At 45.7% G+C, this 72,089-nt stretch overlaps 1 protein-coding gene and 1 pseudogene across 1 annotated transcript; one reads left to right on the top strand and one right to left on the bottom strand.

Annotated features, from left to right (window-relative positions):
• Positions 1–32,085: 32,085 nt before the first annotated feature.
• LOC125507561 (uncharacterized) lies at positions 32,086–41,867 on the top strand (annotated as a pseudogene).
• A 17,032-nt stretch (positions 41,868–58,899) lies between these two features.
• On the bottom strand, positions 58,900–60,452 carry LOC125511343 (expansin-like A1). The gene is made up of 3 exons (XM_048676689.1): positions 60,225–60,452; positions 59,811–60,105; positions 58,900–59,612 (listed from the first exon to the last, which is right to left on the bottom strand). Exons 1-3 carry the CDS (start codon positions 60,364–60,366, stop codon positions 59,228–59,230), a joined length of 822 nt encoding a protein of 273 aa, XP_048532646.1. The 5' UTR covers positions 60,367–60,452; the 3' UTR covers positions 58,900–59,227.
• Positions 60,453–72,089: the final 11,637 nt, after the last annotated feature.

Here is a 72,089-nt window from a genome sequence, read left to right as displayed (position 1 = left end):
CCGTCTAGTGTGCGGCTGCCAAGGCGGCCGCACGGTCTTCCGCGCGCAAGGAGCGCTCAATATTTTCATTTACTGTAATGATGCCACGTGGACCGGGCATCCTAAGCATGAGAGAAGCGTAATGCGGTATTGAGTTAAAGCGAGCGAAAGCTTCGCGTCCGAGTAGTGCTTGATAGCCACTTTGGAACGGAGCGATGTGGAAGGTTAAATTTTTGCTCTGGAATTTATCGGGAAAGCCGGATATAACCTCTAGTAGTAGGGAGCCCGTGCAGTGGGCTTCTGGGCCTGGCGTTACTCCTTTAAAGGTAGTATTGCTATGGCTAATTTTTGTTGGGTCTATCCCCATTTTGCGGACTGTGTCCTGATATATCAGGTTTAAACTACTGACGCCGTCCATCAGGACTCATGTGAAGTGGTATCCATCAATTATCGGGTCTAACACCAAGGCAGCCCATCCTGCATGCCGGATACTTGCCGAGTAATCCCGATGGTCAAAGGTGATCGGTTGGGATGACCAGTGGCAGAACTCCGCGGTGATAGGCCCTGGGGCATGTGTCTCTAGGAGTGCCGCTTTATTTCTCCCCTTCATCACGTGTAATACGTTTACTGTTTTGACTTCTGGTGGGAATTTCTTCTGTTCCCCAATGCTTTGCTTGCGAGGCTCATTCTCGTCTTCGCTTGGTGTATCCTGCCCCTTGTGTTTGGCGTTGAGCTTGCCGGACTGCTTGAAGACCCAACATTCTCTATGGGTATGATTTGCAGGTTTATCGGGGGTGCTGTGGATCTGACATATTTTGGCCAGCATCTTGTTTAGGCTGGACAGTTCGTCTCTGTTGCCTTTGGAGGGCAACGTTTACCGCCGTGCTCTTCGGGCTGTCTTCTTTATTCCGGCGCTTGTTTTTGTTGCGTCGTGGCTTCCCGTTTTCGTCCCTGACTTTGGATGTACTTGGGTCGCTGGTGCTACATCAGGCTAACCAGCTGTCCTCGCCCGCGCAAAAGCGGGTCATGAGGCTTGTTAATGCTGCCATTGTTCTCGGCTTTTCTTGGCCGAGGCGTCTGGCAAGCCATTCGTCTCGAACGCTGTGCTTGAAAGCTGCTAAGGCTTCGGCGTTCGGACAGTCGACTATTTGGTCCTTTTTAGTGAGAAATCTGTTCCAAAGATTTCGGGCTGACTCTCCGAGCTGTTGAGTTATATGACTTAAATCATCTGCATCCGGTGGTCGGACATAGGTCCCTTGAAAATTTTCCCGAAAAGCGTCTTCGAGCTCTTCCCAGCTTCCAATGGAGTTTTCGGGGAGGCTTTTAAGCCAGTGCCGAGTTGGCCCTTTGAGCTTGAGGGTTAAGTACTTGATGGCGTGGAGATCATCTCCTCGAGCCATGTGGATATGGAGGATGTAGTCCTCAATCCAGAACCCAGGGTCTGTCGTTCCGTCGTGCACCTCTATGTTTACGGGTTTGAATCCCTCTGGAAATTCATGGTCCAGCACCTCATCGGTGAAACATAGGGGGTGTGCGGCACACCTATATTTGGGTGTACCGTGGTGTTCGGATTTTTGTTGTGTTGCATTGCGTGCTGGAGCGCGCTTGCTTGGCCCGTAGATGGATCTGGTTGTGCCGTCCTTTTGATGCGAGCCCTCACGTGGATCGCGTACTGGCTTGTGTGCGGCGTTGTTTGCCGCTCTATGTTGGCCACGAGGTCGTCTATCTGACCGGATGGCCGTTTTGTTTTTTGATTGCGGGGGATCTAAGGCCTCCTCGTCGAATTCAGGTAGCAGCTTTCGCTTCGGGTAGCTTTTCATGTGGCGACTACCGCCGTAATTTGCTGCAGTATTGAGTACTTTACTCCATCTAATTCTGAGTGTGTCTTGTGCAGCCCTGAGCCTTTGCTTCTGCTTTTTTAGACTCCTCGCAGTGGCGACAAGCCTTTGATGGGTATTTTGTTGCTCCGGGTGCCTGTCCGGTGTGATGTCATCCGGACTGTTATCTTCACCGGAGACGAGTTGTTTGGTTTGATTCTCCGTGTTGCCATGGTCGGATGGTATTTCAATGCCGTGTTTGTCGTCCGCTGGCACACCCTGCTCTATCGTTGGGTCTATATGATTGGTGTTTCTGCCGAGGCTGGATTTGGAGCGGCGCTTATGCCACCGCTTTGACTGCTTCTCGAGGGAACGATCCTTCGCTGCGTCCTTCCGTTCCTCCTCGTCGTCTTCTTTGGGTTTGTCCACCATGTATACATCATATGATGAAGTGGGCGTCCAGTGCCCTGTGGGCAGTGGCTCCTGTTCGTCTCCTGCATCGTCGTCCATACCGTCGATGTCTTCGGAGTCGAAGTCGAGCATGTCGGTCAAATCATCGACAGTGGCTACTAAGTGGTGGGTGGGTGGGCGGCGAATCCGCATCCCAATTTTGCCGGACATAGTTCGGCCAGGACTCTCATGACAAGGAGAGTGACCTTAATGAGTTCAGTATGTCGCTGAAGGGCGAGCGCTAAAAGATATCCGCGGAGGTGAACTCCATGATCGGCGCCCAGTTGGATTCGATAGGCACGGGCGCAGGCGGTTCGGAGTCCGTGACCGGGGAAGAATCTGACAGTTCAACGTCACGGCTCCCGTGAAGGGTAAGGTCGGTATTAGGCTTGATCACCGCTGAATATACGGCCTCCGTGGCGGGGTCTATCCACCCGTCCTTGGATGGCGCAACTGGCTCCGAATTGAGGGTCGGAGCGGCCGCCGGTGCGATCTCCCGAACACTGTCCGATGGTAGAGCTAAATCATGCTCATCGTGACCGTGCGGCGCACTCGTCAAGGGCTCGAATCCATCGAAGATCAAGTCTTCGTGGATATCGGTCGTGTGGTTTATGCTTCCAAACCTGACCTGGTGGCCAGGGGTGTAACTCTCGATCTGCTCCAGATGGCCAAGCGAGTTGGCCCGCAGTGCGGAGCCGCCGAATACAAAGATCTATCCGGGGAGAAAAGTCTCACCCTGCACTGCATCGCTATCGATGATTGAAGGAGCCATCCAGCCTAACGATGACGACACAGAGGAACTCTCAATGAAAGCAGCAATGTCAGTGTCAAAACCGGCGGATCTCGGGTAGGGGGTCCCGAACTGTGCGTCTAGGCGGATGGTAACAGGAGGCAGGGGACACGATGTTTACCCAGGTTCGGGCCCTCTTGATGGAGGTAATACCCTACGTCATGCTTGATTATTCTTGATGATATGAGTAGTACAAGAGTTGATCTACCACGAGATCGAAGAGGCTAAACCCTAGAAGCTAGCCTACGGTATGATTGTTGTTGTTGGTCCTACGGACTAAACCCTCCGGTTTATATAGACACTGGAGGGGGCTAGGGTTACACAGAGTCGGTTATAAGGAAGGAGATCTACATATCCGTACTGCCAAGCTTGCCTTCCACGCCAAGGAGAGTCCCATCCGGACACGGAACGAAGTCTTCAATCTTGTATTTTCATAGTCCGACAGTCCGGCCAAATGATATAATCCGGCTGTCCGGATACCCCCCAATCCAGGACTCCCTTAGTGAGAGAAGAAGAAACAGAAGCAGAGGAGAGCAGAGAGGAGTGGAGTGAGCTCGGGGGAGAGTGAGAGAGATGGTGAGGACGAGCGCCCCGGTCGGCCAGGTTATGACCTGGTCCGACTAGGTGCGAGCTCTAACGGCCCCACGCGCGCCGTTAGCCGTTAGGCGGGCCGCCAGCATGGCACGTGGGCCACTCACGTCAGAATCGCGGTTAAAACAGTCAAAACCACCATTCAGTCAACCTTGTAGTTTTCGGCCGGACGCGAACCCCTAAACTGGTAGTTTTTTGTCAAACACTCGGATAAAAAGGTCAATACAAAGTGCATTTCAAAGATCCAACTATGCACAAATTAATCCGGCTTGATGTGGTATTTGGTTGGGAGAAGAGAGAGGAGAAGGGGACCGTGCATGTGAAGAAGAGAAAAAAAGGTGGATCATGTAGGGGCTTTTTGTTGGTCAATTGTATATCCGGACTCCGGTATAGCTTTCCCAAATTTGTCTCAGATTTGCCGGAAAACGGACGTCCGAACTATTCGCAGACCGATGGGAGTCCTCATTGGATGATAAAAGTTCATGCAAATAGTTCGAACACCATAATTCAAACATATACCGGAGATTTGAGGGTCTCGTTTGGAGATGCCCTAAGGAAGTCAATTTGTGTTGACGGATCAGCTGCAATCACATTTTTAGGTTGGCAATGTAGCCGAGGCTACACTCCTTAGCGAGTATGCCACTTCCCATGGTCTGACAAGTATAAGACGACCTGCTTGCATGGCCGTTTTGTATATGCACATTGGAACAGTTTTTCTAGCACGCTAGCACTACTTTAGATCCAAATTTCACTAACCCCTCATCATTGAGCAGCCCGTTACCATGCGTCAGTGATGAGCCTTAGCAGTCTCGCGACTCCAGAGGTGTAAGCACCGGCGGAGTTAGGAAGAAAGTCTAAGGGGAGCAAATGATAAAACTGGCAGATCTGAAGGGGCCAAATACTAAATTTATACTCATCTAAACCCTGTAAAAAAATTCCTCCACACTTTTTGCTTAGGCTGGGGGAGCCACAGCACCCCCAGGAGCACACATAGCTCCGCCACTGGGTGTAAGTGATATGGTTTCTTGGGCTCGGCTAAATGTTTATCGCAGATCGGTCTAAAACAGACACGTTAGTGATTGTGTGGTCTGATGATCAAAATGGACTGAAGGTTAATTGTCACTAACCGGCTAATATATTTAACCCTTTTCTTTAACATAGCAGTGGGAGTCTCTCTTGCTGTTTTCATTGCTAAAAAAACATATTTGACCCATCCGTGTTGTTCATCTAAATGTGACCAAGGGTTTTTTCGCCGGTTAGTGTTGTTTTGGACATGACCCGTTATTATAAGGGTGTGTCTAGGGCACATCTAGATGTGCTCTAGTTATTGCACATCTAAATGAGTGAATCAAGTATAAAGAGGAAAGAGAAAAAAATAAAAAAATCCTCACGAATCTCAACGTAAGATCTTTCATGCATTGATCAAATTGTTTCATTTAAGTGGTTTGCCTAGGTTCTCGCGCTTGGCATTGGTTCTTTCTAGGGTCATCAAAATGCTCTCCCCCCTCTTTAAATGTTGTGCCATGTCATTATTTCGCTTATGTGGCATGCTTAGCACCTGTCCACGGTGGAGCATTGGGAAGGGCCTTAGATGTGCAATACTTATGGCACATCTAGATGTGCTTTAGCAAAACTGTTATTATAAACTTATAATCCATCGTCCATTGCCCATCGCTATTCCAACCCTCGCTGCTGCCACCGAGCCCCTCTACACACTCGCGGAGCTATAGCAAGGCCAAATGGGCCATGGCCTGCCCAGCTCATGGCCCAAACTGTGAAGAGTAGAGAAAACCGGGCCTTTTGAGAGAACAAAAAGTGTTTCCTTCAGTTCGGCCCACTTTGGCCCGCCCAACTACTTTCCTGTAGCTCTAGTACTGGCTCTATATTTAATCTATACTAATATAGAAAGACCCAAAGAGGCAGATCAAATTAATCCCAATCATTAAATCATGTCAATCTAACGACCTAAACTGCTTCAATGTCGAGCGTTCAACACGTTTAGCGTGCAGTTAATTTCATACCAAATATAATGCTAATCACATAATAACACACAGATAATATCCTACTTAATATCTGCATGCACTTAATATACTTCCAAATTAACGTGCATTGCACGTACACATTGACTAGTTTATTGTAGGTTTCTTACATTCGTCTCTGCTCATTTTCTATGTGTTGGGAGTGTATGGCTAGAAGCGGGGGCGGAGACGGGACCTGGGCCCGGGCGATGAGGCCAAATTCCTTTGGTGACGTAGTGTTTACTGTAGTTCTCGATCACATAATGTACGTGTTAGCCGGTTAGTGACAATTAATCTTCAGTCCATTTTTAAGATGGGCATATATACAAAATTAACCTTCAGCCCAGGGCCTAGGTACATGATCAAAGTGCTATAGTTCTCAAAGGCGGCCCGGGGCCTGCTGCCGGCCTGGCTCCGCCCCTGGCTAGAAGCAAAATTTTCTTTTCACATATGTTCAGGTGATCAGTTCAACGTGGGTGTAGGAATGCGCATGTGCCTAGGAGTTTGGAGGTTTAGATAATATCTAGATCGAGCTTTAGCAACTCGAAATAGTCAAATGGAATCCAATCCTATCTTTCTCTCTTTCCCCCTTGGATCAGATGCCTACACGCGAAGAAGAGGAAATAAGCAGCTTCTAAATTGGACACCGGCCGGTATCATCCTCAACCATGATTCCCAAGTGGCCAGTCTAGTTCAAGAAAGTAGTATTAGTATATGTTCAAGCATATATAATTGTTTTGTTAAGTAGGCACACTGATACTAGTTTAATACTCCCTCCGTCAAAAAATGCAAGACGTTTTTTCACACTCTAGTAGTATGGAAAAACGTTTTATATTTTGGACGGAGGGAGTAGGTAGCTAGAGCTATCAACTGCAACGGCTATTCCGTTTAATATTGTTTTGTCTCAAACGCCACCGGCCGCCTGCTTTGGTCGGCAAACTCAAGCATATGGATCCGGAATCATGAATGTAGAAAATGTAGTTGCGTGCATGTTCGGCTCCTTGGAAATCCAGCAGTGAATGTAGGCATGTGCCGTATAGACCAAGAGGTAACTCTAGACCTAGTCTATAAAAAAGAACATCCGAAATTTTAATCCCCAAAATCATGGGTACTGGCAGGGTGATTTCTATTCGATCCCACATGCTTATAATCACCCAAAACATTACTAGGCTTTATAGACCTTTGAGCACTGGTTAACAAAAAAAAAGAGAGGATCAGTTACAATTGCTTTAAGCTTGTCCATTGCAGATATGCTTGTTTTGTGTGTGTGTGCACGCGCGCGCGGGTGGTGTGTGTGTGTGTAGAAACTATGGGGTCAAAAAGGAAAAATAATAAGTGATTCTAGCCATTATAGAAAGAATATGAGTAAATAGCATAAAACTACTACTTTACGGGTTAGGGCTCCAAAAAACTATCGAACTTATTTTTTTTTGCTGATAACTACCAAGTCAGGGGTTGGCTGTTTCAAAAAACCCCAAATTCTCTTTGTTAAAAAAATTAGACATGTTTATGACAGGTCGGGCCCGCCACTAAACACACCGTTTGGTTGACCGTTAACTGACTTGTGGGGGCCATATGTCAGCGCCTCATCAATAGAATTTTATAGATTAGCCCCTACAAATATTTTTTAAAAGCAATTGGGTCCATGGAATCATTTTAAAAAAGCAATCAGGTCCTTGGAGTGTCGCCGCCGCGCCTCCAAAGGGCTCTACCCGTGGTCGCCGTTGCACCATGGGGCTTCGCCCGTGGTCGCCGCGCCCGTAACCTGGGTGGCCGGGGTGGTCGCCGGGCGCGCCACCGTGGGGCTCCGGCTCAGGTTGCCGTGCCACTGCGCGCCATCGAGATCCGCCTGGAGTGCCGCCAGCCATGGGGCTTCGGCTCAGGTCGCCGCGCCACCGCGCGCCATCGGGAGCCGCCTGGGGCGCCGCCGGCCATGGGGCTCCGCTCAGGTCTCCACGCCACCCCCACGTCGTGCCTTGCCCGCGGCCGCCGCCATCCCCTAGCCCGAGCTCCTCAAGCTCGACGCAGATGGCCTGCGCCTCTGCTGGAGTGTCGCGGACGAGGCCGGCCTCGTTGCAAACGTCGTCACCAGGAGCTCCGGCTTGGGGGGAGGTTCGTAGGCTTGGGAGGGGGAGGGGGTCGCCGGCTCGGGAGAAGAGAGATCTGGCACAGGAGGCAGAGAAAGAAGAAAGAGAAGAGGAAGAAGAAACTTACATGTGGTCCCCACATGTAAGTTAACAGTCAAAGTAAGGTCAAACTAACGGTTTGTTTAGCTATGGGCCCAACCTGTCATAATCGTGATCAACTGATAAAGACTTGATAATTTAGGTTTTTTGAAACAGCCGACCGCCCATTTGGTAGTTATCTGAGAAAAATTAAAAATCAGTAGTTTTTTGAAATCCTAGCCTGTAAATATTAGTTTTATGCTATTTACTCAAAGAATATAGATTCTTAAACCTTTTTCACGCTTATTTTACATCAAGGTACTGCAAAACAATATATTTTTTAGAAGCACGGTACAAAAGGAAATGCTCACATACATGCACGTATGCTCACCTTCATGAACACATGTCCTATCCAAAGTTGCACCATTCACTCGACGACAGATGCGTGATGATGGACGTGTGTACGGAGGTGGCGTTGTCTGGTGCCATGGTGGCGTTGAGGGCAAGCTTGACAAGGTCGATGCGTCGATACCTGTTTGAAGATGGATCGGTGAAAGAAGGTGGTGGCGGCCTCTCCAGCGTGCGCATGCGCTACTCACTGAGAGTGTGCTAGACCAGTGTGTGCCTCAAACCCGGCGACTGCGGCTTGGTTGAGGCCTTCGGTTTTAGATGTTGGGCTTTGGTGCGAGGTCTGGGCAGGCGGCTTGGACAATATGCACCCCTTCATCAAATTGATAGGAGTAGCGATATATGTTGTCAAGATGGTGGCTTCAGACATATTGATGTATTTTTTGTAAGGTTTTGATGAATAATTATTAAAATAGTTGTATGCATTGCGCTCATGCAGAGGCTGGGTCATCCATGTTTTCAAAAAAAACAAGTTGCATTGTTCAGATATAATCACGCTAGTCCCTCAGCATGTTCAGCAGATTTTTTTGAGGGATGCATCTGTAACAAATGCAGCGGTTGCCTGGCCCATTAGTTTCATTCTTCGCTTCTTTGTTTGTTTTTTCTTTATGCTTATCGTTCGTTAATTTCTTTAACTTTGCTTTATGAAATATTTTAAATACATATATTTTAAAACTGAATTTACTTAAATTATTTCCAAACCATTCATAATGAACTTGAAAAATGATACTGCGGTGTAAAAGATTTGTTCCCACAATTGTTTTAAAATGTTTGTACTATTAAAAAATGATCGTGATATTTAAAAAAGTTCATGCATTAAAAAACAATGTGTGTGATATTTTCACATAAATTAGATAAATTTTAAAAGAAATATTTTATGTGATTTCAAAATATTTTTTGTACCATTCAAAAATGTTCATGACATTTATAAAAATAATGACATGTTTGAAACAAATATTCATGAGAGTAATAATAATAATTTATAATATTTTAAAAATAGTATAATTTAAAAAAGGATGTTTCGTGGCATTTAAAAAATCACAGATATGAAAACAAATATTCATTTTTTTAGAAAAGTTTATATAACGTACAAAAAATTCCAAAACAATTTTTTAAATATTTTGATAAGTAATCAACATGTATTTAGAAAATCTTTAACAGCTATTAAAAACAACTCATAGATATATTTCAAAAGATTTCATAATCTAATTTTAAAATACTCAATGTGCATCAAAAGATGGTCTGCATAAATATGTAAATATAAAATGTGAATAAAAAACAAGACATGTGTTTAAAAAAACTAAAAATAATGTAAAAAAGATAAGGAAAATGAAAAAAGTAAAAATCCAAAGAAACCGATAAAGATATAAATCCCCAAAAAATAGATGAAAATCTCAAAGTAAAACACAGAAAAAAGGTAAAAAAGAAAACAAAACCCGTGCGGAACCATCCCTAAACCGGGCGAAACTGGTGGAAGGTTCCACGTCATCAGCCCGGTCAATACTACCCCCGTCCACATAAACCCCGGACGGTTTGGGCCCAACCAGGGGCCGAATCCCCCCTATTGGACTGTCATTGCTTCAACCATTACACTAAATGCATAGGGCAGTGAACTGGCCCGACCCATTTTGTGCTAGACAGACTGATTTTTGGTTCCGATTATGGAAAACTTAGGAACACGACTGTTCTCATCCCGAGAGCGTGTGAGCTCGGGTGAAAAGTAAAATAGAATAAAAATCAAAACTGAACAATTTCAACTTTTTTTGTGTGGAACACAGACAAATATTTTGATAGCTCACAAAATTTCAGCACCAGATGACATTCGTGGAATATATGGTCAAAAAGCAAAATTTGTGCTCCAAAATTTTAATTTCGACTTATTTTGAAGCATCGGTTTTTTCCAGGTCTTCCACGAATGTTGTTTCATGATGAAATTTTAAATTAATCAAAACATTTGTCAACGTTCCACACAAAAAAGTTAAGTTTTTTATTATTAGAACAGCACTTTTGGAACATTAGAAGGTTCTTGCCCGATTTTGTTGCCGTTTATGGGCGCCCCTATGTCTCGCTTATAGCGAGACGTTGGGAAGTCTCACATCAAGGTGAGCCCAAGCGTTCGGGAAGCCACTACCTCATTTGTTTTCATGTTATTTATTTTCATATTTTTCTTTCTTTTTAATCCATTTACACTTCCAAATATTCTACACACGCGCGCGCGCGCACACACACACACATATATATATATATATATATATATATATATATTACTATTCATCACCCAGGTTGTAGAATAAGTTATTCTTCACCCGAAGTAATATTATGATCATTTCATAATTAAATTACGTTTGAATTCTAATAGTTACATTCTTATTATTAGAACAACACTTTTGGAACATTAGAAGGTTCTTGCCCGATTTTGTTGCTGTTTATGGGCGCCCCTATGTCTCGCTTATAGCGAGACGTTGGGAAGTCTCACATCAAGGTGAGCCCAAGCGTTCGGGAAGCCACTACCTCATTTGTTTTCATGTTATTTATTTTCATATTTTTCTTTCTTTTTAATTCATTTACACTTCCAAATACTATATATATATATATATATATATATATATATATATATATATATATATGATATTCGTCACCCAGGGTGTAGAATAAGTTATTGCTGGGTGAGGAATAGTTATTCTTCAGCCCCCTCTATTTTACCATCAATGCACCGTAAATTTGCATTCCGTAAGTTTTGTCTTATTTCCGACACAAAAAGCGACCGTAAGAAAAAAATATAATCGCCGTAAAAAATATTTTATGTTATGTAAAATTACAAACATAAAAACATAGTCTAAAATACACATAAACTGTAAATTTTCTTGTCTTATGACCTATATTTTTAATTTTTTTATGGCATTGAATCAATAGGAATATAACTATTTGAATTTGAAATGTAATTTAATTATGAAATGATCGTAAGATTACCTCGGGTAAAAAATAACTTATTCTGCACCCTGGATGATGAATAGTAACTATATATATATATATATATATATATATATATATATATATATATATATATATCCTACCACCTGGGGGTAATTACCCCACATGTCTCATATACTACCATGTGGTACTATATACTATTTTATTATTTTAAATATGTTCATATACTATATCTAAGATATTTAAAGCAAGTTACATGAAAAAATTGCATATGAGCACACAGTTTTTGTTATATTTGCGAAATACGTACATATTTGTACGTAAAAAAGAGCATACTCAAAACAAGGTATATACTACCTAAAAATTAGTATATATATACTACCTAATCATTGTTATATACTATATACTACACGTACACGTACATACTCTCGGTTTCGTCAGATACTACATACAACATACAAAACGCAAGTGGTGGTAACTACCACTGCTTGTAGAAAACATTTGTCCTATATATATATATATATATATATATATATATATATATATATATATATATATATATATATAGGAAAAAGCAAACCTATGCAACAATCTTGTGGGGGTGGCAATCATAACCACATGTTCTGCTTGGGATCCGGTCCAGATCTTTCCCCTCTTATCATTTCTAACATTTTAGGTGGATCAAATTTATTTCCTCTTTTAGACGAAGTTGGACCACGTCTGCATTTGCATAGCCACTAGGCCCAGCCCGTAGGCTGGCATGCCTGCACCGTGTCAGACCTTGGCTCATGATCGAAGGGTTCCCAACTGATGGGAGGTTCACCAGACGTCTGATGGTGCCTAGCACAGGAAAGGTTCGTGCATTTGGGGAGGCTGATTGCAACCCAGCAAAAAGATCACGATGTGTTTACTGCTAACGAATTGACTCTGTACAAATGGGGAGGCTGAGTCTGCAAGATTCAGTAGTTGACGTATCTGTAGAACCTATATGCTTACCAGTGCTAAAAGAAGCAAAATGATACCCCCTAGTGATTGTCTCATGCCAATAGAAGCCCATCGATTGGGAGACTCAAGCTTCATGAGGCACTAATTGGCTTGGTGCTGGGAGCTATATAGACCCTAGATTAAGTTGTAAATATTATTACTAACTACTGAATCCTAGTCAGTACCACTCCAGTCAATAAGCGTACTATGATCGTCCAGAGCGAGAGTAAATACATCAAACTGTCATCAATAGAAGCTAGCTTTTGCACACCAGGATAGCTACGTTTCAAGATACACGTAGTGTGGTAACGCAAGTCAACACTCCACGGCGAATAGTGGCGAGGCAAAATCAGAACATGGGGTAGCGAGCTGTGAGAATAGCAGACCCAAAAATGGCAAGAAACAAGGACAAAAAACAATGGGGTAGCAGACACCCCACTTCGTCTAGTGTTAGGGCTACCACGGGTTCTCCTAGGGCAGCTGCCGCTCCATGCCATTCTTCCGCTTCGCTTCTGCCTATTGGTTTGGCGTTTTCCTACGATGACAACGCTTTGATCCATACGGATCAGTCATCATCAGAATCTCTCTGAGTTAATCCCTGAAAAATCGCTTTGATCCATACGGGTCAGTCGTCGTCAGAATCGCTCTGAGTTAATCCCGGAAAACTCTTCGTCACGAGCCATGGCCACGCCGTCCCGAACTCCACCTTCACTGCTCATGTGAGGGCACCTCGAAGGCAACGCGAGCGGCGACCTTGGCAAACACGGATCCACCTTCTCTCCCTCTCACAAATTGGTTGGTTCCTCGGTTAATCTTGCTTGCCATTTTTTTTGCACTTCTGGATTACGTGATTTTTTGAACTTTCCTTGTATTCAGTTTGATCTTGCGGTTATCATGGACACTGAGAGGCCCTCTGCGATTTTCTGTTTGCGAGTTTGGGGAGCCGCTTGCCTCGACCTGCACCGTGGTTCGGTAATGGTTTTTGGTTGCATATTGATCTATTTGTCTGAACTTCTTGTATATCTCTGAACTTTTTTTATCTGTTCGTGACCTTAGAGCCAAAAACTTTTGTTCAATCTTTTCAATGCATTCCTCCTGGGCGCACATGTATCAAATGGTTGTGCTCATGTGCCTAATTTTTTGGATGCTGATTAGTCTATAAACACACGCGTCTCTGGCCGAATTTGTTTTTTTGGTTGCAGGTTGAGGGACATACCATGCGGTTGTCGCGCTTGGAGACTTCATTTATCTGTCCTCTGTCCGTGAGCATTCTTAGTTTGTATTCCCTTCATTCCTAAATATAAGTCTTTGTGAGCTTTCACTATAACTACATATAGAGAAAGTGAGTGAATCAACACCTAAAGTGTATCTATATACATTCGTATTTGGTTCATAATGAAATCTCTACAAAAACTTGTATTTAGGAACGGAGGGAGTACATGATCTTGCAAGTCACATTTGATTACATACTAGATTTAAATAGCTTTCGGTTGGAGCTTCTGCTGATGAGTTCTTTGGCTATATGCACACTACTACTTGTACCAAAGCGACTTCTTGGAGTTGAGTTTCACCCTTGGTTACACTTGGCTATTATGTATTCCCTCTGTCCCATAATTTGTCCCATAATGTAACACGTTTTTTGACACTACACAAAAAACGTCTTACATTATGGGGCAGAGGGAGTAGTTACGTTGTTTGAAACTTTTTTTATACTATAAGAGCATGCGGCCGGGTATAGCAAGTCTTGCTCCCTATACGTCAACGTGACCGGTCACCCCTCAAATGCACGCATCCACAGTTGGATACTTCAAATTCGATACCCCAAATCCACGCTATCCATGCAACATGGTGAACGAAACTACATAGATAACAAAACAAAGCAAAAAACGAAACATAGATCAACGAAATTATATAGGGGAATATATACATCGCAGTTCATCGGACCAAAATACACACAGTTTATCGCGGACAATCTAGGATCTAAACTAAAATAACTAAACAGGGACGAAGATGATTGGGGGGAATTACCATTTCCTCACCGGCACCTTCCCCTTGCAGTCATCGGTGCGTCTGTACCCCTTTGTGTTGGCGTCGGCGGTGAAAGGAACATCATCGTTGGAGCTGGAGCCGTCAGAGAGGTCGGACTCCTCATCGGAGGAGATGACACCGGTCATGCTCCGGGCCGCGCGCAACTACGCCTTGGCATACGGGCTGCCTATGATTTCGCCGCCTCCTCCGCGCTAGCCTTGCGCTTTTACTGCTCAATGGCGAGCCAGAGGGCTTTGGCGTTTTTGTGGCGGAGTCGCCATGTGTCGGTCTTCATCGACGTGAGGGAGCGGCAGAGCACTGTCGCGAGGAGCTAGTCCTCTAGATCCACTGGCGCGCACGCACGGTCCCGGCGTGCGGCCAATGCATCCCCACCGCTGCCACCTCCTTTGCCTGCTGCCGTTCGGTGGCATGCAAAAAATTCCTCTGATTCGTGTGTCCATGTCCTGGCCAGCACCGACACGGGCACGAGTACCTAGTGGTGGTGCGTCCTGCTCGCTACGTGTGTGGTCTAGCCTCTAGTTATATCTAATCTGGCCGGTGCGTCCTGCTCGCTGCGTGGCAGTGGAGATCAGTGGCAGTACCGTGCACACTGTTAGAAGGGATAGAGGGATTGGCGGAATATGATGAATGTATTATTGAGCCTCGAGGGCGAGTATATATTGAGTGCAAGACTTGGAGGGCAAGAAGCCTCTCTGGGAGATAAGGTAGGAGACAAATTACAAATCCTAGACTACCAAATACATGTATCCCAAATATATCTCTAACATCCCCCGCAGTCGTAGTGGTACCGTTGCGAACAACGGGAGCGTCGCAGATGATCAGACTAGAAACGTGTGGGTGTTGCCAGCACCAGGCATGCGTAGATGGACAAAGACGAAGTTGATGAAGCGCCGCACCAGGCTTCCCAGGCCAGGGACACGCCGTGGACGAAGGCACGCATCGGTGTCGCCAGCACGAAGGAGGTGGAGGGGCGGATGTGGTGACTACGAGGGTGGCGGCGGCGGCAACTGAAGAAGAGCGGTGATGTGGCCGACTCGAGCCTGACGCAGCCGGCTCGAGGCAGCCAACGATCCTGATGCAGCCGGCTCAATGCAGCTGGGGACGAGGCCGGCGAGGCAGACCGCGGGGCCGCCGTGCAGATGCGACGGAGGCAGGTGGCGATGGAGAGTTCCTAGTCGGATCGGGGCGGCGACGGCCGGCGCAGGGTGACGGCCGCTGCAGGGCGAGGCCGGGTAGATGCGCGGACGACGGTCGTGAGGGGCCGCCTGTCGCGTGTGGCCGCCGGGTCAGTGCAGGAGCTGGCCGATTGCACCGGTGTTGGAGTACAGACGCATGGAGCTTAGATCGGAAAACCAAAAAGAAAAACGTCAATCAAGGTGACCGGTGGGAGAGAGAAAAACCCAGAGCAAGGGCTCGGGAAAAAGACTCTCTAGGGCAGCCGGTCAACATGAGCGGCGGACAAACCCTAGGTACGGGCGATGCGCAGGGCGGAAGCGGCGGGCGACGGCTAGAGTTGGATCGGTTAGGCTGATACCATGTTAAAAGGGATAGAGGGATTGGCGGAATATGATGGATGTGTTATTGAGCCTCAAGGGCGAGTATATATTGAGTACAAGACTTAGAGGGCAAGAAGCCTCTTCAAGAGATAGGGTAAGAGACAGATTACAAATCCTAAACTACCAAATAAATGTATCCCAAATATATCTCTAACACACGCAATGCTAGATGGAGGTTTGTCCAGCAGATCCGGGTGAAAAACTTTGCACTTGGCTAGTTTCCAAGGCCGGCGATGGCAACGCTCTTCCGTTTCATCCCCTTCTTGAAGGAATTGCCGTGGAGAAGCTCCAGACCACTACCTTCGGGGGAAACCCTAAATCAGTCGATCGGACGACGGCGGCACTAATGTGTCGCTCCCCGCTTGGGGGCGTCATTCTTGGAGGTGTGTGTGTTCTTTGAGGGGGTGTCACTCTTGTGTGGTATCATCATAATGACATAGGAACCTTCAATTCCCATTGCCCAGACCTTACATAATCGTATGTGCACACTCTTTTAATTCGACCGGGCACCTTTTTATACCATGAGTGTTGTACCAATTGGAGCACGACTTGAAATATAAGTTGATAGAGTTGGCATAAGAGGAAACAACAATTATGAACTTACAATTGTAAGTGAGGCATGAAAGTTATATAATGACCCGAGAACCTTGATTTTCCTTTGCCCAAACCTTGCACAACCCTATGCGTGCACTATTTTTATTGGAGTGAGCACCTTTTACCTTGAACTGCCATCTCTCTTTCTCTCATCCCTTTGTGTGTGTGTGTGTGTTGGTTAGTTGGACTGATTAGGATTTAATCTAGACGCCAACACTTGATGTGATTAAGGCCGCTTGAAATATACCCCTCGCAGTGATCTAGTATCCTCATACCTCTATAATGACACATAACCTTTATTTGTCATTGCCTAAACCTTTACACAACATGTATGTGCACTCTTTTTATCGAAGTGGGCACCTTTTATACCATGAACTCCTGACCTTTCTCTCTTTCCACGTCAGTATCCCATCTCTCTCTCTTTCTCCACCTGTGTGTGTGTGTGTGTGATGGTTCGACTCGGATTTAATCTAGGCGGCAACACTTGATGTGGTTAAGGCCACTTGAAATATAAGTTGATAGAGTTGGCATAAGAGGAACAACAATTATGAACTAATAATTGTAAGTGAAGCATGAAAGTTATATAATGACACGAGAACCTTGATTTTCCATTGCCTAAACCTTGCACAACCCTATGTGTACACTCTTTTTATTGGAGCGGGCACCTTTTATACCTTGAACTCCCATCTCTCTTTCTCTCATCCCTTTGTGTGTGTGTGTGTGTCTCTGTGTGTGTGTTGGTCTATAGACTGATTAGGATTTAATATAGGCGCCAACACTTCATGTGGTTAAGGCCGCTCAAAATATGCCCCTCGCGGTGATCTAGTATCCTCGAATCTTTATAATGACACGATAACCTTCATTTGCCATTGCCTAAACGAGACACAACATGTATCTACACTCTTTTTTATTAAAGTGGGCACCTTTTATACCATGAACTCCCGACTTCTCTCTTTCCACGCCAGTATCCCATCTCTCTCTCCACCTGTGTGTGTGTGTGTGTGTGTCATGGTCCGACTAGGATTTAATCTAGGCACCATCACTTGATGTGGTTAAGGCCACTTGAAATATAAGTTTATAGAGTTGGTATAAGAGGAAACAACAATTATGAACTAACAAGTGTAAGTGAAACATGAAACCTATATAATGATATGAGAACCTGTAAGTGCATCTAGTGTCACCCCTAGTTGGTTTTGGAGTATTGACGACAAACCTAGTTGAGGGACTAATGTGTTTGTGAGAATTGCAGGATAACACAGGTAGAAGTCCCTCATTGATTCGGTTTTCCTACCAGAGATGACCCCTAAAATTGTATGAAGACATTGAAGTCAAAGGTGGTATATGAAGATATTCACATTGAAGACTATGACAAGAGAAGACACCACATGAAGCCCATGGAGCTCGAAGACTTAGATCTTTCGTAGTTCTCTTTCTTCTGTGTTGAGTCATAGGAACCACCGTACTGTTAAGTGGGGTCCAAGAGAACCAGTCGGAATGACTGAAGTGATGCTTAAACAAAACCTATGTCTTCGAGTGAAGACTTTGAGAGCGAATCTTGTCCAGAGTCGGGCAAGTCAGCTTTGCTTGAATCCCAAGTAAAGTTGCCGTGTGAGTTTGAAATCTGACCGTTGGAACACGTGTCAGTTCCTTAGTGACCCAGGGTCATTTCGGACAAATCAGGTCGGGTTGCCAAGTGGCTATAAATAGCCCACCCCCTACAACCATAAACGGTTGGCTGCTCAGATTCAGAGTACGGCTTTTGTCGTTTGAGAGCAACCCACCTCGAAGCCTTTGAGAGAGAATTCCTTGCGAGGATAAAGCCCTAACCACCCAGAGCCAAAGAGAATTAGGCATCACTTAAGTCTGCTTGTCTGTGTGATCTGAAGACTTATTACACTTGAGGATTGTGCATCCTCCAGCCGGTTAGGCGTCGCGTTCTGAGCATCCAAGAGACATTGTGGATTGCCGGTGAACGAAGTCTGTGAAGGTTTGGGAGTCTACCTTGAAGACTTACCAGAGTGATTGGGCGAGGTCTGTGTGACCTTAGCTCAAGGGGAATACGGTGAGGACTGGGTGTCCTGAGCTGCGTGTTCAGGAGGTGTCCGGGACTGTGTGTCCTAAGGTTTAAATACCTAGCCGCCCTAACCAGACGTACAGTTGTCACAGCAACTGGAACTGGTCCAACAAATCATTGTCTTCAGCGAGTCACTGGTTTCATCTTCCCTTTCCTTTACTTACTGTTACTCCTTGTGAAGTCATTGTATGTTCGCACTATCTTTTGTCTTCACTGAGTGACTGCGTGTTCTGTGTGGCTTCACAATATCTTCCTACCTGATCCTTACTACATTGCTGCTATTAGTCATTGTGCTTTCACTCTATTGAATACTTGACTATGGCTTGCCTAGTGTAGTCTATCTTCCGCTGCAGGGTAATAGGTTTATTTCTATCGTCTGTCTTCATAACTTCCACGTTTTGAAGACTTTCATAAAAATCGCCTATTCACCCCCCCTCTAGTCGATATAACGCACTTTCAGAACCTTCATTTTCCATTGCCCAAACCTTACACAATCCTATGTGTGCACTCTTTTTTTATTGGAGCAGGCACTTTTTTTCCCTTGAACTCCCATATCTCTTCCTCTCACCCCTTCGCTGATCCGCAACATGGATCCGCGCCGCCACGCCCACGGGTCGTCCTCCGTGGCCGCTTCGTCGAGCCGCCGCCACTCAGCCGATCCGCCCGCCGCCGCGCCCCCACGCGTTTTGCGGACTTCCCAGACCTCCCTCAGCCGCGCCATGACGAGGACCTACACGGGCGTCCGACAGCGGTCATGGGGGACGTGGGTGGCCGAAATCACCATCCGCAAGACCGACACGTGAAAGTGGGTCGATTCCTTCCACACCGCCGAGCTCGCGGCCATGGAATACGACCGGTGGCAGGTCTAGTTCCACGGCCGCGACGCGATGCTCAATTTTCCCATCGGCACGCGGCTGGTCAACCTTGTCCTGTCGGAGCCGGGGGTGGTGTCCGCTCGGATGGCACGGGAAGACCGGGCGGCGAGGGAGTGCCTCGAGGCCGAGGCCGCCGCCGAGGCCTACATGGATGACCTCTGCTGGCAGTAGCTGGAGCTAGTGGAGGCGAGCGAGCGATCTTCGTCGTCAATGATGGCAAAGTTATCGTCATCTCCGACGACGAGGGTAGCAAGGCGGGTGGCGAGGAGGGCGGCAATGCGGGCGGCAAGGAGGGCGGCGATGACAAGATCGACGTCGAGGAGTGGCGGAGTGTCTTCCCCGGCGATGACGACGACGACACTGGCCCGGACCCAACTCTCACCGAGGGTGACCTCGCCGGGAAGGATTGGCTCAACATCCACTTCGGCCGAAAGTAGTTTAAGTTTAGTTTTAGTTTAAATTATGTTTAATGTTCGGTTGCGAGAACTTTATGTGTTGAACTTATGTTTAAATGCATCATCTTTCGGTTCAAATTTGATTGAATTTGTGCAAATTTAGTTATACTGCGCTAACTTTAGGGGATCGGCTAGGTGCGGCGAAATTTTAGTGGATTATATATACTCCACTAAGGTATATACTCCGCTAACTTTTAGTGGATCGGCTAGCCTTTTCCTTATATTTCTTTACGAAGGAAATACATACCAACTTGCACTTTTTTTGGGTTCAGTGTAACCAAAATTTTACCCATAACATGTGTACGCAGAATCATAAAATTTTCTAACTCTCTCACTCTACTTTATCATTTTTCAGATGGCACCATCGAGCAACTAAACAGAAAATAGCAGTCATTACCACTAGCATTTACAACGAAAAATGGTTTTACTCCATTTGTAGGCCGTGCTTGTGTAATATAGTCAGAAGGGGAAAACGTTCTATATTGAAATGTGCTTTGCTGTCGAATGGCACTTGCAAAAAGAAAGAAACGTGCTTTGCAAGGTTGGTTCGCCAGATCAAGCCAAGAAGTAAACCCACCGGTTCGCTATACCTGCTACTCCTGTTGATGTGGAAGGCTAAAACGAACGACCCGTGGCCTACGTCCTGGAATCCTGGGATCAGAGATTACCTGACCTATTCTGACAGTGCTAGTACTTTCTATTTCTTTAGCGAATCTTGACTCTTGAGGCGGTCCGTGATCCCACTAGAGTACTATATAATAACTAGCCTCTCATCTCACACTTACAAGTGGGTCCCCAGCTTACCATACAGTCAGAGAGATGTGGTTATTTAACCCAATCCTTCGACGAGTATCTGGTGGACGGAACAGTTTCCTTGGAGACTTGCGGCAGGTTCAGTTTTCGTTGCTTCAGTTATAGCTTCAGGTCAGTTTCTCAATCTTTTCTTCAGTTATAGCTTCAGGTTCAATTTCGTTTGCTTCAACATGGGATGAACCTTGCTTTGCAGCTGCTCTCGCCAATGCTCTAGCGTGCGCCCGGCCTTTGGCTCGGCTGCGGACCATGCGATGTGTAACAATCAAGGCGCTGAAACAAGAGAACAACGAACAGATGTATACTTTTTTCTGTAGCTAAACTGGAGATCCCGCATCATACCTGAGGCTGAGGATATGACACTCAAGGCCTCAACATCTTCACCAGCACTCCAACAGGGACCATGGCGCCTGCAAATGCATCTTCAGCCCTAGCAATACTCAGCATGGTCGAACTTCCGCTTCCATTGCTTGCACGACCAGCTCGGAAAACTTCCATTCGAGCAACTAAGGGATGTAGTACTAGTAGCAGCGAGCAACAGCAACGATAGGAAGATGTTTCATCAAGGTCTGCAGCCTTGGTCGAAGTAGATGCCTTTTCTTTAGACTAGGAGCAATAAATATCACTAAGAGGACAGCAAGAACATGCCATGAGATGTAAATATGACAAATTCAACAAAGATTGGAAGTGAAATAAATTCAGCGCGTCACGGTTTGCTTCTGTCGCGTAATTCAACAGGTTATACTCCCAAATCAAAATTGAGCCTCTATAGAACGCAGCTCTAAATCCAGAATAGGACAAATTGACAAGGAGTAGGAATACATGCCAGTTCCTGCACTGGTAGTAGTAACTAGTACCTCGTCTCCGCATGGTCTTCTGTGATGCGCTGCCGTTCAGCGAACAGGCCGCATGCACAAACCAAGCGCGGGCATACCTGCTCGTCGAGCTCGTGGACCAGTCCAGAACTCATTCTTCAAAAACACGCTTCTTTCTCGTGATAGTGTAACAGAGTATATAGTAGTACAAGATAGCAGTAGCCTTTCAAGTTTCAACATCAGTTACCACTTACCACATACGAAGGGACGCGAACATTTTGACCAATAGTGAAATCGTAAAGAGGAGCAGCCATCCCTGTAATACTGCCTTTTGTCCATACCTCGTTGTATGTACCCCTCCTTTTTTTCGACCGGCCAAGACATGGAAAGCAACCGGCCCTTCAACTGCATCCTGTAAGTGCAAGAGGGTGTAGGTGGTTCAACACAGTCAATTAGACCCATGCAATCTTTTGGCGTTTACCTAAGTTGATCCTCGTCAGCACTAGTTTCCGACTGAATCAGAGAAAACGACGCACAAATCCGTGATGAAAACACGGCTGTAACAGGCCCAGCAAGATTAGGAAAACTAAAAGAAGATTTCAGTTCGAAGATGAATTAATAGTTGGTAATTGTATGATTTTTGGATGATAGATGACTCGCACCATAGATCCGAACAATGTGTTGCCGGTGCTTTGCGCCGAATTGCAGTGCCAGGAGCTACTGTAACGACCTCTCATCAATGCCTCTCTGACTCACTAAGTCTAGCCTATAATAACAACAATGTAGTCATGAAAACATACTTAGCATTGGTAATGGAATGCATGACTTCTGACTCCAGCGTCCTGAAACCAACAAAACGAAAGGTGCCGAACCATTTGTAGTGCATACAGACAATAGATGTTCATCTTTGCTAAAAATAGATCTGGATGGATGGAACCGTTCAACGCCAAGAAAACAACAAAACGTATAGTGTAGGGTTACCCAAACGGTCCATACTCGTGGCCCAATGCTAGAAAGAAGATGCATGCATACTCTGAATATTACTGCCATCGCGGCACATAGGTTGCCATTTTGGTCCGGTGCTCTCTAAAGTTCAGCACGTGGCTTCCCCTTTGGTATATGCGATCTACCGTAATTCAATATATAGGTACCTTATCCATATAAAGGTTCGGATCTTGATGCAAATCAAGGGTTCCGATAGCACACTCTGCTGCTAGTGTAGATAGGAAAGCCGTTCTCTCTCTCTCTCTCTCTCTCTATATATATATATATATTACAACAAATACTTTATATAAAAAATTTGAAAAAAAATGTTACCAACTATTTGAAAAATATGAAATGTGTATAAAGAAAATGGTTCTCATCGAAAAAAATATACAATGTGTGTGAAAAAAGTAGTTCATGTATTTACAAAATGTTAAACAAGTATTCAAAAAAGTTAATAAAGTATATTACAAAAAACATTGACAAAGTATTTGAAAAATGTTAAGTGTGTATAGAACAAATGTTAAATGTGTATAAATAAAATGTTTCTCATGTATATGAAAAATGTAAAAAAATACAATGTGTGTGGAAAAAATATGATCATGTATTTAAAAAATTCAAGCATTTGAAATGTATATTAAACGACAATTTGAACAATGTTAATATGTCATTAAAACATTATATGTGTACAGAAAAAAGGTTGCCCGTCCATTATAAGATGTTAATATTGTAGTTAAAAATTGTTATCGAACATTTGAAAATGTTTAAATGTCTAAAGAGAAACTGTTGACCATATGTTGAAAAAAATGTTAATCCTGTATTTGAAAAATTAATCAAGCATTTGAAAATTGTTCAAATATGTATAGAACAAATGTTGACCATGTATTCAAGAAATGTGAAACTTCTATTTGGGAAATGTTAAATGTGCATTAGAAAAAATGTTCTTGCCGTATACGAAAAATGTAGAATAAAAACAAAAGAAACAAAAAAACCAAGAAAAATGAAAAAAAGACACCATACATAAAGAAACAATGAGACAAGTGAAAAGAATGAACAACCGTGAAAACTGATTAAGAAACAAAAAATTGTTGAAAACCTAGAAAAGTAAATAAGCACCAAAGGAAAATTAAAAAAAGAAAGAAAAGAAAAACTGATGAAACCATGGAAGAAATAAAGAGAAACCAAAGAAAAAAAGCAAAACAAGGAAGTATAAAGGCCAAAAAAAAAGAAACTAGAGAAGAAATATAAAAACAAGTAAAAAAATGAGAGAAAAAGGAATGCAGATATCAGCGAACATACCGACGAACGAACGGGTAACACGGTGTTGAGCCGGCCCATTCGCTTGGGCGCTGCACGAAAGCTTCTGGCGGAACGGATGCCAAAATCACTAATTGAGAAGTACTCATTGCAAATATCACTCTCACCTTCAGAGGTTGCGACAAATGGCGCAATGTATGTATTGTATGTGTGCTACTTGTCGCAACCTGAAAGTTTTCCCTTTTTCATAGATCCGTTTATTCAAAATGTTTTATATCTTAAATCATGTGTTCAAATCTCGAACCGTTTTACCGTTGGATTCCTCGCGTCGAGATCTTCAAAACTAGATCCCATGTTGATAGGTTTTGATGAACTTTTATTTCATGAAAAAACCAGACAAAAAAATCGTGACGAAAAAACCGAACCAGGACCACGGGTCTTTTTCCCTTTTCGAAAGTGGCATGTCCGTGCCTCTCGCAAAATTACAACCGTGCCTCTCGCGGAAGTAAAACCGTGCCTATGGCAAAAGGGAACAAAAAGAAAAAACGCGTTTGTTTTCCATTTACAAGGAGGCACGGCCGCTTCTCTCGCGAAAGCAGAACCATGTCTCTCGCGGAAGCAAAACCGTGTCTCTCGTGAAAGAAAATAAACAGAAAACACGTTTTTTATCCGTTTCCGAGAGGCACAGTCGTGCCTCTCGTGAAAGCACAACTGTGCCTCTCGCGAAAGCAAAACAGTGCCTGTCACAAAAGAAAAAATAACAGAGAACGTGTTTTTCTGTTTCCGAGAGGCACAGTCGTGACTCTCGCGAAAGCACAACTGTGCCTCTCGCGGAAGAAAAAAAGAAAACGTATTTTTTTCGTTTTCGTGAGGCACGACCGTGACTCTCGCGAAGGCAAAACCGTGCCTCTCGCGGAAGCAAAACCGTAACTCTCGTGGAAGAAAAAAAAAGAAAACATGTATTTTCGCGCAAAAAAATATTTTTTGAATTTTTTATCAAAAACTAAGGAAGATCGGCGAAAAACTGAAATATCAAAACCCTCACAAAAAACTGTTTAAAATGCCAAAAACGCGTGCGAAAAAATAAAAATAAAAACAAAATACGGAGAGAGTACCCAGAGCACGACACGTAGCGGACGGCTGAGAGTGCGCCATTAGATGCTAATCGTTATGATGCTCCCGAAGAAGCACTTGTCAATTAGTTGCTCCCGACGGAGGCTAGTCTCGCTCTAGACGAGACATAGCCTTTTTTTTTTTGAGAAGAAGACGAGACATAGCCCTGACGTCCACAAATACCGCTAATCGTTCAGGGCCCAGCATGAGCTGACTCCTGATATTGGACTCTCATTGCCTCAAAACAGTCGAGTAAACGCGTAGGGCAGTAAACTGGCCCGACCCATTTAATGCTAGACAGACCGATTTTTGGTTCTGGTGTCGGGACCGATTTTTTCGTTTATTTTTTCCCTTTGCAGGCTTATTTTGGGTTTTATTTTCTTTTTTAATCAAAAGTAAGATATGTTAAAAAAATTCAAAAAATATTATCAGCTGTTAGAAACATTGAATAATTTTTGCTTTTCCAAAATATGATTTGAATTTTCGAAATGTTTGAGTTTTTTTAAATGTTCAGAATTAAAAAATACTTTTACTTTTTTCAGAATTTTAAAATTTCTTCACAACAAAATGATTATTTATTTTTTTCCAAAAAAATATTCATGGTTTTGAAAACCGCTCGTGTGTAAAATGTGGCGTTTGTACAAAATGTCCGAAAAATGTTCCCTCTTTTTAAAAAGTTCAAAATTTTCAAAAAACTTTGTGTTTTATAAAAGTTTCTCATAGGCATTTTTGTAAATGCTCAAATGTTTTACAGAAAGTTCACGTATTTCAAATAATGTTTGGGTTTTGTGAAAAAATGTACAAAATTGAAAAAAATCACTTGTAAAAAATATTTTTTCCCAGTTGTTTCTAAAGACGAATTTAAAAACCAGCTGAAAATAAAATGCTTGCTACAGTGCACTGCCTCTTCCTAGAGTATGCAGCTGGCTATAGTACTGATTCACTTCAGTCCATCGTCTGTGAGCCGACCCAGTCGCGCGGGGGGGGGGGGGGGGGGAGGAAGTATGTATATGGGCAGAGTAATAGAGATTATTCAGGCATAAAACTAGTCTTTGGGGCCCATTCTCTCAGGGAAAATGATGAAACAAGTTAGAGGGTGTTTGTTTCCAGGGACTTATTGGTTTAGGGACTTAAAAAAGTCCCTATAAGTCCCATCTAAACCAAACAGGAGGGACTTATTGGGGTCATTTGGGACTTATCAGAAAAGACTCTCAGGGAGGAACTTATTGGGACTTATCGATCTGGACGCACCTACCCCGCATCGCCCAACACGAACCCCGCCCCGCTCGTTCCCCTCCTCCTTGCCTCGCTCCTTCCCTGCCTCACCCCAATCGCCACCGCCGCCAGCACCCTCAACCGCCGCCGCCATGGCCGATGAGGAGGACAAGATCCCCTTCTTCTCTCAATTCCCCTCGTCTCAACAGGCACCCGAAGGCTCATCCGCCGGTGGAAATCTCAACAGGCACCCGAAGGCTCATCCGCCGGTGGAAATCTTCGACCAGTCGGCCGGTCATGGCCTTCCTCCGGTTGGACCTGGTCGTGGGAGGCCCGTGCCCCAGGGCGGAGGAGGCCACAACCGGTCTCTGAACATCGGAGGCCGAGGCGGCTCTCACCTGCGTCCGTTCGTCGCCCCGGACTTATAAGTCCCTGTAAACAAACAGGTAGGGACTCGGGACTTATAAGTTGATGTAAACAAACAGGTAGGGACTTATGACTTATAAGTTGGAACTTAAAAAAGTCCTATGACTTATGAAACAAACAGGGCCTTAGACCATCACGATTTTACACATCTTGTACGCAGCCAACCAACCAAGTGAACCATTAAATAATCAAACGAAGTAATTACTAGAGTTGATGAGAAGTCATTGGTCGGAGTGTATTTTTTTTCGAACGATGGCAGGAGAGTTGCTATATTCATTGATCAGAGAGAAATGGTACAAAGAGACCGCTCGGTTAATTAAAGGAAAACCGGGCTAAAACCCTAACAAACGGGCAAAACACTAGCTAAACTAGGTCAAGAGCACCGCAAGTCGCAACCACCGGCCAACGGCTAGCTACAAGCTACTCTCCTGACAACCACACAAACCCAAACTCCACCTACAGCCACACAAACTCTCGAAGGCCGTCTTCAAGGTCTCCAAAGTGACGCCTCCAAGGAGGAAGCGATATCGCAGACACCGCCTGTTGGAAATATGCCCTAGAGGCAATAATAAATTAGTTCTTATTATTATATTTCATTGTTCATGATAATCGTTTATTATCCATGCTAGAATTGTATTGATAGGAAACTCAGATACATGTGTGGATACATAGACAACACCATGTCCCTAGTAAGCCTCTAGTTGACTAGCTCGTTGATCAATAGATGGTTACGGTTTCCTGACCATGGACATTGGATGTCGTTGATAACGGGATCACATCATTAGGAGAATGATGTGATGGACAAGACCCAATCCTAAGACTAGCACAAGATCGTGTAGTTCGTTTGCTAAAGATTTTCTAATGTCAAGTATCATTTCCTTAGACCATGAGATTGTGCAACTCCCGAATACCGTAGGAGTGCTTTGGGTGTGCCAACGTCACAACGTAACTGGGTGGCTATAAAGGTACACTACAAGTATCTCCGAAAGTGTCTGTTGGGTTGGCACGAATCGAGACTGGGATTTGTCACTCCGTGTAAACGGAGAGGTATCTCTGGGCCCACTCGGTAGGACATCATCATAATGTGCACAATGTGACCAAGGAGTTGATCACGTGATGATGTGTTACGGAACGAGTAAAGAGACTTGCCGGTAACGAGATTGAACAAGGTATCGGGATACCGACGATCGAATCTTGGGCAAGTATAATACCGCTGGACAAAGGGAATTGAATACGGGATTGATTGAATCCTCGACATCGTGGTTCATCCGATGAGATCATCGTGGAACATGTGGGAGCCAACATGGGTATCCAGATCCCGCTGTTGGTTATTGGCCGGAGAGTTGTCTCGGTCATGTCTGCATGGTTCCCGAACCCGTAGGGTCTACACACTTAAGGTTCGATGATGCTAGGGTTATTAGGAAGACTTGTATGTGATTATAGAATGTTGTTCGGAGTCCCGTATGAGATCCCGGACGTCACGAGGAGTTCCGGAATCATCCGGAGGTAAAGAGTTATGTATGGAAAGTTGTTGTTCGGGTTCCGGGAAAAGTTTGGTTTTTCCGGTATTGTACCGGGAAGCTTCCGGAAGGTTCCAGAGGGGTCCGGAGGTCCGGAAAATATTCCACCACGTCCAATACAGCAGCATGGGCTGTAAGGGGGCGCCCTAACCTTAATGGGCTAAGGGCACCAGCCCACCCAAGGCCCATGCGCATGGGAGAGGGGAAACCCTAAGGGGGAGGGCCTCCACTTGACTTGGGAGGCACTCCTCCCCCCCTTGGCCGCCGCCCCCAACCCTAGATGGGATCTAGGGGGGCCGGCCCCCTCTCTCCCCACCTATAAATAGTGGAGGGGTGGGAGGGCGGCCACACCCTTGAACCTGGCGCAGCCCCTCCCCTCCAATACCTCTCCTCCTCCGCGTGAGCTTGGCGAAGCCCTGCCGGAGAACTGCCACTCCATCACCACCACGCCGTCGTGCTGCTGTTGGACTCTCTTCCTCAACCTCTCCTTCCTCCTTGCTGGATCAAGGCGTGGGAGACGTCTCCGTTTCGTATGTGTGTTGAACGCGGAGGTGCCGTCCGTTTGGCGCTAGGATCATCGGTGATTTGGATCACGACGAGTACGACTCCATCAACCCCCTTCACTTGAACGCTTCCGCTTAGCGATCTACAAGGGTATGTAGATGCACTCTCCTTCCCCTCGTTGCTGGATTACTCCATAGATTGATCTTGGTGATGCGTAGAAAATTTTAAATTTCTGCTACGATCCCCAACAATGGCATCAGAGCTAGGTCTATGCGTAGTTTCTATGCACGAGTAGAACACAAGTTGTTGTGGGCGTCGATTTTGTCAATTTGCTTGCCATTACTAGTCTTATCTTGATTCGGCGGCATCGTGGGATGAAGCGGCCTGGACCGACCTTACACGCACTCTTACGTGAGACAGGTTCCACCGACTGACATGCACTAGTTGCATAAGGTGGCTAGCGGGTGTCTGTCTCTCCCACTTTAGTCGGATCGGATTCGATGAAAAGGGTCCTTATGAAGGGTAAATATAAATTGGCATATCAGGTTGTGGTTTTCGCGTAGGTAAGAAACGTTCTTGCTAGAAACCTATAGCAGCCACGTAAAAAACTTGCAACAACAATTAGAGGACGTCTAACTTATTTTTGCAGCATATGCCTTGTGATGTGATATGGCCAAAAGGATGTGATGAATGATATATGTGATGTATGAGATTGATCATGTTCTTGTAATAGGAATCACGACTTGCATGTCGATGAGTATGACAACCGGCAGGAGCCATAGGAGTTGTCTTAATTTATTTATGACCTGTGTGTCAACATAAACGTCATGTAATTACTTTAGTTCATTGCTAAAACGTTAGCCATAGTAGTAGAAGTAACAGATGATGAGACAACTTCAAGAAGACACGATGATGGAGATCATGATGATGGAGATCATGGTGTCATGCTGGTGACAACGATGATCATGGAGCCCCGAAGATGGAGATCAAAAGGAGCAAAATGATATTGGCCATATCATGTCACTATTTGATTGCATGTGATGTTTATCATGTTTTACATCTTATTTGCTTAGAACGACGGTAGCTTAAATAAGATGATCCCTCTCTAAAATTTCAAGAAAAGTGTCCCCCCTAACTATGCACCGTTGCGAAGGTTCGTTGTTTCGAAGCACCACGTGATGATCGGGTGTGATAGATTCTAACGTTCGAATACAACAGGTGTCGACGAGCCTAGCATGTACAGACATGGCCTCGGGACACATGCAAAACACTTAGGTTGACTTGACGAGCCTAGCATGTACAGACATGGCCTCGGAACACGGAAGACCGAAAGGTCGAACATGAGTCGTATAGAAGATACGATCAACATGAGATGTTCACCGTTGATGACTAGTCAGTCTCACGTGATGATCGGACACGGCCTAGTCGATTCGGATCATGTTTCACTTAGATGACTAGAGGGATGTCTATCTGAGTGGGAGTTCATTAAATAATTTGATTAGATGAACTCAATTATCATGAACATAGTCTAAATTGTCTTTGCAAATATGTTGTAGATAAATAGCTCACGTTGTAGCTCCCTGTTTCAATACGTTCCTAGAGAAAGATTAAGTTGAAATATATTGTAAGCAATGATGCGGACTAGGTTCGTAGTCCGAGGAGTGTCCTCACTGCTACACAGAAGGCTTACGTCTTTGATGCACCGCTCGATGTGCAAACCCCTACAACGTCGTCTGTGGATGTTGTGAACACCTGACAGACACATCCTGATGACTACTTGATAATTTAGTGCACCATACTTTACGGCTTTGAATCGGGATTCCAATGACGTTTTGAACGCCATAGAACATATGAGATGTTCCAAGAGCTGAAATTGGGATTTCAGGCTCATGCCCGTGTTGAGAGGTGTGAGACTCTGACAAGTTCTTTTGCCAACAAGATGGAGGAGAATAGCTTAGCTAGTGAGCATGTGCTCAGAATGTCTGGGTGCTACAATCACTTAAATCAAGTGGGAGTTAAACTTCCAGATAAGATAGTAATTGATAGAGTTCTCTAGCCACTATCACTAAGCTACTAGATCTTCATGATGAACTACGACATGCAAGGGATGGAATTGATCCCGGAGCTGTTCGCGGTGCTTAAGACCGCAAAAGGTAGAAATCAAGAAGTATCATCAAGTGTTGATGGTTTAACAAGACCACTGGTTTCAAGAAGGGCAAGGGCTAGAAGGGAAACTTCATGGATGGCAAACCAGTTGCCGCTCCAGTGAAGGAACCCAAGGTTGAACCCAAAACCCGAGACTAAGTGCTTCTATTGTAAGGGGAACGGTCACTGGTAGCGGAATTACCCCAAATGCATGATAGATAAGAAGGCTGGCAACTTCAACAAGGTATATACGTGTTATTAATGTGTACCTCACTAGTACTCCTGGTAGCACCTGGGTATTGGATACCGGTTCAGTTGCTATTATTGGTGACTTGAAGCAAAAGCTACGGACTAAACAGAGACTGGCTAAGGGTGAGGTGACGATGTGTGTTGGAAGTGTTTCCAAAGTTGATGAGATCACCATCGCACGCTCCATCTGCCTTCGGGATTAGTAATGAACCTAGATAAATGTTATTAGGTGTCTACGTTGAGCATAAATATGATTAGATCATGTTCATTGCAATACGGTTATTCATTTAAATTAGAGAATAATGGTTATTCTGTTTACATGAATAATACCTTTCATGGTCATGCACCCTATGTGAATGGTTCATTGAGTCTCGGTCGTGGTAATACACATGTTCACGCCAAAAGATGTAGAGTTAATAATGATAGTACCACTTTCTTGTGGCACTGCCGCTTAGGTCATATTGGCGTAAGATGCATGAAGAAACTCCATGTCTATGGATGTTTGGAGTCACTTGATTTTGAATCGCTTGACACATGCGAGCCATGCCTCATGGGTAGGATGACTAAGACCCCGTTTTCAGGTACAATGAAACGGGCAAGTGACTTGTTGGAAATCATACATGCTGATGCGTGTGATCCAATGAGAATTGAAGCGTGCGATGGATATCGCTATTTTCTCATCTTCACTAACGATTTGAGTAGATATAGGTATATTTACTTAATGAAGTACAAGTCTGAAACGTTTGAAAAGTTCAAGCGATTTCAGAGTGAAGTTAAGAATCATCATAACAAGAAGATCAAATTCCTACGATCTGATCAATGAGAATTTCTGAGTTATGAGTTTGGCAAACACTTAAGAATTGTGGAATTGTTTCACAGTTGAAGCCACTTGGCACACCACAGGGTAACGGTGTGTCCGGACGTCATAATCGAACCTTATGAGATATGGTGCGACCTATGATGTCTCTTACCGATCTACCGTTTTCATTTTGAGGATATGCGTTAGAGACAGCTACATTCACTTTAGATAGGACACCATCTAAGTCCGTTGAGACGACATCGTATGAATATGGTTTGGCAAGAAACCAAAGTTGTCGTTTCTTAATGTTTGGGGCTGCGATGCTTAAGGCTTCAGCCGGAGAAGCTCGAACCCAAAAGCGGACAAACACATCTTCATGGAATACCCAAAGGTGACAGTTGGGTATACCTTCTATCTCACATCCGAGGGCAAATTGTTTGTCACTAAGAACGGGTCCTTTCTCGAGAAGGAGTTTCTCTTGAAAGAATTGAGTGGGAGGAAGATAGAACTTGATGAGGTTGTCGAACCTTTGTTTCAACACAGAAAGAGGTTGTCGAACCTCTGCGGCCGCGCAGCCGCGCCGCCCGCTGCCGCCGAACTCCGTCGTGATCCACCATGGACGGTTCGGCAAGAGGGCGCAGACTCTCACCTGTGCCACCCCACCGACAAGAGTCCCCCCTGCGTGGCCACCTGCCCCAAGAGTTGCCCCGAGGAGTGCCTTGTCGTCTACACCAGCTGCAAGACATACTGTTGTAAGACATCCACAATCTTGCCCTAGTCTCAAGCCATGCATGCCCTTTTCTTTAAGTGATGCATGGTAGATCGACGACAATTCGATCTTAGACTTCTCCATCTATCTAAAGATGCACGACATTGAATAATTGCAATTGTAATGCTCTAGGCCGGCAGTGACGTCCTTTTTGATGATACTAATGACAAAACCTTCTTCAAGTGTGTGAAATCTTCCCTGGGTTTATCTGCGGTGACCCCCGCTTCAATGGCGCTGATGGCAATAAATTCTACTTCCACGGCAAGAAGGACCATGATTTTTGTGTCATCTCTGATGTCGACCTCCATATCTGTTGGGGATCGTAGCAGACATTTAAAATTTTCTATGCATCACCAAGATCAATCTATGGAGTAATCTAGCAACGAGGGGAAGGGGAGTGCATCTACATACCCTTGTAGATCGCTAAGCGGAAGTGTTGCAAGAACGCGGATGAAGGAGTCGTACTCGCAGCGATTCAGATCGCGGTTGATTCCGATCTAAGCGCCGAACAACGGCGCCTCCGCGTTCAACACACGTGCAGCCCGGTGACGTCTCCCACGCCTTGATCCAGCAAGGGGAGAAGGAGAGGTTGGGGAAGACTCCATCCAGCAGTAGCATGACGGCGTGGTGGTGAAGGAGGAGCGTGGCAATCCTGCAGGGCTTCGCCAAGCACCGCGGGAGAAGAGGAGGACTTGGGAGAGGGGAAGGGCTGCGCCAGAACTTGGGTCCGGTTGCCCTCCCACCCCCCCCACACACACACATATATATAGGGGCAAGGGAGAGGGGGGCCGGCCCCCTCAGATCCAATCTGAGGAGGGGGCGGCAGCCAGGGGGGTTGCCTTGCCCCCCAAGGCAAGGGGCGCCCCCCTTTAGGGTTCCCCCTAAACCCTAGGTGCATGGGCCCTAGGGGGGAGGCGCCTAGCCCACTAAGGGGCTGGTCCCTCTCCACACACAGCCCATAGGGCCCTCCAGGGCAGGTGGACCCTCCCGGTGGACCCCGGAACCCCTTCAGTGGTCCCGGTACAATACCGGTAACCCCCCGAATTATTTCGGTGACCGTATGATGACTTCCCATATATAAATCTTTACCTCCGGACCATTCCGGAACTCCTCGTGACGTCCGGGATCTCATCCGGGACTCCGAATAACATTCGGTAACCACGTACATCTATTCCCTATAATCCTAGTGTCATCGAACCTTAAGTGTGTAGACCCTACGGGCTCGGGAGTCATGCAGACATGGCCGAGACAACTCTCCGGTCAATAACCAACAGCGGGATCTGGATACCCATGTTGGTTCCCACATGCTCCACGATGATCTCATCGGATGAACCACGATGTCAAGGATTCAATCAATCCCGTATACAATTCCCTTTGTCTATCGATACGATACTTGCCCGAGATTCGATCGTCGGTATCCCGATACCTTGTTCAATCTCGTTACCGGCAAGTCTCTTTACTCGTTCCATAATAAATCATCCCGTGATCAACTCCTTGGTCACATTGTGCACATTATGATGATGTCCTACCGAGTGGGCCCAGAGATACCTCTCCGTTACACGGAGTGACAAATCCCAGTCTCGATTCGTGCCAACCCAACAGACACTTTCGGAGATACCCGTAGTGCACCTTTATAGCCACCCAGTTATGTTGTGACGTTTGGCACACCCAAAGCACTCCTACGGTATCCGGGAGTTGCACAATCTCATGGTCTAAGGAAATGATACTTGACATTAGAAAAGCTTTAGCATACGAACTACACGATCTTGTGCTAGGCTTAGGATTGGGTCTTGTCCATCACATCATTCTCCTAATGATGTGATCCTGTTATCAACGACATCCAATGTCCATGGTCAGGAAACCGTAACCATCTATTGATCAACGAGCTAGTCAACTAGAGGCTTACTAGGGACATGGTGTTGTCTATGTATCCACACATGTATCTGAGTTTCCTATCAATACAATTCTAGCATGGATAATAAACGATTATCATGAACAAGGAAATATAATAATAACCAATTTATTATTGCCTCTAGGGCATATTTCCAACAGTCTCCCACTTGCACTAGAGTCAATAATCTAGTTCACATCGCCATGTGATTAACACTCACAGGTCACATCTCCATGTGACCAACATCCAAAGAGTTTACTAGACTCAGTAATCTAGTTCACATCACTATGTGATTAACACTCAATGAGTTCTGGGTTTGATCATGTTATGCTTGTGAGAGAGGTTGTAGTCAACGGGTCTGCAATATTAAGATCCCTATGTATTTCGCAAAACTTTATGTCATATCGTAGATGCTGCTACCACGTTCCACTTGGAGCTATTCCAAATTGTTGCTCCATTATACGTATCCGGTATCTCTACTTAGAGCTATCCGGATAGGTGTTAAGCTTGCATCGACGTAACTCTTTACGTCGAACTCTTTATCACCTCCATAATCGAGAAACATTTCCTTATTCCTCTAAGGATAATTTTGACCGCTATCTGGTGATCCACTCCTAGATCACCTTTGTACCCTCTTGCCAGAGATGTGGCAAGGCACACATCTAGTGCGGTACTCAACATGGCATACCGTATAGAGCCTATGACAAAAGCATAGGGGACAACCTTCGTCCTTCCTCTTTCTTTTGCCGTGGTCAATCTTTGAGTCTTACTCAACTTCACACCTTACAAAGAATCCCTTCTTTGACTGATCTATTTTGAACTCCTTCAAAAACATGTCAAGGTGTGCGTTCTTTGAAAGTATCATCAGGCGTCTTGATCTATCTCTATAGATCTTGATGCCCAATATGTAAGCAGCTTTATCCAGCTCTTCCTTTGAAAATCACTCTTCAAACAACCGTTTATGCTTTCCAGAAATTCTACATTATTTCGAATCAACAATATGTCATCCACATATACTTATCAGAAATGTTGTAGTGCTCCCACTCACTTTCTTGTAAATACAAGTTTCTAGCAAACATTGTATAAACCTAAAAGCTTTGATCACTCCATCAAAGCATATACTCCGACTCCGAGATGCTTGCTCTAGTCCATAGAAGGATTGCTGGAGCCAGCATACCTTTTAGCATCCTTAGGATCGACAAAACCTTTTATTGTAGCACATACAACTTTTTCTTACGAAAACTGGTAAGAAAACTTGTTTTGACATCCATCTGTCACATTTCATAATCAAAAAATACAGCTAATGCTAACATGATTCCGACTGACTTAAACATCGCTACGGGTGAGAAAATCTCATCGTAGTCAACTCCTTGAACTTGTGAAAAGACTCTTTGCCACAAGTCGAGCTTCATAGACGGTAACATTACCGTCCACATCTGGCTTCTTCTTAAAGATCCATTTATATCAATGACTTGCCGATCATTGGGCAAGTCCACCAAAGTCCATGCTTTGTTCTGATACATGGATCCTATCTTGGATTTCATGGCTTCTAACCATTTGTCGGAATACGGGCCCACCATTGCTTCTCCATAGTTCATAGGTTCATTGTTGTCCAACAACATGATATCTAAGACAGGATTACCGTACCACTCAGGAGTAGTACATATCCTTGTCGACCTATGAGGTTCGATAGCAACTTGACCTGAAGCTTCATGATCACTATCATTAACATCCTCTTCAACAGACGTAGGTGCCACAGAAAACATATTTCTGTGTTGCATCACTCTCTGGTTGAAGTAAAGGTTCGACAACCTCATCAAGTTCTATCTTCCTCCCACTCAATTATTTCGAGAGAAACTCCTTCTCGAGAAAGGACCCTTTCTTAGCGACAAACAATTTGCCCTCGGATCTGAGGTAGAAGGTATACCCAACTGTTACCTTTGGGTATCCTATGAAGATGTATTTGTCCGTTTTTGGGTTCGAGCCTTTCCGGCTGAAGCCTTAAGTATCATAGCCCCAAACATTAAGAAACGACAACTTTCGTTCCTTGCCAAACCAATTTTCATACGACGTCGTCTCAACGGACTTATATGGTGTCCTATCTAAAGTGAATGCAGCTGTCTCTAATGCATAACCTCAAAATAATAGCGGTAGATCGGTAAGAGACATCATAGATCGCACCATATCTCATAAGGTTCGATTATGACGTTCGGACACACTATTACGCTGTGGTGTTCCAGGTGGCTTCAACTGTGAAACAATTCCACAATGTCTTAAGTGATTGCCAAACTCATAACTCAGAAAATCCCCCTTTGATCAGATCGTAGGAACATGATCTTCTCGTTATGATGATTCTTAATTTCACTCTAAAATCGCTTGAACTTTTCAAACGTTTCAGACTTGTGCTTCATTAAGTAAATATACCTATATCTACTCAAATCGTCAGTGAAGATGAGAAAATAGCGATATCCACCGCACGCTTCAATTCTCATTGGATCACACGCATCAGCATGTATGATTTCCAACAAGTCACTTGCCCGTTTCATTGTACCTGAAAACGGGGTCTTAGTCATCCTGCCCATGAGGCATGGCTCGCATGTGTCAAGCGATTCAAAATCAAGTGACTCCAAACATCCATCGACATGGAGTTTCTTCATGCATCTTATGCCAATATGACCTAAGCGGCAGTGCCACAAGAAAGTGGTACTATCATTATTAACTCTACATCTTTTGGCGTGAACATGCGTATTACCACGACCGAGATTCAATGAACCATTCACATAGGGTGCATGACCATGAAAGGTATTATTCATGTAAACAGAATAACCATTATTCTCTAACTTAAATGAATAACCATATTGCAATGAACATGATCTAATCATATTCATGCTCAACGTAGACACCTGATAACATTTATCTAGGTTCAATACTAATCCCGAAGGTAGATGGAGCGTGCGATGGTGATCTCATCAACTTTGGAAACACTTCCAACACACATCGTCACCTCACCCTTAGCCAGTCTCCGTTTAGTCCGTAGCTTTTGCTTCAAGTCACCAATAATAGCAACTGAACCGATATCCAATACCCAGGTGCTACCAGGAGTACTAGTGAGGTACACATTAATAACACATATATACTTTGTTGAAGTTGCCAGCCTTCTTATCTACCATGCATTTGGGGTAATTCCGCTACCAGTGACCGTTCCCCTTACAATAGAAGCACTTAGTCTCGGGTTTGGGTTCAACCTTGGGTTCCTTCACTGGAGCGGCAACTGGTTTGCCATCCATGAAGTTTCCCTTCTAGCCCTTGCCCTTCTTGAAACCAGTGGTCTTGTTAAACCATCAACACTTGATGCTCCTTCTTGATTTCTACCTTTTGCGGTCTTAAGCACCGCGAACAGCTCCGGGATCAACTCCATCCCTTGCATGTCATAGTTCATCACGAAGATCTAGTAGCTTAGTGATAGTGGCTAGAGAACTCTATCAATCACTATCTTATCTGGAAGTTTAGCTCCCACCTGATTTAAGTGATTGTAGCACCCAGACATTCTGAGCACATGCTCACTAGCTGAGCTATTCTCCTCCATATTGTTGGCAAAAGAATTTGTCAGAGGTCTCATACCTCTCAACACGGGCATGAGCCTGAAATCCCAATTTCAGCTCTTGGAACATCTCATATGTCTTATGGCATTCAAAACGTCATTGGAATCCCGATTCTAAGCTGTAAAGTATGGTGCACTAAACTATCAAGTAGTCATCAGGATGTGTCTGTCAGGTGTTCACAACATCCACAGACGACGTTGTAGGGGTTTGCACATCGAGCGGTGCATCAAAGACGTAAGCCTTCTATGTAGCAGTGAGGACACTCCTCGGACTACGGACCCAGTCCGCATCATTGCTTACAATATCTTTCAACTTAGTCTTTCTCTAGAAACGTATTGAAACAGGGAGCTACAATGTGAGCTATTTATCTACAACATATTTGTAAATACAATTTAGACTATGTTCATGATAATTAAGTTCATCTAATCAAATTATTTAATGAACTCCCACTCAGATAGACATCCCTCTAGTCATCTAAGTGATACATGATTCGAGTCAACTAGGCCGTGTCCGATCATCACGTGAGACGGACTAGTCATCATCGGTGAACATCTTCATGTTGACCGTATCTTCTATACGACTCATGTTCGACCTTTCGGTCTTCCGTGTTCCGAGGCCATGTTTGTACTTGCTAGGCTCGTCAAGTCAACCTAAGTGTATTGCGTGTGTAAATCTGGCTTACACCTGTTGTATTCGAACGTTAGAATCTATCACACCCGATCATCATGTGGTGCTTCGAAACAACGAACCTTCACAACGGTGCACGGTTAGGGGGAACACTTTCTTGAAATTATTGCGAGGGATCATCTTATTTAAGCTACCGTCGTTCTAAGCAAATAAGATGTAAAACATGATAAACATCACATGCAATCAAATAGTGACATGATATGGCCAATATCATTTTGCTCCTTTTGATCTCCATCTTCGGGGCGCCATGATCATCATCGTCACCGGCATGACACCATGATCTCCATCATCATGATCTCCATCATCGTGTCTTCATGAAGTCGTCTCGTCAACTATTACTTCTACTACTATGGCTAACGGTTTAGCAATAAAGTAAATTAATTACATGACGTTTAAGTTGACACGCAGGTCATAAATAAATTAAGACAACTCCTATGGCTCCTGCCGGTTGTCATACTCATCGACATGCAAGTCGTGATTCCTATTACAAGAACATGATCAATCTCATACATCACATATATCATTCATCACATCCTTTTGGTCATATCACATCACAAGGCATATGCCGCAAAAACAAGTTAGACGTCCTCTAATTGTTGTTGCAAATTTTTACGTGGCTGCTATAGGTTTCTAGCAAGAACGTTTCCTACCTATGCCAAAACCACAACGTGATATGCCAATTTCTATTTACCCTTCATAAGGACCCTTTTCATCGAATCCGATCCGACTAAAGTGGGAGAGACAGACACCCGCTAGCCACCTTATGCAACTAGTGCATGTCAGTCGGTGGAACCTGTCTCACGTAAGAGTACGTGTAAGGTCGGTCCGGGCCGCTTCATCCCTTGATGCCTCCGAATCAAGATAAGACTAGTAACGGCAAGTAAATTGACAAAATAACGCCCACAACAACTTGCGTTCTACTCGTGCATAGAAACTACGCATAGACCTAGCTCATGATGCCACTGTTGGGGATCATAGCAGAAATTTAAAATTTTCTACACATCACCAAGATCAATCTATGGAGTAATCTAGCAACGAGGGGAAGGGGAGTGCATCTACATACCCTTGTAGATCGCTAAGCGGAAGCGTTGCAAGAATACGGATGAAGGAGTCGTACTCGCAGTGATTCAGATCACGGTTGATTCCGATCTAAGCGCCGAACAACGGCGCCTCCGCGTTCAACACACGTGCAGCCCGGTGACGTCTCCCACGCCTTGATCCAGCAAGGGGAGAAGGAGAGGTTGGGGAAGACTCCATCCAGCAGCAGCACGACGGCGTGGTGGTGAAGGAGGAGTGTGGCAATCCTGCAGGGCTTCGCCAAGCACCGCGGGAGAAGAGGAGGACTTGGGAGAGGGGAAGGACTGCGCCAGAAGTTGGGTCCGGTTGCCCTCCCCCCCCCCCCCCCCCACACACACACACACACACACACACACACATATATATATATATATATATATATATATATATATATATATATATATATATATAGGGGCAAGGGAGAGGGGGGCCGGCCCCCTCAGATCCAATCTGAGGAGGGGGCGGCGGCCAGGGGGGTTGCCTTGCCCCCCAAGGCAAGGGGGGCCCCTTTAGGGTTCCCCCTAAACCCTAGGCGCATGGGCCCTAGGGGGGGAGGCGCCCAGCCCACTAAGGGGCTGGTCCCTCTCCACACACAGCCCATAGGGCCCTCCGGGGCAGGTGGACCCTCCCGGTGGACCCCCGGAACCCCTTCGGTGGTCCCGGTACAATACCGGTAACCCCCCGAATTATTCCGGTGACCGTATGATGACTTCCCATATATAAATCTTTATCTCCGGACCATTTCGGAACTCCTCGTGACGTCCGGGATCTCATCCGGGACTCCGAATAACATTCGGTAACCACGTACATCTATTCCCTATAATCCTAGTGTCATCGAACCTTAAGTGTGTAGACCCTACGGGCTCCGGAGTCATGCAGACATGGCCGAGACAACTCTCCGGTCAATAACCAACAGCGGGATCTGGATACCCATGTTGGTTCCCACATGCTCCACGATGATCTCATCGGATGAACCACGATGTCAAGGATTCAATCAATCCCGTATACAATTCCCTTTGTTTATCGGTACGATACTTGCCCGAGATTCGATCGTCGGTATCCCGATACCTTGTTCAATCTCGTTACCCGCAAGTCTCTTTACTCGTTCCGTAACACATCATCCCGTGATAAACTCCTTGGTCACATTGTGCACATTATGATGATGTCCTACCGAGTGGGCCCAGAGATACCTCTCCGTTACACGGAGTGACAAATCCCAGTCTCGATTCGTGCCAACCCAACAGACACTTTCGGAGATACCCGTAGTGCACCTTTATAGCCACCCAGTTACGTTGTGACGTTTGGCACACCCAAAGCACTCCTACGGTATCCGGAAGTTGCACAATCTCATGGTCTAAGAAAATGATACTTGACATTAGAAAAGCTTTAGCATACGAACTACACGATCTTGTGCTAGGCTTAGGATTGGGTCTTGTCCATCACATCATTCTCCTAATGATGTGATCCCGTTATCAACGACATCCAATGTCCATGGTCAGGAAACCGTAACCTATTGATCAACGAGCTAGTCAACTAGAGGCTTACTAGGGACATGGTGTTGTCTATGTATCCACACATGTATCTGAGTTTCCTATCAATACAATTCTAACATGGATAATAAACGATTATCATGAACAAGGAAATATAATAATAACCAATTTATTATTGCCTCTAGGGCATATTTCCAACAATATCAACGCCCACTTCATCGGCAAACGCAACCCCTCCATGAGCCGCGACTTCACATGGATACAGGCCATAGGTGTCCACTTCGTGGACCACCGCCTCTACGTGGGTGCCAAGAAGACCGCCAAGTGGAACAATGACGTTCTTGGTCATGGAGGTCCTCGTGACGGTCAGGCCATGCACATCAGTGGACTGCCACTGTGCACCGATGTCACCAGCAACGTCAATCGGTGCTCCGTCGAAGGCCAGGGTTGAGCTTAAGGGTGTGTTCGACATCATGACTAAAGTGGTGCCCGTCACGAAGGAAGACTCACGTGCTCACAATTACGGTGTGACAGAGGATGATAGTCTCGCGCATCTGGACATTGGGTTCAAGTTCTACGACCTGACAGGTGATGTTCACGGTGTTCTCGGCCAAACCTACCGCCCCGACTATGTAAACAAGTTCAACGTGAGTTCTAGCATGCCGGTAATGGGGGTGTAGCAAGCTTTGTCTCATCCGACATCTTCGCCACCGACTGCAAGGTCGCTAGGTTCGATCGTAATGCCGACATCTCCATGGTCATTGTAAAGGCCAACTAAACTGTTCCTCAAGACTCTATCAATCCGTTAATGTAATCGGCATAATGATTGGCCTAGAAATAATATGTGAAAATTGTAATGTTTAGCATCGTTTTGTGTCCAAAGCTGCTGCCTTCTGGAAAAACAATGGAATTAACTATGACGTAATAAACTGTAATGGTGCCACGGTGTTGTCTAGGTTTTATGTTAATGTGATGCCATGTGCAAATTAATCTTTAGTCTTTCGTTTGTCCTCCTACACTAATCTAGCACTTCCTCTGTATCACAATACACGTCTCTTTTATACTGACACAGTCTTCTAAACTTACCCTTGACCATGAGTTTTCACTATAGTAGGCTTCTTGTCTAAAAGAGGCGGAGTGGATACCTATTTGTTGTTCTGGCGGAATAGAAGCTGCGACAATTGCTTCATCCGGAGCAGCTGCCTGTATTGGAAGTGTCCACCGTTCCTCGATGTATTATCGGGTGTGACATATAGTCTTTGGTTCTGAACACAACCTTTATAGTTCGCAAATGTTAACGTCCATACGTGTGGGCGTTTGCATCTTGTCTACACGCGTGGATCCACATCCGTTCGTGAGCGCACGAATCTTGGCATATTTCTAATGCCACGTAGGACTGGTCTGGTATGTGGGCGTTCAGCCGGTCGCCCACACGGTCGTTTCATCACACAGGAGGGGCTGGTGTGTGGGCGTTCAGCAGTTCGCCCACACGCTACTTTGCACGCACACACAAGGGCTAGTGTGTGGGCATTTGGCATCTTGCCCACACGTCCTTCTTCTCTCCCACACCCAAGCTGCTAGTTGCCATGTGTTTTTGCACTGCACATGGCAACTGCCCCTAGTGTGTTTTTATAAGCAGGTGGCAACTCTCTTTTTTTATCCGAGTTTGCCATGTGTTTTGCAGGGTACACGGCAACTGCTTAGTGTGTACGTAAACAGATGACAACTCTCTTTTACCGAGTTGTCATATGTTTTTGCATGGTACATAGCAACTGCCCTAACGTGCATGTACATGGCAACTGCCCTAACGTGCACGTAAGCAGATGGCAACTCTTCCTTTTTACATGGCAACTGCCCTAACGTGCATGTACATGGCAACTGCCCTAACGTGCACGTAAGCAAATGGCAACTCTTCCTTTTTACATGGCAACTGCCCTAGCATGCTTGTGAGCACATGGCAACTCTCTCAACTGCCTAGTGTTAGTATGTGGCAACTCCTAAAGTTATGAAATCATGGCAACTACATTAGATCAGACCATACATGGCAACTACAGTTGAGCAACCATGGCAACTGCAGTTGTCCGACATGGCAACCGTAGTTCAGCGACATGACAACTGCAATTAAACGAACATGGACGAGGGTCTGGACCATGGCAACTGCGGGCGCGCGGTGACCGTCACGCGTGGCGTGCGGGACCAGGAGGTACGAGGCCTGACATACGGGCGTGTGGGCGTTACCAACTTCGCCCACACGCACGCATGTGAGAGGGATCGGGAGGGAAAAAAAGATGTGTGGGTGCTAATTATTTTGCCCACACGTAGATGTGTGGGCTGTTCCTTTTATATACCACATAAAATATGTGGCCGGACTCTCTAACGCCCACACGTGTGACACTTATCGGCGTCCTTATAGTTTTGCAGCGGAGAAGACCAAAAAAAGATATGAATAAAGAAAACCATATATATCTCAGGAGCTAGATCGCCTGAGGGTGAACAAGTCAGAAATTGACTCAACAAAAAGCAAATGAAATGGACCAATAAATCCATTCAGCATCATTGCCGATTAGGTATCAATGGGAGCGCATCAAGATGGATGAATTAACCAAGTATCAGATCGATCTAGTGTTTTTTTTTGCGGGAAGATCGATCTAGTTGAACAAATGATAGCTCAAGACCACGCTGTTCAGACTTGAGAACTGTCGGAAATGACATGTATAGTAACGGGCCACTGAGTCTAGAATGCTAAAACTGTCTGAGCGTAATTAACTCCGTAAGTACCATGGATTACAAGTCCTAGTTGTAGTTAATATATACTGTAGCCGACTAGCAGTAAAGATCAAGTTTGAGTATTTGTTTTTTTTTTCACGAATAAGCAAAAGCTTTGCTGGTAGGAAGAGTGAAAGTAGTGGAGGTATATGCTGCAAAGGATCAAATTACGACGAAGCCTACAAGATTGTGGGCAGGGATGGCATAAGCAGACGCAAGAAAGACTGAAAGAGGAAGGGGCTGTGTCACCTCTGAAAAAGAACGACATCCCAGCCCATCTGGACAGCAAGAAAGAACACCTGATTAGCTACGTACTATCTTCGTCCTGATTTATTGGTCCCCTTTGTATTTTATATTAATTTTTTATTGTAGATTAACTAACAAAATGTTAATTCATGTCACCAAAGATTATATCGTTGCAGTGGCGAAGCCACCTCCCGGCTACCCGGGGCAGCTGCCCGGGCTCAGCCATGCACTCTAGTTTGAATAATAGCAGTAAATGGAGAGCTAATCACCATATTATAGGGGCAAACAACTGATAGACAGCAGCTCCATGTACTTTGCCCCGGCTTGCCGGCCGAGCTGGCTCCGCCACTGTATCGTTGGATACATATTTGAACATAATTTATCATGAAATAATTTTTTATGACATGTATTGATATTTTGTTAGTTAAATCTATAATCAAAATTTAACACTAAATACGAAGGTAAGCAATGAACCAAAATGAAGATAATACATAAGTACGTTGTTCCTCGATGAAATCCACACGCATGCGTATTCCAGCTGGAAAGCTTAGGAGACTCAAAGCTTAGAGCATCTCTAGTTGCGCCTCTAGCATGCCCTCCAGGCCATTTTTTGAGTGCCGATGTCAAAAAAATGTCCTAGTCATGCCCCCAGAACGTCGAAAAGCGCCGGTTCGGTCCGTTTTTGGGCTCGGCGGTTGCAGGCCGAACCCGGCGCACCGGGAGGCGATCGGGGGCTTCGACGCAAGGGAAAAGCACGGCTGGCCCATACCGTCAGGTGAAAAGTCAAGTTTTTCTTCCCGACTCGCCTCCCACCCACCGCGCCCTCGGCCGCCACTAGCTGTATCCCGGTGCCGCCTGCCGCCCTTCACCGCTAGATAGCCAATCCCCGCCGAAAAAATAGCAGAGGTTCGCCGAGGCAGCCCCTCCACCAGCAGCTGGGCGTTTCCGGCCGAGGAGGGACAGTTTAGCGGCGGGTACACGCCCGCCGGGCGCAAGGTGTTCGGCGATTTGCCTGCCTCGGCGAAATGGACTCGGATGATGAGGAAGCGCTCGCCGCGCCGCTGGAGGAGGAAGCCGAGGCCGACGTCCAAGAAGAAGAGCATCTCATGGTGCTCGCCGCCCTCGCCCAGCTGCTGGCGAGCAAAGAAAAGCCGCGGCGAGGTGGCTCGGTGCCGGGGCGGGTGAAAGCAAAGAACCGGCATCGTCTTGAAGGCTATTGCATGCTCTACTCCGACTACTTCGCCGACGCCCCACTGCGCGGCGACAAAACATTTCGACACCATTATCGGATGAGCCGAAAGCTTTTCCTCGGGATTGTGAACTCCATCGGGAGTTCGACAGCTACTTCAAGTGCAAGAAGGATTGCATCGGCAAACTTGGATTCACCTCGATCCAGAAGTGCACGACAGCGATGAGGATGCTTGCATACTCCCGGTGATTCGCTCGATGACTATGGGCGCATGGCCGAGTCCACCACCATTGAGTGTTTCTACAAGTTCTGTCAGGCAGTCGTGGCAGTGTTTGGACCGCAATACTTGCGAACACCTAATGCGGAAGACACTGCTCGGATCCTAGCATAGAATGCAGCAAGAGGATTTCCTGGGATGCTTGGAAGCATCGACTGCATGCATTGAAAATGGAAGAACTACCCATTTGCTTGGCAGGGGATGTACAAAGGCGCCAAAGGCGGTTGCAGTGTGATACTTGAGGCGGTGGCCACACAGGACCTCTGGATTTGGCACTCCTTCTTTGGTATGCCAGTCCCAATGACATCAACGTGCTACAGTGCTCCCCTGTCTTTGCCAAGCTTGTTGAAGGTCATTCTCCTCCGGTGAACTTCGAGGTCAATGGGCGGCACTACAACAAGGGGTACTACCTAGCTGATGGCATCTATCCGAGATGGTCTATATTTGTGAAGACTATCTCAAACGCTGTGCCAGGAGGCAAGAAGTCCCACTTTGCCAAGGTGCGGGAGGCTTGCAGGAAGGATGTCGAGCGGGTTTTTGGTGTGCGCCAATCTCGATTTGCTGTTGTCCGCTACCCTGCTCAGACCTGGTCAAAAGATCAAATATGGGAGATCATGACTTGCTGTGTCATCTTGCATAACATGATCATCGAGAGCGAGCAGGAAGAGGTAGTGTTTGACACTGAACCATACTACTGGCAGGGTCCTCTAGCCGAAGTTGATCACCAACTACCGGCAAACTGGACTGCCTATCTGAGTATGCGTCAGGAGACCCGAGACCCACAAGTGCATCATCAACTACAACAGGATCTGGTGGAGCACCTATGGAGGCTCAAGGGCGACGCCGGGCTCGACGTGTGATGAAATATGAGTTTTTATTTGTTGAACTATATAATTTGTATTGAACTATTTGTTGTTGCACTATTTTGTTGAACTATTTGATTTTTTGTGATGAACTATGTGATAAAAAAATATTTATGTTCATAATTGAACGCCGAGCCACGGTAACCACGCCGAATATGGGCCGATTATCGTCCATATGAGGCCTTTATTCGTCGAAAGTGGGCCGAAAACTGGGCCAATCTTAGCGCCTGGGGGCGACGACTGGACGCCCAACCGCCCCCAGCGCCGATTGTATTGCCGGCTTGCCCCCAGTGGGCGATTTTTATGCCTCCTGGGAGGGCCAACGACTGGAGATACTCTTAGTGATGGGCCCCTCCCTCTAGGGTTCCTCCCCCCCCCGCCGCCGCCGGCCTTCCTAGGCCCTGCCGCCACCACCGGCCGTCCTCGCCCCCCTCCCCTCCTCCCTCCTTCCCCCCCTCTCCCTTCCCCGGATCCGCTCCGTGCCGCCTCCCTGGGAGGTGGCCGGGGCGGCGCGAGCCCAGCCCCCTCCTTCGGCCGCCCCCGTTTCTCCTCCCCTCCCTGTCGCCGCCGACGGGCGCCCCCGGCGCTGGCCAGGTGGTGTTGGCGGCGGCGGTGCTCCTCGGCTTGATGACGGCCCGGCGTCCCGGCTGCGGTGGCCGGCGGCACACGCGGTGGTGGTGCGGCTCCTTGGCGGTGTGACGGCGTGGTGACGCAGGTTGGCTGGTGGCACGCCCCCGGCCCAGATCGGGGCCCGCGGGCCCCATCTGGGTCCTTGCGGGCCGGCCCACGGCGTGGCTTCGTCGTTGTCTGTGTGGTGAGGAGGAGGAGCAGCTCGGATGGGGGGCAGCGACGCTGACGGCATGCCAGCTACGGCGCAGAGGCGGGAGTTGTCCGGGCCTCTGAGGGTCTGGCCGGTCCTGTGGGGCCACGGGCTCGGTAGGCTCCTGCTTCGGCGTCCGGTTGGCTACCGTCGTGGACGATGGAGGTGGGGCCCTCCAGTATGCTAACGGTGCGGCTGCCCAAGTCCCGGCTCCCCTTCTTCGTTGTGCAGGCCATCTTCGCGGTGCCGTGGTGAGACAGCGTGGGAAGCTTCGTGTCCGTGTTGGCGCAGGGTGGTGGTCGGTTTGGTGGCGAGCTCCGGAGTGCCTGAAGTGGAGGATGGGATCGGAAGAAATCCCTGTTGGCTTGGCCAACACCGACGTGGTGGCGCCTGAGGGTACCACCGGACCTTCCTGGAGGGCGTCGGGGCTACCCCTCCTCTTTCCTCACCGCGTACCGGGGGAAACCCTTGGCAGCAGCGTCGTCATCGTCGGGTCCCTTCTTGGAGGTGTTAATGGGTACCGGCGCTTCGGAGTCTCGGAGCTTGGGGGGCAATTTCCGGTGGACGCAGCGGCCGCGAGGCTTCATCGTTTTTGTCGGTCCACCGTTATCGGCATTTGTTTCTTTTCTTTTTTCTCTTTTTTTTTCTTTTGGGCGTGATTGTGCTGCTTCCGCCCCAGCATCTATCGTTGGTTGTATCGCATGGTTGCTTTATAATACAAAGCTGGGGAAAACCCTTTTTCTCAGATGCTCTTAGTCACGTTATGTTTGCGTGAGACGATACCGACTTTAACATAGGGTTTGGTGTAGGTCAACGCATCTTTCTCACGCGCGGGGCGGGTCAGACATCTATATTAAGTAGCCTAGGACGAATGATCAATGCTGAATGCACCGTAACATGGAGCCATGCATGCTGGATCCTAGCTTAGTTCCATTCAAATCCACATACCTGCGCATGTTTTTAATAGGAAAACATATAAGATGCAGCTATGTGAATGTTCCGCCACCTTTGTCTCTCCCCCTACGACACTTCACCTCCACTTCACTTCCGGCTCCAGCCATCCCGGTCTCAAAGTCGCACCCATCCATCCTCCCGTCAGAATCGATGCATCGGTGCAGAGTGGCGCCCGACCTGGCCCGCATCCTATTCAAAATAGATGAAACTTGGGTGTAGCTGGAGAGTAGTGTGCTAGTTCAATTTGTGAAATTCTACACGAGCCCACGCGCACACCAGTAGCTTAAGTTGCACAAAAGTAATTCGTATATCGTTGTCGTACGTGTAGTCACGTGTTCATCATGATATCGTTACTGTACAACGACTTTATACTCTGGCACGTACAATGGTACAACGACTTTATAGTTTGGCGTGTATGAACACTTTTTTTCCAAAAGATATGTATGTTTTTTTGAAAACACATCGATATTTTCTCCGTATATTAAAATATATTTTGTATATGTGATAAACATTTTATTTCAAACTATAATCATGTATATTTAAGTATCTGAACATTTTTTGCATATTTTTTTGAAAAGAGACACCCAAAGGGCATCTCGTATGTAATATTTATCAAGAAATAGAGTAGACAGTACAATCGAGGACAATACACAAAACAACCTATAAAAAATAAAATTACATTGAAATCATATTGTCCATCATCTTTCTTCGCTAGCTCGTCGTGCACCAAAGCTTGAAAAACACACTAAATAGACAATAAGGGATAAGAACACCTGCCAATGTCCTGGACATATAGAGCTCTGAAGACCACAATAGTCACTCTCTGTGAAAAACGAGATCCAGTGGCCATTTAAAACATTGGTAGGGGAGCACCCCACACAGCGCATGCTTGCAATCCTTCACCACCATTTAGCCCACTAGCGCTTATGGGCCTCGCGAGAGATTGTCTCAAAAAAAAAACGAAATCACTAGTGGTCACTCTTACGTTTTACCGTGGTGAAAAATGTTGTACTGCATATGTGCCATTAGTTACGTCTAGAAGTTTTTTTTATGGAAAATTGTTGATCTATTCATCTTCAATCATGGAAGTACAACGAACACCAGAAATAATAAAAATTACATCCAGACTCATAGACCACCTAGCGACGACTACAAGCACTAAAGCGAGGCGAAGGCGTGCCGCCGTCATTGCCCCTCTCTCGTCGGAGCCGAACACAACTTGTTGTAGTAGACAGTCAGGAAGTCGTCATGCTAAGATCCCATAGGACCAACGTCTCAGAACAGCAACCGCCGCCGATGAAGAGATTTTTAGATCGAAAGGATCCAACCTGAAGACACATGAACAAAGACGAACAAGGAACGGATCCGACCGGATCGACCAAAGACAATCACCGACCAAATCTCGCGAGATCCGCCGGAGACACACCTCCACACGCCCTCCGACGATGCTAGACACACCATTGAGACGGGAGCTAGGCAAGGAGAACCTTATTCCATCTTCAAGAAGCCGCCGCCGTCTCGTCTTCTTAAGTTACATCTAGAAGTTTTGGTTTCCTGTGCAGGAGGAATTGGTAGGTTTATTTGTGCTTTTCCATAGATCTTTTATCAAAACAAATATCTCCCATGCATTCAAATTACTAACCGTTTTTATCTTTGTGTACTTCGCATCAAAATTTTTAAAAGAGTAAAATCCATCATAAGTCCTAAAACTATAAGAGGTGCGTCAGTTTAGTCCTATAACTTTGAAACTGCACTTTTTGATCCTAATACTATTGGAGGTGTATCAGTTTAGTCTTACAACTTTGAAACTGCAGTTTAGTCCTATTACTTCGAAACAACAGGCCAGCAGTGGCATGATGGCTTGAGCTCCAGCGAGAAGAGTAGATAGGTCATCTCAGCCTCACCCCACAGTAGCAGAATGATATATCGCACAACGTCCAATTGCTACCTACATGTGGCTGTGTAACGCTCCGGACACACCCGCCGGTGGTCGTTACTCCTGGCGGGATCTAGACTGGCCCCACAAATCAATACTAGTCTTTTCTGCGCACTTTGGCCTCACTCGTGCGCATCCGAGAGCAACTTTCCGGTCGGTCACCCATCCTAAAATTACTCCAAGCTGAGGACGCTTAACTTTGGAGTTCTTTCCGAATGGGCTTCCGGAAAAGAAGGAATTCCTTATTGATATGAGTAGTTTATCATCCCTAATAAGCCAAGCTATCACGGGCTGGTACTGGGGTGGTGTCATTCTCGCCGACCTTTGCATCGGCTTCCTAGTTTTCGCACACTTCTCTACATTGTCCGACGACAGCGACAATTCCTCACTTGTGGTCATGCTCGTGCCCAAACAAGAACTTACACGACGGGCTCTATGGAAGGGTGTAGGGCAACGACGATGTCATGTGTGTGTGTGTGAGTGGGAGAGAGAGAGAGAGAGAAGTGTGCCTTCCATCCCGATTGGCCCGGGGTCTCCCCAGCGGCCACGCCGAGGGAGAGGGATGTCATCCTCCATGCCGACTGGACCGGGGTCTCCCCAGCGGCCGCACCAAACCACTCAGCAAGGCTGCCCTGTTTCTCATGGCCATGCATGTGGTGGGTGTGCTGGTTGCAACACACACTGCGCCGTGGAAGCATATATACCACTTTTGGGGAAGTAAACACATATAAAGGGCTCATTTGAAAAAAATGCATCATAGATGCTGGCATGCAAGCTTAGGATCTGAGATGAACAAACTTACTAAGTTTTGGCGTCCAAAGTTGCAGTTTCGAAGTTATAGGACTGAACTGACACACCTCCAATAGTTTTGGGACTCAAAACTGCAGTTTCGAAGTTATAGGACTAAAATGACACACCTTCAATAGTTTTAGGACCAAAAACTACAGTTTCAAAGTTATAGGACTCTGACACGCCTCCAGTGGTTTTAGGACCTATGATGCATTTTGATAGGTTACAATAAAAATAAAATCCAACAACTCTATGCTCTCAGCTAGCTAGTACTAACTGTTGGAAATACGAGCAATTTACCGAATGATTTTATTAACAGAAATACTAGATAAAGCATGACCAGTATAGTAGTGATAAAACAAGTCATGCGATTTGACAAAGAGAAGGTAAGCAATATCTTCATATATGAACTGTAACTAAATATATGTAGAGCAGACAGTATAGCAAGTTGCATATATGAAATAGAGTCTAACATATCTAGAGCAAATATTAGAACAAGGAACTGTAGCAGGACCTCTAATAGAAAGGAGAAGAACACGTACGGGACAGCAGCAGCAGAAGCGCTGGACTTGGGGTCGGTGTCCTCGCCTGCCATGTCGTCGAGGAGGTCGTGGACGTCGGGGAAGAAGTCGTCGTCGGGGAAGTAGTCGTCGGCGACCGGATCGTCCGTGATGAAGCAGCCAGTAGTCGCGTTGAGCGCTCCCCAAAAACCTTATCACCCTTCTCCCGTACAGGACTCAAAAGGTGCGGTTTCGGAGGCCTACTGTCCCGACGTGCGGTGCACGCCGCAAGCCGGGATGAGGAAGACAACAGCAGCTCAGAGATGGAACCGATGGCGAGGGAAGGAGTAGTTCTGGTGCGTCTCTCTGGGAGGAGCGACCTCCCTTTTATAGGCGCAAGAGAAGGAGGCGAGAGGGCAGCGATGGGAGGTGAAACGAAGAGACGGAGATGAAGCGAACAACCAGCAGCCGAAGGGCTGCACCGTTCGCATTCGAACTCCACTTTCGCAAAAATCTTTTCAGCTTCCGTGTGACCTTTCGTATACCCGTAATGCGTGGCAAAAATTTAGACATCGGCTCATTCCCGCGGCGCGGCGCGGCACGTCGTGGCGAGGCGTGGCGAGGCGGGCGGCGGAGGAGGAACGTGTGTGGATGTCCCTCTTGTTCTCATGCTCATACAAGTGGGGAAATAACCTCCCTTATAAAGATGTCCAACTCCCTCTAAACTAGCAATATGGGACTAAACTTTAGTTTCACCTCTTCCTTGCATGAATGGGCTGCGTGGACCTTTAGGATTTATTAAGAATTTCTGAAACTGATATTGGGCTAGATCCAAAGTAGACAAAATTCCAGCACTAACATGTGCTTTCAATTTGAACTAAGCTGTGTTTTCCAACGTGTGCTTTCAACTAGCACTAACACGTGTACTTCTACCTAACTCTAACCTATCTCCTTACGTGCAGTGCTCCCAAAAGAAGCATGGGTGAAGCAGAAATGTGCTTCACAAGGAATCACACTCCTATACTCCCCACGGGAGCACACATGTGCTGTCAAGTGAAGCACACCCACGCTCCACGGGAGAGCACACCTTGCATGCAGAGAAGAAGAAAAAAACTAAAAACAAAAAAAAACCAAGGAATGAAAAAAAACAGGAAAGTGAAAAAAAGCCAGGAAAAAAACTCTCGTGCAGGGCACATCCAACATGCGACACCGAGACGCACCGCTTGATACATTGAGAAGGGTATGAACATATAATGTTGACTAGTTGCTCCCGCGAGGTATCCGTTAACTAGTTGCTCCGGCGAAGAAGATGCTATGATGTGATGACTATGCAATAATGACGCGTCAGTGATGTACACGTATGAATAAGAATGAACTTTCACAATGCCTTGCATACAGTTTGCCGTTGCCTACGGACCTAGCTAGAATCATGTGATCATGCATGTAATTGCATAACAGAAAATTGACACTTTTACATCACCAGTATCACTCAAACAAGCTATGAACATCGAAAAGGGTCTGAACATAAAACCACCGTGTGGTCACACGTGTCGTCATAGGAATCGTTTGAGCAACATTGAAACTTCAAAAAGGAAAATGGTACACACTTTTCAAACTTGCGTTTTCGTTTCTTCTGAATCATCGCGTTATTTTCTCGGTTTGCTGACGCTAACATGGTAGTACTCTGTTCCCGTGTTGTCATATATTCTTGCTCTCCTTCTAGGTTGTTTGTTAAATGTTCGCAACAAAAGAAAATGGTTCATTTGTTAAAAACAGTAGCCACCAACTTATTGTTCTTGGAAGAATAGTGACTCGCGGTATGTAGATCGTGTCCTTCAAAAAAGAGGCATCACCGCTCTCCTTTTCTTCTATATATATATCAAGCATCAATCCCCTCAATAGTCTAACTAATACAGTAACGTTGTTATCATATCCTTATGTCATTTAGCATCTTGGCAAACTTGTGCCTGAATACTACAACCACGTCGGCAGGCACACTAAACTACGTATATATTGCATGTGCGTCCGTGACTCGTCTGCCACACAAAAGTGAACCAAAAATATCTTGGAACTATGTTACTGTCTTACTAACTCTTTTTTAGTCGTACAATTATCTGATTTCTGCTACTAACCATGACGCAAAAAAAAGATCACCTAATATTGGCTATGCACTAAGATAGTACTATCAGAACTCACGATTTCATATCGGAATTGCCTTACATATGATCTTTTCTCATCCGATTCTGTACGACAAGAGAGAAGCTTGGTTCAATCTGATGTGATCCATGAGCCCAGATCAATCTTATCGTACACAACTTCAGATGAATGTCATCGTACGCGTAGCAACACTCATTCCACATTAGCGTGACCGCTGGGTTAGGGTTGGTCACCAAGAGGGAGCTCGCGTCTCTGGAATAAATCAACTCACGACCGAGGCCGATGCATGGATGGTACATTAGTACTTGTCCCCGCTGCTTAGTTAGCTGCCCTGTGTTAACGGATAAGAGGCACGGAGGTCTGCACATATAATACTCATGACTCCGACCCTAAGCATATCTGCTTATCTAAAACAGAATCAGGAGCATTGATCAGCAACGCAGTTGGGTGCACTGAACCAAACACGTCCTTGAACTAGTTTTCGTTCTGGTTCCATCTTTTCAAATGTTTGAAAGCATGGATGATAAGGCATCAACCACAATGTCGAAAAGGAGGGGAGAGATAGATTCGCCTTGATGCAGCCCTCTTTTGTTACCGAAGAACTGTCTAATTTGTCTGATTTCGCAGTTGATGCATGTTTGAAGATTTCGCTACCACCTGGACTTTCTTTTTGATGGCTCTTCTTTTGTTAGTAGAAGTGGTGCATTTCTTTATGAGGGAAAGAGGCTTTGGAAAAAGGTGCACGCGGACATCTCCATATTCTATGTGCGTGCACAAAATTTCACGGAAAAACAACTTTGATTGTGGCCTGCGCAAAAAAGATAAAACATTGTGTCGCGGAACGCTATTTAAAAGCACTAAAATTTATCTTTTTTACGGTGACAAAATAAAAAGACTTTTCTCACAAAACTTTGTGCCGCGGACATATCTTTAATAAAAAAAACTGTTTTTATTGGGCTGTCTCCACTTCTTGAGTGAGTTCAGTGGGTCAATATCTCAGACAGGAATTCAAATAGGCACTTACACATACGATTAACGACTGTTAGTTTGAATTCGCTCTTTCTCAAGGGACTGAAACAAGCAACAGATAGCGCGAAAGCGATTGCGCTAAATTCTTGACGTGGCTTCAAGGACGTCAAAACTTGGTGGATCGGCACGGTGCACAGCAGCCATGGCAGATTTTAAAGCGATGCCTTCCCGTATCATGTTAGTCTCTTGGCAGCTCTGGAACGAGCGCAATTCAAAAGTACACCCTTTGTTCCTAAATGTTAAGATGTTTTGCGGTTTAAATTGAACTGCAAAACGTTTCATATTAAGAAACAAAGCCAGTGTTCAATAACATTTCTACACCTCCCCACTTCATCATCTCTAAAATCTGCAGCGAGGCGAAAGAATGGGGCAAAACATTTCTGTAATATTTCTCGGGTGGTAGGCACTTTTGTTGTCTTTCGGGATTGTAAAATCTTGCTATTATTAAATGAACATGGTCTTAACTTTTCTTCTTTTCTTGCTGTGAAGCATTGTAACTCCCCCCTCCCCCCCTCAAGCCTCTTTTTTATCGCTGGCGTGAAAAAATTGGCCCAGTCGCACCCCAGAAGCACATTTTTCGCCGGTTAGGGCCGAATTTGGCGCCGGCGAACCCAGGCCAAACCCGGGGGGGGGGGGGGGGGGGCGCCGGGGGAAACGGTTTCGTCGTCCTCATCGCTTCGGTTTCCCGCAGGAAACAATGCGAAGGCTGCCGCCGGTTAGCCTTCCATTGATTCCTCACGAGCGGCGTAGTGAAGGCGCGCCGATGCTCGTCACGTACACACGGCTGCCGCCGGCTCGCCGCCCACCCGCAGCTATAAAAGCCACCCTCCCTCGCCGGTGGCCGGACACTCCCTCGCCACAGCCCCTCTCTTCCTCTCGCTGTTGACGCCCCTCTCGTCGTTGACGCCCCTCTCGCCCTCTCGCCGACGGCGCCCCTCTCCTCTCTCTTCCCTCTCTCCGTGACAACAGCCGAGTGCTACCCCGGCGACGAAGCGGCGGCCAATGGCTTAGGTCGCCACCACCTGCACGAGGCGGAAGCCCACCTCCTCTACAAGGCGGACTACCCGGCGCCGCGGGGCATGCGGGTGTCGGGCTCGTGGAGGCTGAGCACCGGCGGCGTCCCGGTCCACTGCCGCCCTTCTGTGCAGAACGGCGCGCGGAGATCGCGCGCATCCGATCATCGCTGCCGGAGCACGCGCGGCAGCAGCCGAGGTACGCCCCGTGACAGCCACACACTGCGGACGGCGTACTTCGACCACCGCCACGCCGACCAGCTGGCTGCCACGAACGGCGTCAAACGCCGCGGGCACCTCAACTCCGAGGGGCGGCGCCAATGGTGGAGCATTCCCGGGCAGACCCTCGAAACTATCCTCGAGTACATTGAGGGCGGCAACTCGCCGCGACTGGAGTACCCGACGCCCCCTCCTTCTCTCGCCGCTGCGGCAACTCCTGGACGCCGAGGCGGATGGAGACGTCGTCGTCGTCCTCGTCGGGCTCCCACTCCTCCAGGGCGCCGACGCTCCTCCCCGTCAAGTTAGAGCCGAGGGAGAGGCCGGTCGGGCGGTGCACCCGTGTCGGCGCCCTCGTCATCAACGAGGGCGGCCGTGGCCCTTCTCCTCCCTCCTCCCGCCTCGTCAAGCCGAAGACCGAGCCGGTGCTCCTTCCCGTGAAGAAGGAGCATGAGGCCATGGCCACCGACGAGGAGACCGGCCTCAAATGGGTGCGGGACGACTATGTCCGGCAGGAGATGGAGCGCCAGCGCCACGCCCTCGAGGAGATCGACGCCCGGCGCCGCCGCCGCGAGGAGGGCGACGCCGTCATCCTCGACGATAGCAACGACGAGACGCCCGGGCCGTCCGACCCCGTCCGCCACGGCGACCCAGGGTAGGGGTGCAGTAAGGACGGTGACGGCGTGCAAGACGGCGGCGACGACAACAGCGGCGACTACACCAACTTCCACAGGCTTCTCGGCATGTAGAAGGCTCGCACGGCGGCGGGCGGCATAGTTTTTGTGTGTTTTATTATGTCTTCTTTAAGTATGTATAAATATGAATGAAAACCGCCGAATATTAGCCGAATTCGTGTCTTTTTCGTCTAATTCTAGCCGAATTTTAGTTCTAATAACGGCGTTGGGGGCCTACCCGGGGCCATGGTTGGGAACCCGACCGCCCTTACACCGATTTTATCGCCGGTTGCCTCCAGGCGGCGCTATTTCAAACTCCTGGGGCCGAACGGCTGGAGATGCTCAAATACTAGTATTATGTTGCTATCGTATCTTTTGCATCATATACTAGCATCTCCGCAAACTTGTGCATGAATACTACAACTACGTCGGCAGGCAGATATGATTGTACACAGTAAACTACATACAGATTGCCTGTGAATGCGTTTGTGACTCGTCTGTCCAAAGAAAGTGAACAACCAGCAATCCAAAAGATCTTGGAACTATGTTACTGTCTTGCTATGTCTGTTAGTTCTTAACCTATTTGATTTCTGCAGCTAAGCCTGACGCACGATGGCAAGACCGTTGGGTTTAGGGTTGGTCACTCACCAAGATGGAGCTCACGTACGTCTCTCAAACAAATAAATCAACCCATCATGGAGGCTGACCCTCCGTTTAGTTAGCTGACCTGTCCCAGGCCCAACGGATAAGAGGCTGGGAGATATAATGAGCCTACATAAAATACACACACGACTACGACCTTAAGCATATCTGCTTATCTAATCTAATGAAAAAGAAACAGAATCAGGGCATTGATCAGCTGTGCAGTTGGGTGCAGCGAACCTGCAGACACGTACGTACGCCCTTGATTAGTTTTTGCCCTGGCTCCATCTTCTCGAACGTCTCACGTCTGAACTCGATCGTGATGTGACCAAGGAAAACACTTTGCAACTGCCCTTAATTTAGCAGTTTACATGCGCTAACCATTTCGCTGGACTACCTACCGGAGCTACACTTGTACATCAGCATATACTCTGCGTGCGTCTGGGAACAGCAAGAGTACAAGAGACATAGTAAGAAACTAAGAACCGGCCATAAATAAGTTAGTAGTGGATTAAAATCAGTTGTCCATTTGGATCACTCGCGAGAAGTACAGCGACCCGATGGAGTCACTGTCGTCCAAGGCGCACACGGTAATATGTATACAAGTATTAAACACACGATAGCAAAAGTCCAGGCGAAGGATAATACTCAACTCGCAACTGAAACATCGGCCGTGAAGCGACAGCGAATCACGCCGCTGGGCCGGCTCGGCGTTTCACTCGCACTCCATTCCTGCAGCCTCGTTTCCTCGTCCGTCTTTAATCAAATTTTTAGCACCGCGCCCCACCGATCGCACTGCACGGCTACACATGTTGCACCCTCAATTAGCATCGATCGATCGCTTGATGCTGCACGCTAGGGCTTAATTTAGCATGCACTTAAGTCCTGACCTAATCTTTCAGGCCGCTGCAAGCTTGGGCAGAGCTTTCGTTTTAGTTAAGCGTCATGTTTTTGCTTCCGTTAGGCATTAATTAATCTTTGCGCTGCCCTGAAATGGCACGGTACGTACCTGAACAGACACGCGGCGATCAATATCAGAATGGTCTGATTTGCTTGAATCCACCCAACTAAAATTTCAGGGCTAATTAACCACACCAGCTATTCCAGCATTCATGCGATTTAGCCTGCGGGTGCTGACATACAAGGAGTATAAGGACACGCACGCACGTTTTGATCGTGTGCCTGAATTTTGAGCACAGTGTTGTGTTCGACAGATTGCATGGATAAATTACACGGTGCGACGGCGCCGCCCCTGGTGTGGGTGGTGGCGGACAGACGTACAGTGCACTCCGCGAGAATCTCGGCCGGCTTTCACCGGCCAGCACCACGTACATATTGGCCGGTACATGCACTACTAGTTCCACTGGCCATCATTATCATCATACCGTGAGGAGTAGATGGTTGCAGTTGCGCTTGCACTGATGAGTGTCCAACGTTAATGGCGCACCGAGTCACCAACTGTGCTCAGCTCAGTGCATACATGTCCGAATTGTGCTTTCCAATCATTATATTACCCTAATTTCCTTACCAGTTCGTTCAGTGAATCCTGGAAGACCGGCGACTAGTTTCGTCCGTCGTCCAACAAATTATTAATCCCGCCACCAACCAACCCATTCAAACGGGACGATCGAGCTCGGCGCCCATGAATGAAAAATCGTTTGTCAGGCGAGTAAACAACATCGTCGCCGAAAGCAACGGAGCATGAATCCTGCGCCACAGCGACTCGCGACGTTATCCACTGATGAGAAAAGTCGCCGGATTTTGTATTTTGGCCGGGGATTCAGGCCACGGCCTCGCTACTCATTTATCGCTTCATGGTTGCTACTGTACATACTACTCTCACACGTCAGCTGCAGCTCATGCATGTATGTCCACAAGAGTTGGATAAGCAACGAGGGCTCTAGGTGCCGCTGCGTCAGTTACTAATCTCTATCCTTCCAATTCCAAGCCCAGCCGAAATTTCCAGCGGCAGTGACGAGGAGCCTCTGACCGTTCGTTCGATGCCCAGCCACGATTTTGGAGCTTAGCTCCTCCTCTTGGCTTGTCGTCTGCTTGCCTCGGCGCCGGTCACCTCCACTCCTGCGTGTCGCAGGGGAAGCAGGCTTCTTGCGCGATGTCGGTGATCTGCACGCCGGTGTCGTAGACCTCGCCGGCGCGCCAGTGGCGGGGCAGGACCTCCCGGTCGGCCCAGACCCACTTGCCGTCGTATCCGCCGGTCACCACCGCCCTGAGCTGCAGCGGCCCCGGCGGCGCCAGGCTCGTGCTCCATGCCGGCCCGTGGTCGCGCGTCAGGGACCTCCAGCTCGACGACGCACCGACCTGCGCGACGTCGACGGCGACGATGTCGGTCTGGCCGCCCTGGTAGAGGATCGTGACGGCCAGCTCGCTCGGCGCGCGGCTCCTCTGCTCCACCCGCAGCGAGAGGTTCTTGCCCTTGTACTCGCACGGCACCCTGCACATGCGTTGACAATCCTGAGCCTAGCTTCCAAATTCTACCAGCTCGAGACAATTGGAGTCGTAGATGTATTGATGATGGCACGCATGCTCGGCCGGCGCTGTTTTTGTTCTTATGCCGCACATGGCGCGTGCGCCGTGCGCGCGGTTGGTGAAAAGAAAGAAAAAACAGAGAGGGGGACCGGCGTTGGATTACCTCTTGTACTCGACGTCGACGGCGCCGAGCTTGGCGAGCCGCCCGGCCATGCCAGGGCGGGCCATGGCGGCGAACGCCGGGCTGCTCAGCACGAGGTCCGTGCCGTTCTCCTTGGTCCTCGCGCGGTCCGTGACGACGACCCTCACGCCGGCGGTGCCGCAGAGCTCCCCGTCCTTGCACCGCACCTGGAAGCACGCGCCGCAGCCGACGCCTTGCCTGTACAGGGCCGGGCCCGCCGCGGCGAGCAGTCCGCCGTTGAGGGACGCGGCCGCCGCGCCGTACCCGCAGGACCCGGCTGCAGATCAAGACAATCAAACCATCAGAATCATAGTACTATATGCAGTTGCATGAATCGATCGATCGATCGGTGTGAAGAAGAAAACTGAATGGATCGATGGGCGCGCGGGCACGTACCGGCGAGGGTGAGCGAGGAGGTGTAGAAGGCGGCTCTGGAGCGGTGCGCGCAGCGGTCGCAGGCGGAGGCGAGCGACGGGAGGGAGCAGAGCAGGAGGAGGAGGAGCGGGAGCAGAAGGATGGATGAGGAAGAGACGTCCATCTTGCTTTCCTTTTCTTCCGAGCAGAGCAAGTGGCTTCAAGTTGAGAGAAGCTCAGAGGCAGTGGAGGAGGATCCTTGTGCCTGACGACGGCTTATATACACCACACCACCAGCACGACAACCCCACTCACGGTACACAGAAACTGACAGAATTCACACCTCTCACACACACGGTCCTCGTGTTAACACTGACTTAACTGTACTTCCTCTGTAAACTAATATAAGAATGTTTAGAACACTAAAATAGTGATCTAAACGTTCTTATATTAATTTACGGAGGGAGTAATTCGTTAGGACTACTTGTTTTGGTTTTGTTAGGGGTCGTTAGTAGTACAGCCTAACTTAAGATAAGACGTTTTTTGGACACACAGGGAGTACTACCACTTTGTTAAAAGGAACCTAATCCCTGCAAAACAGGGAGCTTTGAGACAGGGAAAAATATTAAGGTGGTCCTATGCTCCAATGCCGAAAAAGTCAATTATATATATTTCTAGATTTTTTTTGAAAAAAGTGAATGTTCGCAAGACATGTGTGTGCAACCCCTAAAAACTTCAGATCCAAACTTGAAATATGCCATGAGAAACAAAAAGGAGAAATCATTATGTGAATAGCGTCATTTTAGCTTTTGTCTTCCCGTGACACTATTTCTGTTGAATATGTCTTTTTTGTTTCTAAGTGTGTATTTCAAGTTTGGATCTGAATTCTGTAGAGGTAATGGACACATGTCTTGTGAACATTCATAAATGTTTTCAGGTTATTTTGGAACAGTCGAATTTGACTTTTAGACATTGAAGCATGAGAACACGTAAGGGTTGGGAGCATTGAATATTCTCTCTTTGAGACAAATTACCAGGAATGTTGGACTTGATTCATTTATAAAGGGTACGTTTTATTAACTCAAACTGAAGCATCCAGGTGATGAAACACAATAAGCACACACCCGGCCACTGCATGACAAATAGGCACACAAACAACATTCACACACACACACACAGAGAGAGAGAGAGTTACATCGGCAAGGAGCAAAGACGTACAAATCCCAAGCTCTGCGAACGCGAGGAAAAAATTCTAAAGTGATACAAACAGCAGTGACCATTTGCACCAACCATATTTTGACATCACAAAACAATGAGAAAGGTTCTCCAGTAGCAACACACGTGTAAGGAAACACTGATGAAGCGTTGTCGTTGCCGGATCCAACCATTGTCGGTCAAATCCTGGGTTTCATCCTAAAGACAAGGACCAAGCAAATTCGAACAATGCCTTCAAAAAGAAAATGATGGAAAAACAACGAAATTGTTAGGTGTAATCAATTAGGGTCAGACCTATGGGTTCCCGGCCGGAGCTCGATACCAGGTACTCAAGAAGCGCCACCAAAATCGAAGTCATCATGTGTAGTCGCCACCACTTTCCGCTATCCCAACAGCTAGATGTGTGGCATGATCTTGACGTGAGATACCACAAAAGTGAAGATCATGCCAGCATAAGCACAAAGTGAAGCTGCAACAAGTGTCAGTTGCCACCAAAGGATCGGAACAACAAAGGTCACCGCCGCACGTGGGCCCAAAATTGGTGAGGGAGGAAGGCCACCGGCATCGCCAAAATCCCAATTGGGGACACTCCGACAGTCCTGCACCGTCCTCATGCTTCATCATCCGCGGCTATGGTGGTAGAATCGGTTGACAAAACATACTTGTCGTTGCCACCATATATGAAAGTGCACGACCCCGCGGCCTATTGCAACAACCGCCAAGCAGAGCAGGACCACAATGACATCCACACGCCCGAGCGAAGGCCTCGTTGCGATGGAGAAAGTTTGTTGATGCCTACATACTGATACGTTCTGAATGTATCTATAATTTTTTTATGCTACAATTATATTACTTTGCCAGAGTTTTGGCACCAATTTTTGATATGTTTTAGACTAACCTATTAATTTAGTGCCCAATGCGAGATGTTGTTTTCTGTTGCTTGGTGAATTTTTTTGGAAAATCAATTTTATGAAGACCAAAAAAATCCTATAAAAAGTTTTGAGTCGGGAAGCTTCTGGAGGCATCTGGCCCTGCCAGGGTGGTGTGGGCCCTACACGGCCAGGTGGCATGGCCAGGGGTGATCGCATGGGCCCCCAGGAAGCCTCTCAATCGCCTCTTTCTTCCGCCATCTTTATATTGCTCTGAAAACCTTGGATAAGGAATTGGGCGTCTACGGGCTTGTGAAGCACAAGGCGCGCGAGGCAAGGATGGCGGGCCAATGCACCGTCATCGACCATTGGAGGAACTCCGCTGCTAGAGAGAGTGCACACGATCTTGCATGGGAAGCATTGCCAAATCTACGTTGTGTCGGCGAGTGGGAGGAATGAGGCTAGGCAGATCACGAAGGCACATGTGATGGCTTTTGCCATCGGTGGAAGAGCGCGCTTGAGACTGAGAAAGAGAAAGGGAGGAAGGAGGGGGCTGCCACGGTGGAGTGCCGTGGATGTCGAGGAGAGGTTAGTAACAAGTGAAGGTGGCTCCAGGAGCTATGGGTGCTCGGAGTGGGGGCTGCTATAGTGCATTGGTGCACTGTGGCTCCCTTTAGAGCACGAAATGGCCGTCATGGCCATAGAAAATGCAAGGAAGCTTGTCACTTGATTCTTGATGTTAAATAAAGGTCTAAGGGAATGATGGGTACTATGGGGCTAGGCAGAACAAGATATGGCAAGAGAGAGGGGGATGCCAAGCTTATGGCAGAAGTAGAAATGGCAGGTTTTCACTCGAATGATTGATCTCAGCGAGTTACTGGAGGGAAGTGGGGCGAAAGGAGGGGCTCTAGTAAAATTTGGTGAACTTTGGAGATTTTTAAATAGGGCTAAGCACAAACACTAGAAATATGCCTAAGGTGTTTGATGGAATTCACCTTATCTCTACGAAGCTCTTCTCAATGAAATTTGATTTGGGGTGAAGAGGGAATGAAGGTCATGATCTGGTAATTTTATGGAGATTTTAGTAGGAGTTTGAATGTAGAAATTTTTTAGACCCTAGCTAGTTTGAATCACTAGGTGTTTGATGCATGTTTGAGTAAGATGATCCATAGTAACATGTGGTGAGAAGTTCATGTGGGGACCAAAAATGGTCATAGGATGCTTCTGTAGTTTATTGGAAATGTTGAAACAACATAAGTGTTTTCTATTTAGAAGCCATTTTCCACCTTTTTATAAAAAATTAAATAAATATTTAAATACCTTTCAAACTAAGATTAGGGAATAGTGGTTCTATATATGTATAATAGACATCAAAAATGATTTTTAATAACTTTTTATTTTGGAAACATAAGTACTTTTAGTTCAAAGCTCTATTTTGAAGTTTTGGGAAAGAAAATGGATGTAATTTGTTTTGGCCAAAAAAAAAGCAATAAACATATTTTTAGGGTTTACCCACATGGTATGATCATTGGGAGGACGCATATGATTGTAATAGAATGACTATAGGGATTTATTTAAACTAGAGAATACATCGTGCATTGCTGCGTGAATTGGTTGATGAAAAATTGGGTTGATAACATGATAACAAAAATTATAAATACACATGACTTGTCATATTTGATTATGTATAACTGTAACAATATTTGGTGAATATATGTAGAATAATTAAATGTAACACATTTTCCCATGCATGGTCGAATGTTGTGGTTGGTATTTTTCCATGCATGATTGCATGTTGAGGTGGCCATTATCCCATTCATAATTTTATGGTGAGGTGACATGCTTGCATGTTGAGATAAATAAGCTAGTGGGAATGACTCCCTTAGGTATATAGGATTATAAGTACTCAAACAACAAGCAAAGAAAAGGTCCAATAAGATGCTAAAACCACCAAAGGTTTTTCTGGATCCAATTTCTTGAACTTTATTGACTTAGGTGATGTGATACAAAACACAAGGTGGAACAGTCCGTGACAAACCCATGCTATTACAAGATGCTTGATGTTTCTTGTGATTCACTAGTAGAAAAAGGGGGCTTTCGTTCGGGCCTGGCCAGCCCATTAGTCCCGGTTCTTCCACGAACCGGGACCAATGGATGCATTCGTCCCGGTTCGTGAGCCCAGGGGGCCGGCCGAGGCCTCGTGGGCATTGGTCCCGGTTCGTATGGACCCATTTGTCCCAGTTCCAGGCATGAACCGGGTCCAATGGGCCTCGCTAGAAGTATCTATCTAAATGAACCACAAACATTGGTCTCGGTTCTTGGCTCGAACTGGGATAGAAGGCTGGGCTTTAGTCCCGGTTCCAGCAATGAACTGGGACAAATGGTTTGCCTATATATACCCCGTCGCCTCAACAGAGCACTCCACAGTGCTCTGTTTTTTCTGGCCGGCGAGGAGAGGGCATTTGGGTGCTCTAGCTCACCTCCTATGCACATGAGGTGTTCGATGAAATGCCCGAGCCACGCTAGTTAAGCTTTCTCCTCTCGAAGCTCGACCTCCAAGCTCCATTTTTCCCGAGATTTGTCTAGGTTTAGCGGTCCGTCGTGTCCCGTCCCCGTCTTCACCACCGTCGATCGCCCGCGCCGATCTCGTCGCCTGCGCCACAGTGGTGAGCCTCTTATCTTCTTCTGAAAGAAAAAAATTCTTACTTTAGATAGATACTTGTCTAATTTTCTTACTTTTATTATTGCTTGTTATTATATAGTGCGATGGTTTTGGTATCCGCCCCGTCGGCCCTCGTCCTGGCTATGATTCGGATGTGGTATATATATTATCTTTTATAACTATTTGGTTCATTTATTGTTTATGACAATTATGCCCATCAAGTTGACATAGATTTTATTTATGTAGGAGGTAGTTGAACCGGAAATTCCAACCGACCCTATTGTCGAGAGGTTAAATTTAGTTGAAGAAGAAAACAATCACTTGAAGGAAAAAATAAAAAAATTGAGGAGAAGATGATATTGGAGTTGCATGTTGCAGATGTCGTCAATGATCACAAGATCAAGATGGATCCAATGCGGTTGAAGATGAGAAAGATTAGAAAATATGCCATTCATACCAAGGCTTGGTATCATTATGCTGTTGGATCAATTTTTACCTTGGTTGTGATTATGATCGCATTTATTGTTGCATTGAAAGGTTTCACATAGTTTCACTGTATGGTTTAACTAGATGCTTGCTACCTCTTGAGCACTACGTTGGATTTTCTTGAAGAGGAAAGGATGATGCAGCAAAGTAGCATAAGTATTTCCCTCAGTTTTTGAGAACCAAGGTATCAATCCAGTAGGAGGCTGCACGCGAGTCCCTCGTACCTGCACAAAACAAATAACTCCTCGCAACCAATGCGATAAGGGGTTGTCAATCCCTTCACGGTCACTTACAAGAGTGAGATCTGATAGATATGATAAGATAATATTTTTGGTATTTTTATGATAAAGATGCAAAGTAAAATAAAAGCAAAGTAAAAAAAGCAAAGGAAATAACTAAGTATTGGAAGATTAATATGATGAAGATAGACCCGGGGGCCATAGGTTTCACTAGTGGCTTCTCTCAAGAGCATAAGTATTTTACGGTGGGTGAACGAATTACTGTTGAGCAATTGACAGAATTGAGCATAGTTATGAGAATATCTAGGTATGATCATGTATATAGGAATCACGTCTGAGACAAGTAGACTGGCTCCTGCCTGCATCTACTACTATTACTCCACTCATCGACCGCTATCCAGCATGCATCTAGAGTATTAAGTTCATGAAAACAGAGTAACGCCTTAAGCAAGATGACATGATGTAGAGGGATAAATTCATGCAATATGATAAAAAAAACCATCTTGTTATCCTCGATGGCAACAATACAATACGTGCCTTGCTGCCCCTACTGTCACTGGGAAAGGACACCGCAAGATTGAACCCAAAGCTAAGCACTTCTCCCATTGCAAGAAAGATCAATCTAGTAGGCCAAACCAAACTGATAATTCGAAGAGACTTGCAAAGATAACAAATCATACATAAAAGAACTCAGAGAAGATTCAAATATTGTTCACAGATAATCTTGATCATAAACCCACAATTCATCGGTCTCAACAAACACACCGCAAAAAGAAGATTACATTGAATAGATCTCCACAAGAGAGGGGGAGAACATTGTATTGAGATCCAAAAAGAGAGAAGAAGCCATCTAGCTAATAACTTTGGACCCGAAGGTCTGAGGTAAACTACTCACACTTCATCGGAGAGGCTATGGTGTTGATGTAGAAGCCCTCCGTGCTGGATGCCCCCTCCGGCGGAGCTCCGGAACAGGCCCCAAGATGGGATCTCGTGGATACAGAAGGTTGCGGCGGTGGAATTAGGTTTTTGGCTCCGTATCTGATCGTTTGGGGATACATAGGTATATATAGGAGGAAGGAGTACGTCGGTGGAGCAACAGGGGGCCCACGAGGGTGGAGGGCGCGCCTGGGGGGGGGGGGGGTAGGCGCGCCCCCCTACCTCGTGGCCTCCCTGTTGGTTGCTTGACGTAGGGTCCAAGTCTCATGGGTCTTGTTCGGTGAGAAAATCACGTTCCCGAAGGTTTCATTCCGTTTGGACTCCGTTTGATATTCCTTTTCTTCGAAACCCTAAAATAGGCAAAAACATCAATTCTGGGCTGGGCCTCCGGTTAATAGGTTAGTCCCAAAAATAATATAAAAGTGGATAATAAAGCCCAATAATGTCCAAAACAGTAGATAATATAGCATGGAGCAATAAAAAATTATAGATACGTTGGAGACATATCAAGCATCCCCAAGCTTAATTCCTGCTCGTCCTCGAGTAGGTAAATGAAAAAAAAAACAGAATTTTTGATGTGGAATGCTACTTGGCATAATTTCAATGTATTTCTTCTTAATTGTGGTATGAATATTCAGATCCGAAAGATTCAAGATAAAAGTTTAATATTGACATAAAAATAATAATACTTCAAGCATACTAACAAAGCAATCATGTCTTCTCAAAATAACATGGCCAAAGAAAGTTATCCCTACAAAATCATATAGTCTGGCTATGCTCTATCTTCACCACATAAAGTATTTAAATCATGCACAACCCCGATGACAAGCCAAGCAATTGTTTCATACTTTTGACATTCTCAAACTTTTTCAATCTTCACGCAATACATGAGCGTGAGCCATGGATATAGCACTATATGTGGAATAGAATGGTGGTTGTGGAGAAGACAAAAAGGGAGAAGATAGTCTCACATCAACTAGGCGTATCAATGGGCTATGGAGATGCCCATCAGTAGATATCAATGTGAGTGAGTAGGGATTGCCATGCAACGGATGCACTAGAGCTATAAGTATATGAAAGCTCAACAAAATAAACTAAGTGGGTGTGCATCCAACTTGCTTGCTCATGAAGACATAGGGCATTTTGAGGAAGCCCATCATTGGAATATACAAGTCAAGTTCTATAATGAAAAATTCCCACTAGTATATGAAAGTGACGAAATGAGAGACTCTCTATCATGAATATCATGGTGCTACTTTGAAGAAAAAGTGTGGTAAAGGATAGTAACATTGTCCCTTCTCTCTTTTTCTCTCATTTTTTTATTTGGGCCTTTTCTCCTTTTTATGGCCTCCTTTCTTTCTTTCTTTTTTTATTTTTTTCGTCCGGAGTCTCATCCCGACTTGTGGGGGAATCATAGTCTCCATCATCCTTTCCTCACTGGGACAATGCTCTAATAATGATGATCATCACACTTTTATTTTCTTACAACTCTACAATTACAACTCGATACTTAGAACAAAATATGACTCTATATGAATGCCTCCGGCGGTGTACCGGGATATGCAATGAATCAAGAGTGACATGTATGAAAGAATTATGAATGGTGGCTTTGCCACAAATACGATCTCAACTACATGATCATGCTAAGCAATATGACAATGATGGAGTGTGTCATAATAAACGGAATGGTGGAAAGTTGCATGGCAATATATCTCGGAATGACTATGGAAATGCCATAATAGGTAGGTATGGTGACTGTTTTGAGGAAGGTATATGGTGGGTGTATGATACCGGTGAAAGGTGCGCGATATTAGAGAGGCTAGCAATGGTGGAAGGAAGAAAAGTGCGTATAATCCATGGACTCAACATTAGTCATAAAGAATTCATATACTTATTGCAAAAATCTACAAGTTATCAAAGAAAAGTATTACGCGCATGCTCCTAGGGAGATAGATTGGTAGGAAAAGACCATCGCTCGTCCCCGATCGCCACTCATAAGGAAGACAATCAAAAAATAAATCATGCTCCGACTTCATCACATAACGGTTCACCATACATGCATGCTACGAGAATCACAAACTTTAACACAAGTATTTCTCAAATTCATAACTACTCAACTAGCACAACTTTAATACCACCATCTTCATGTCTCAAAACAATTATCAAGCATCAAACTTCTCATAGCATTCAACACATTCATAAGAAAGTTTTTACTATTCTTGAATACCAAGCATATTAGGATTATTTAAGCAAATTACCATGCTATTTAAGACTCTCAAAATAATCTAAGTGAAGCATGAGAGATCAATAGTTTCTATAAAACAATTCGACCACCGTGCTCTAAAAAATATAAGTGAAGTACTAGAGCAAAACTATATAACTCAAAAGATATAAGTGAAGCACATAGAGTATTCTAACAAATTCCAAATCATGTATGGCTCTCTCAAAAGGTGTGTACAACAAGGATGATTGTGGTAAACTAAAAAGCAAAGACTCAAATCATACAAGCCGCTCCAAGCAAAACACATATCATGTGGTCAATAAAAATATAGCTCCAAGTAAAGTTACCGATAGAAGTAGACGAAAGAGAGGATGCCTTCCAGGGCATCCCCAAGCTTTGGCTTTTAGGTGTCCTTAGATTATCTTGGGGGTGGCATGGGCATCCCCAAGCTTAGGCTGTTGCCACTCCTTGTTCCATAATCCATCAAATATTTACCTAAAACTTGAAAACTTCACAACACAAAACTTAAAGTAGAAAATCTCGTGAGCTCCGTTAGCGAAAGAAAACAAAAGACCACTTCAAGGTACTGTAATGAACTCATTCTTTATTTATATTGGTGTTAAACCTACTGTATTCCAACTTCTCTATGGTTTATAAACTATTTTACTAGCCATAGATTCATCAAAATAAGCAAACAACACACGATTATTTTAGAATTTTTGGGGTTCCAGAAGTATACGTTTGATCCAGATTACTACAGACTGTTCTGTTTTTGACAGATTCTGTTTTCATCATGTTGTTTGCTTATTTTGATGAATCTATGAGTAGCATCGGAGGGTGTGAACCATAGATAAGTTGGAATACAGTAGATATTACACCAATATGAATTTAGAATGAGTTCATTACAGTACCTTATGATGGTGATTTGCTTTCTTATACTAACGGAGCTTACGAGTTTTCTATTAAGTTTTGTGTTGTGAAGTTTTCAAGTTTTGGGTAAAGATTCGATGGACTATGGAATAAGGAGTGGCAAGAGCCTAAGCTTGGGGATGCCCAAGGCACCCCAAGGAAATATTCAAGGACAACCAAGAGCCTAAGCTTGGGGATGCCTCGGAAGGCATCCCCTCTTTCGTCTTCGTTCATCGGTAACTTTACTTGGAGCTATATTTTTATTCGCCACATGATATGTGTTTTGCTTGGAGCGTCATTTTATTTTATTTTGTTTTGCTTGATGTTTGAATAAAATACCAAGATCTGAAATTATTAAATGTTACAGATTCTTCACATAGTTGCATGATTATTCGACTACTCATTGATCTTCACTTATATCTTTTGGAGTAGTTTGTCATTTGCTCTAGTGCTTCACTTATATCCTTTTAGAGCACGGTGGTGGTTTCATTTTGTAGAAATAGATGAATTCTCGTGCTTCACTTATATTATTTTGAGAGTCTTAAATAGCATGGTAATTTTCTTAAATAATCCTAATATGCTAGGTATTCAAGATTAGTAAAAAAATTCTTATTTGTGTTTTAAATACTAAGAGAAGTTTGATGCTTGATGATTATTTTGAGATATGGAGGTAATAATATCAAAGTCGTGCTAGTTGAGTAGTTGTGAATTTGAGAAGTGCTTGTGTTGAAGTTTGCAAGTCCCGTAGCATGCATGTATGGTAAACATTATGTAATAAACTTGAAACATGAGGTGTTCTTTGATTGTCTTCCTTATGAGTGGCGGTCGGGGACGAGCGATGGTCTTTTCCTACCAATCTATCCCCTAGGAGCATGCGCGTAGTGCTTGTTTTTTCATGGCTTGTAGATTTTTGCAATAAGTATGTGAGTTCTTTATGACTAATGTTGAGTCCATAGATTATACACACTCTCACCCTTCCATCATTGCTAGCCTCTTCGGTACCGTGCATTGCCCTTTCTCACCTTGAGAGTTGGTGCAAACTTCGCCGGTGCATCCAAACCCCGTGATATGATATGCTCTTTCACACATAAACCTCCTTATATCTTCCTCAAAACAGCCACCATACCTACCTATTATGGCATTTCCATAGCCATTACGAGATATATTGCCATGCAACTTTCCACCATTCCTTTTGTCATGACACATTCATCATTGTCGTATTGCTTAGCATGATCATGTAGTTGACATAGTATTTGCGGCAAAGCCACCGTTCATAATTCTTTCATACATGTCAATCTTGATTCATTGCATCTCCCGGTACACCGCCGGAGGCATTCATATAGAGTCATCTTTTGTTCTAGTATCGAGTTGTAATCATTGAGTTGTAAATAAACAGAAGTGTGATGATCATCATTTTATAGAGCATTGTCCCAAAAAAAGAGGCCAACTAAAAAAGGGAAAGGCCAAATAAAAAATAAAAAATAAAAAGGGACAATGCTACTATCCTTTGCCACACTTGTGCTTCAAACTAGCACCATAATCCTCATCATAGAGAGTCTCTTGTTTTGTCACTTTCATATACTAGTGGGAATTTTTCATTATAGAACTTGGCTTGTATATTCCAACAATGGGCCTCCTCAAGTGCCCTAGGTCTTCCTGAGCAAGCAAGTTGGATGCACACCCACTTAGTTTCTTTTGTTGAGCTTTCATACATTTATAGCTCTAGTGCATCTGTTGCATGGCAATCCCAACTCCTTGCATTAACATCAATCGATGGGCATCTCCATAGCCCATTGATTAGCCTCGTAGATGTGAGATTTTCTCTTTTTTTTGTCTTCTCAACATAACCCCCATCATCATATTCTATTCCACCCATAGTGCTATGTCCATGGCTCGCGCTCATATATTGCGTGAAAGTTTATAGGTTTGAGATTACTAAAGTATGAAACAATTGTTTGGCTTGTCATCGAGGTTGTGCATGATGAGAGCATTCTTGTGTGACGAAAATGGAGCATGACTAAACTATATGATTTTGTAGGGATGAACTTTCTTTGGCCATGTTATTTTGAGAGGACATAATTGCTTAGTTGGTATGCTTGAAGTATTATTATTTTTATGTCAATATGAACTTTTATCTTGAATCTTTTGGATCTGAATATTCATACCACAGTTAAGAAGAATTACATTGAAATTATGCCAAGTAGCACTCCGCATCAAAAATTCTGTTTTTGTTATTTACCTACTCGAGGACGAGCAGGAATTAAGCTTGGGGATGCTGATACGTCTCCAATGTATCTATAATTTTTGATTTCTCCATGCTATATTATCTTCTGTTTTGGACATTATTGGGCTTTATTATCCACTTTTATA

Source organism: Triticum urartu, chromosome 5A (assembly GCF_056163025.1).
Source record: "Triticum urartu cultivar PI428250 chromosome 5A, HENAU_Tu73, whole genome shotgun sequence".
Taxonomy (NCBI): domain Eukaryota; kingdom Viridiplantae; phylum Streptophyta; class Magnoliopsida; order Poales; family Poaceae; genus Triticum; species Triticum urartu.
The sequence above is the reverse complement of the archived record's forward strand: the minus strand, read 5'-3'. Positions and strand labels throughout refer to the sequence as shown.

Excerpts from the sequence above, each read along its gene's own strand:
- LOC125511343 (XM_048676689.1), bottom strand. The coding sequence starts at position 60,366 with ATGGACGTCTCTTCCTCATCCATCCTTCTGCTCCCGCTCCTCCTCCTC. Across the intron at positions 60,106-60,224 it reads CTCCTCGCTCACCCTCGCCG|CCGGGTCCTGCGGGTACGGC; the intron begins GTACGTGCCCGC and ends CTTGATCTGCAG. Across the intron at positions 59,613-59,810 it reads GTCGACGTCGAGTACAAGAG|GGTGCCGTGCGAGTACAAGG; the intron begins GTAATCCAACGC and ends ACGCATGTGCAG.